The following is a 71,890-nucleotide window of genomic DNA, read 5'->3' as shown; positions in this document are numbered from 1 at the left end:
CTATTTATTCTCTTTGCCTGCCAGCCCCACCCATCCTTTCCCCTGTCTTGCTATTGGCCATTCAGTTCTTTATTAGACCATCAGGTGTTTTAGACAGGCACAGTACACAGCTTCACATAGTTAAACAAATGCAACATAAAAGAATGCAACACATCTTTGCATCATTAAACAAATATTCCACAGCATAAACTAATGTAACACATCTTAAAATAATATTCTACAACAAATGGCTCAGGTCAAAACAAGCCTTGTAACAAGAGATTGATGGTACAAGACCATGAGGTATTTGTGTAACACTCTCGGAATTACAGAATATTTCAAAATATCTTAGCATTTCCTATACATTGACCTTGAAATCTAAATCTCCAGAGACCACTGGAACATTGCTGATGATCATCTCTGATTGGCCTGTTTAGATGTTCAGATTTGAGGAAACCCCAGGCTGAATGGTAGAATGCTTGCCTGACCCATGCAGCATCCTAAGTTTGACCCCGCATTGTGCCCCTTCGCCAAGAAATAGGGAAGTTAATAAGAACTCTTTTTTCCCTGGTTTTTGCCAAGATGCTTTCTGCAGCTCGAATGTAAAATGTCACCCCCTCCCCCCGACAGGCTTATATGTTTCAACACTTGGTGCCTTTCTGGGGATGCTGTTTTAGAGGGTTGAGGAACCTTTAAAAAGTGGGGCTCCTCTGGAGGAAGTGGGGCTTCTCTGGAGAAAGTGGGGCTCCTCTGGAGGAAGTGGGGCTCCTCTGGAGGAAGTGGGGCTCCTCTGGAGGAAGTGGGACTCCTCTGGAGGAAGTGGATTCCTCTGGAGGAAGTGGGGCTCCTCTGGAGGAAGTGGGGCTTCTCTGGAGGAAGTGGGACTTCTCTGGAGGAAGTGGGGCTCCTCTGGAGGAAGTGGGACTTCTCTGGAAGAAGTGGAGTTTCTGTGGATGAAATGAGGTTTCTCTGGAGGAAGTGGGGCTCCTCTGGAGGAAGTGGGGCTTCTCTGGAGGAAGTGGGACTTCTCTGGAGGAAGTGGAGTTTCTGTGGATGAAATGAGGTTTCTCTGGAGGAAGTCCATCACTAGAGGCAGAGCTTGAGATTCTATACCTGGACACATTTTTGGTCCCCTCTCTGTTCCTGTTCTGCCCAAATGTGAAGGAAAAGGTACCTAGCTCCACATTCCTGATACATGGGTCCTCTTGTAGCTATGCCCACCCCAACATGATAGACGGCACCCTCAAACTGTGACCCAAAACAAGTCCTTCCGTGGTTTCTCATCAAGTATTGGTCACAGTCACAAGTAAAGAACCGAACGTGGCATTCCACAGAGATACCAAACTGTCCAAATCAATGCACTTAGGAGGAATTGGTGAGGACACCATCAACGTTTCTAGACAACTACAGATTGCCTCATTGCATTGTTCAGCAACTTCAAAATCCATTTCACTCATTTTGTCTCCATCTTTCCATTCTTCCTTTTCTTTATGGTACAGACTTAGAGGGCAAAGTGTTCTGGACCCCTGAGATGTTTTCTTTTTATTCATATTACAGAGGTAAGGTGGCTAATTTATACATCACAGGAAATAAAACAGCAGTGGATATGGCTGAAGCTAAACAGATGTACAGAACTATTGGCAGTTCTGGGTAGTGTCCTTGAAAAATTCCAATTACTGCAGGAATAGCCATTTCTCCCAGGGTACCGCCAATTACAAAGAATGCCGTGGATTTTCCAGTTAAGGTGGTGTACTGCTCAATCCAGGAAACACCACTGGGAAACGTGGTTGCCAGGGAGGCCCCATACACAGAAGTTGCGATCCAGAGACAAAGAGGGGTCTTGTGAAAAAGCACCAGAAAGAAAGTTGAGACAAGACTGCCAATGTTACTCAACACGATCATGGTTCCAGGCTGTAAGAGTGTTGCAAAGACGATGGCCAGGCCCCTGCAGGCTGCAAAGGTCCCCCAGAAGACGGAGTTCAAGCCGGCTGCTTCACTTTCTTCCATGCCAACATGGGTGGTGGCGAAGGAGAAAATGTAAGACCCGTAGGTCACCTCAGCTCCGACGTAAAAGAAGAAGAAGAGGAAGAGGAGACAGAGCAGGGCCCAGTGATATTTAGCTCTTCGAGCTTCCTGAACAGATGCCATGGATTTCTTCTGCCTTGAGCTTTTCTTACAAAACAGACCAAACAGGAAGACAGAGACTACTAAGACGTAGGTGCCGATGAAAGCATAGGTCCACAGCAGGGTCATGTCCTCAGGCACCGCAAACAGAGAGTCTGAGGTGGCTCCAGAGGATCCGTTCAGCACTAGAGGGACAGAGTCTGTCTCTGTGTGGTTCTGAGCGGATGTTGTCGTACCCCAGGCCAGTTTAGCTAGCAGAGGAGCCAGGAAGGCACCCAAGGCAAAACTGAAGTGCAAGGCCTGCATGTGTGGAGCACCTTTGTCTCCCCAAAGAGCCAAGATGAGGACATTTGCACCTGCCAATGGAATGTGGAGAAAAGCGATGCATTGTAATGTCTTACAGACATGGCCTAAAGGCTGGTGCTCACCACCTTCTAGAGCCAGATACATTTGCAACAGTTTTTACAAAATAGTGTAAATGCCTCACTGGGGGTATAATATTTATCCATGTACTTGTTACTATGTATGTGATAAATATATGCAATAAATACATTACATAAATTATAATATATTCAGGCGGTGGTGGCGCACACCTTTAATCCCAGCACTCGGGAGCAGAGGCAGGTGGGTCTCTGTGAGTTCAAAGCCAGCCTGGTCTACACAGTGACAGCCATAGTAAGATCCTGTCTCAAAAAACCAAAATCAATCAATCAAAAAAAATAAAAATAAATAAATAAAAAATATAATATATTTAATAAATATACCTCAAACTTTAATAAGTATATTGCACATTTTTAGCTTTATGTACTTGGAGCTGGCAGCAACCAATGATTATTTATTTATGAGCAAAGCACCTAGTTAGGACCTGGATGCTCCTGTTACAGGAAACAAGAATATCTTCTAGGTGATAGTGTAATTTTGTCCACTTTTCCCGAAGTCCAACACTCAGAGTCACTGACCTGTGTCCAGAGAGCCAAATGAAACACCGAATACAGACATCATGGCAATCAGTACTGTTGCTGTCTTGCAGAAAGGGATGAGATAAAGACCAACTGTGGTAGCCAACACTGACATCCCTAAAGAAGGGCGAGAATGTCAGCTACAGAAGCAGCGTTCACACAGAGTCAAGCCAATGTCATAACAACAGAAATGAACGTAAGGTCATATGAACACTGGATAACGTGAGAATTTCTACAAATGGGTTATGTCTTATAAATACTATTGTTGCTGGAGGGCTTCTCTCCAGGTTCCCCAAGCCCCGCAGTCCCGCAATCCACATATAAAATAATCACTCAGACGCTTATATCACTTATAAACTGTATGGCCGTGGTAGGCTTCTTGCTAACTGTTCTTTTATCTTAAATTAACCCATTTTTATAAATCTATACCTTGCCACATGGCTGGTGGCTTCCCGGCGTCTTCACATGCTGCTTGTCCTGCCGGTGGCTGCAGTGTCTCCCCCTCCTTCTTCCTGTTTCCCCAATTCTCCTCTCTCTTTGTCCCGCCTATACTTCCTGCCTGGTCACTGGCCATCAGTGTTTTATTTATATAGAGTGATATCCACAGCACTTCCCTTTTTCTTCTTTTTTTAAAAAGGAAGGTTTTAACTTTAACATGGTAAAATTACATATAACAAAACAATTATCGAATTGCAGTTATAATATTAAAGAAGATGTCCTAATATTTGTGAATTTAAGGTTTTATATCTAACTTATCTTTTATCATAACTGAGGAAATTACAACTATCTAGTTTTCAACCACATCAAAGACCTGAGAAGGAACATAATGGTACCTGAGAAATGGTAGATGGATGCAAGCAATTTTCAGGAATCTTGCAAAAGTAGACCAAGACAGCTGGCAGCCTGGACAGTCACCTAATATTTCTTAGCATTGTTGGTGCATTCAAATTGGCTACAGGCCTAGAGTATCTGACAGACCATTTTCAGAAGCAGGATTTCTGAAAGACCATCTTACCCTGTCTTGGCAGAGTACAGTGGTCGCTTTCCTTGTGTCCCGCTTGTCCAGAAAGGACAGCATTGCATTTGTACTGTTAGCCATCAAGGCAAGGGCAGTTCTTTGCCCAGTAGGCCATTTTGTGCCAAAAAGACAAACTTCCAAATGGAAATGTCTTAGAAGCCCAACATTCTCTCGGGATCAATTGGTGTAGCCAGGAGCAATTGTGTCTCACGTCAACAGAATTTTAAGTTATTTAAATGCCATATTCTCTAGGTCTATGAAGTGTTTGAAGATTACCTATCTATCTGAAATATATCTATGTATACCTAGAAGACTTAACTAACATGGCTACAAATATGATTATCATAGATGACTAATTATTAATCTATTTTAATTATCCATTACAATTTTAAATGAGTTACATAAACAATACCTCAAACAAGAATAGAAATATATATATACAGTATAACAAAATTAACTTCAAGTTTGTATCAATAAACTAAAATTTATACCAATGTAAAACATTTTAAACATAAACTAAAATCTATACCAATGTAAAACATTTTAAACAAGTTGTTCTTTAAAAGTAGGTTGATTAATCTATCCTTTTATCTTATCATCTCTATATCCTCCTATATATCTATATCAAATCCCCTTTTCTTTTTTAGAAAGAGATCACATTTATAATCAACCTATTTTAAATAAAAATATTGGTTTTTCTCTGTCCCATACCAGAGGGCTCTTCTGATTTGGGACACAAGAATCTCTTAACCATTTTTTTTTAAAGCAGTATGTCTGGGTTTAGAGGGGGAGTGAGCCAATTCCACCTCTAAAGCCAGCTTGGTATATTTGGGAATTTGGGCGTAGCATCTCTTACTACTTCCTGCTGGAGGGGGGCGCTGTATCTTATGGGGACGCAAAGAAAATTTTAGGCCTATGGGGTAGTCCTTGAGGCTGTATTGTGGGAGCCAGTTGCCTTGAAACCGCTCTGGATGTTGGATCATCTGGGCCATGGTGTCATCGAAGACCTTTCAGGGGGTCTTGGCTGGTGAAACCTGATGTATCTTAATCTGGAACAAATCCACAGCCTCTGGCTTTCTGTGGAAACAAAAGCAGAATCTCTTTTCCAGAGCAACATATCCTTAAATCCAAATTTTGAAGTGAAGGTACCTTTAAAATATACATTTTGGCATAACTCAACAGCTTTTGTAATCAAATATTTTTCTTCAGTTACGAATATCAAAGAGAACATAATCCAGATTCTCTGTGTGGTAGCCATCTTTACGTGGCTTATGTTTTATATTACCTTGAGCCTATTGCTTTAAACTGCACCATTCTAAGACTGAAACGGTGCCGTGGCTGCTGGCTCCGCCCACTTCAGCTTCCCAACATGGCAGCGGTACGTTTTCCGCCAGCTTGAGGAGCCATCAATTCTCAGAAATCGTAGGTCTATGCTTTTATCAAAGCAGTGTGTAGCCCAGAAACCTTTTTTTTTTTTTTTTTTAATACTAGTAAAGACTAAATCTACCACACAGCGTAATGTGCCGCTGGCAGACGCCTCATTCCCGCCATACTGCCGGTCAAACGCACACGCCAGGAACCCGCCAGTGTTCAAACCCGCATTTTGCGGCGTCTAGCTGCCCGTATGAGACAAGAAGCAGGAACCTGGTTTTGGCTCTGTTTAGAATTGGTTATTAAATATTCTCAGGTTTAAGGTGGAAACTCGAGCCGTTGGGCTCCATTTGTTGCTGGAGGGCTTCTCTCCAGGTTCCCCAAGCCCCGCAGTCCCGCCATCCACTTATAAAATAATCACTCAGATGCTTATATCACTTATAAACTGTATGGCCGTGGTAGGCTTCTTGCTAACTGTTCTTTTATCTTAAATTAACCCATTTTTATAAATCTATACCTTGCCACGTGGCTGGTGGCTTCCCGGCGTCTTCACATGCTGCTTGTCCTGCCGGTGGCTGCAGTGTCTCCCCCTCCTTCTTCCTGTTTCCCCAATTCTCCTCTCTCTTTGTCCCGCCTATACTTCCTGCCTGGTCACTGGCCATCAGTGTTTTATTTATATAGAGTGATATCCACAGCATACTATATTATATTTATGGATTAAAAGTAACCAAAATAATTACTGGGTGTGACCATGTACATCTTTAATCCCAGTATTTGGGGGGCAGAGGCAGGTAAATCTCTGTGAATTTGAGGCCAGTTTGGTCTATGTAATAAGTTCTAGGACAGCCAGGACTACATAGAGATACCCTGCCTCAAATCTTCCTATCTATCTATCTATCTATCTATCTATCTATCTATCTATCTATCTATCTATCTATGTAGACTATTGAATGTATTATGAAAAGAAAAAAAGAGAGAATATGGATATGATAAGATTAAAAAGGGAGATTATGGAATCTACTTTTAAAAAGGAACTACTTGTTTTAAATAAGACAAGTAATGAAAATTTTTTGGTCTGAGCTTATCAGATGTTACTGGACTGGACATTGTTAATATATATAATGGAGTTTTTATCTGAATCTGTCAAATGTTAATGGACTAGACATCGTTAATGTAATCTTGACTGTGTATATTGTATATACTTACTGGATATAATTTTTCTTGTATAATTTTCTTTTTTAAATTTTAGACAAAAAGAGAGGAAATGTGGTATTGTATTCCCCCAATATTGTGCATGCTAATAAACTTACATATATATGTGTGTGTGTGTGTATGTATGTATATGTATATGTATATGTATATACACACTATAAACTATGACATGAGGACCATTGTAATACTACAAATAAATTGTAAACAGGTGTGGCAGGTGTGGAGAGCTCATTCTGACCTCTGCAGCCCTGGGAACCTGCCACACCTTCAAATGTGTGACCTGAGACTGGAGCCTCAGGAGCGCCAACACACAAACTGAAGAGTTCCCAGAGGGCTGAGTACAGATTCCCTCCACCAGCCCAGGTAGAGACAGGACCCGTGGAAGCCCAGTGCCGGGGAGGTGCCCACACACTACCCATGTCTGTTGTCGAGTCCGAATTAAGGCTGCACTTTTCATACTTAGAGCCAAGTTGCGAACAAAAGTTGATGTTTACTTACCTAAAAGTAAGAAATGATTCATACAGTCGAAAAGTGCCCCGCCAACCACAGAGCCACACAAGTAGCCGAGGGCACGGCCCACGAAGACTTCCGAAAGGCTGCTGATGTTCCGGTTCACATTCCTTGCCAGGTCTGGAAATGTGGGTCCCAATATGGCAACAGTCATTCCCTGAAATTAACAAAGATGAAAGATCTACTTGCAAACAAGGTAATACATGTTTCATTTTTGTCTACTACCAAAAAGGTGAGGAGTGGTGTGGTGATGTTTTAATTGTGCTGAAATGTGATTTTATTTGTACGTTAATAAATAAAGTTTGCCTGGAGATCAGAAGTCATTAGCAAGCCAGGAACAGAAGTCAGGTGGTGGTAGCCCACGCCCTTAATCTGATCACATGGCAGGCAGAGTCTCTGTGTGTTCAAGGACACAGCCAAGCGTGGTGACATGAACCTTTAATCCCAGTACCAATCATAGAGACCTGGAGGTCTGTATAGACAGGCAGTGACTAGGAAGTCATGTCGTTGGGTTTAGAGCTAATGAGAAGGCAGAACAGAAAGGCAATAAAAAGACAAGTCAGACAGGAAGAAACTCTCTCTCAGGGGAAGGACGGCAGCGAGTGGTAAGATAAGGTGGTCTTGGCTCTTCGCTGGTGCTCTGATCTCTTGGGCTTTTAACTCTGTATTTGGCTCTGTGCTTCTTATTTAATAAGACTGTTTAGAAATTCATCTACAGAGTGGGTTATAAAACAGAAATGTATTTTAAGGCCCATTCACAGTAAGAAAAACTTTACAATGATGATGATACTAATATTATAGAGCCATAGATCCTGATTGATTTTCTTCATTTCAAAACTTTTTTCTCTCCAAAATTATTTGATTATTTTTAAAAATATTAAAGGTTTGTTTACTTTTATTTATGTTTGTGGGTGTTTTACATGCATGTGCACCACAGGTGTGCAGTTCTCAAGGACGCTAGAAGAGGGCATCAGATCCCTTGGAACTAGAGTTATGGATGCTGTGAGCTATCATGTGAATGATGAGAATTGAACCCAGGTCCTCTGGAAGAATAGCTAGTGTTCTTAACTGCTGAGCTATCTCTCCAGCCAAAAATGACTTAATTTTTAAAGTTTTTCCCTATTTAAATAAAAGTTCATAAGAAGCTGGACGTAAGTACCTTTGATCCCAGCACTTGGGAAACAGAAGCAGGCAGATCTGTGATTCAAGGGCAGCCTGATCTACATAGCGAGTTCTGAGACAGCCAGGGCAATACAGACAAACCATGTCTTGAAAATCAAAACAAGATACGCTCACCCTGAACCTATTGGGAACAGGTAAGGCCCCAATCTCTGGACTGGAAAGCCCAGTTCTCTAGCCCCTAGACCCCATGGGCACATTTCGTGTCCCCCCCACCCTGCCCCCAGCCAGTGCAGCCCCAGAGACTAGCAGCAGCCTCTTCCCACTCCCACCCCCTCACAAACCATCCCCTGTGGCACCAGTGACTGCCGGAGACATACACCCCCTCCTGGACTAATTGGGAAGAAGAGCAACCACAGGAGCCAGAGACTCCACCTGCACCAATTGAAAGAACAGCGTCCTGGAGCTCCACCTGTTCAGATTAAAGAAAAAAAATGGGTAGATGGCAGTGTAAGAACACATTAAACAACATGAAGAGCAATACAGCACCACCAGAACCTAGTGGTACAACAGGAAGAACTGAACATCCCAAAGCAGATGATCCAGAAAAAAAAAATGACCTTAAAAACAACCTTGTGAAGATGATAGAGGCCCCAAAAGAGGAAATGAAAAATTCCCTTAAAGAAATGGAGAAAAAGACAAACAAAAAAATTGGAGGAAATCAAGAAATCTCTTCAAGAAAGTCAAGAAACCCAAGGAAAAAAATCAAACAGATGAAGGAAACAGTTCAAGACTTGAAAATTAAAATAGAGGCAATAAAGAAAACACAAACTGAGGGAATTCTGGAAAAGGAAAATCAGAGTAAACAAACAGAAACTACAGAGGCAAGCATAACCAACAGAATACAAGAAATGAGAGAGTCTCGGGCATTGAGGATACAATGGAGAAAATAGATTCATCGGTCAAAGAAAAAGTTAAATCCAGCAAATTTTTAACACAAAATATCCAGGAAGCCTGGGACACCATGTAAAGATTAAACATAAGAATAATAGGGATAGAATAAGGAGGAGAATTCCAGCTCAAAGGCACAGAAAATATATTCAACAAAATTATAGAAGAAAACTTTCCCAACATAAAGAAGGATATGCCTATGAAGATACAAGAAGCATACAGAACACCAAATAGACTGGACCACAAAAAAGTCCCCTTGCCACATAATAGTCAAAATAATAAACATAAATAATAAAGAAAGAATATTAAGAGCAGCAAAGTAAAAAGGTCGAGTAACATATAAAGGCAGACCTATCAGAATTACACTCAACTTCTCAATGGAAACTCTGAAAGCCAGAAGGTCCTGGACAGATATTCTGCAGATACTAAGAGACCACAGATACCCCCTCACACTACTATACCCAGCAAAGATTTTAATCACCGTAGATGGAGAAAACAAGATATTCCATGACAAAACCAGGCTTAAACATTACATATCTACAAATCCAGCCCTACTAGAAGGAAATTCCCAATACTTTCCAAACAAATGGACCTAAAAAACAAGCTGATATAGCTATCCTCATATCTAACAAAATAGATTTCAAATTAAAATCAATCAAAAGAGATGGAGAAGGACATTTCATATTCATCACAGGAAAAATCCATCAAGATGAATCCTCAATTCTGAACATTTATGCCCCTAATACAAGGGCATCTACATTTGTAAAAGAAACATTACTAAAGCTTACATCACACATCAAACCCCACACACTAATAGTGGGAGACTGCAACTCCCCTCTCTCACCACTGGGCAGGTCTGCCAGACAGAAACTTAACAGAGGAATAAGGGAACGAACAAATGTTATGACTCAGATGGACCTAACAGACATCTATAGAACATTTTGCCCAAACACAAAAGAATATACATTCTTTTCAGCACCCCATGGAACCTTTTCCAAAACTGACCACATACTTAGTAATAAAACAAATCTCAACAGATACAAAAAAAAATTGGAATAACCCCCTGTGTCTTATTGGATCACCATGGCTTAAAGTTAGAATTCAACACAAAATGCAGAAAGCCTACAAATTCATGGAAACTGAATAATGCTCAACTGAATCACCACTGATGAGGACAAAGGAAGAAATAAAGAAACTAAAGACTTCCTAGAATTCAATGAAAATGAATGCACAACATACCCAAACATATGGGACACTATGAAAGCAGTGCTAAGAGGAAAGTTCATAGCAGTAAGTCCCTGCATAGAGAAGTTGGAGAAATCTCACACTAGCAACCCAACAGCGCACCTAAAATCTCTAGAACAAAAAGAGGCAAACGCGCCCAGGAGGAATAGAAGACAGGAAATAATCAAATCCAGGGCTGAAATCAATAAAATAGAAACAAAGAGGACAATACAAAGAATCAATGAAAAAAAAGAGTTGGTTCTTTGAGAAAATCAACAAGATAGACAACCCCTTATCTAAACTAACAAAAAAATAGAGAGATAATACCCAAATTAATAAAATCAGAGCTGGGCAGTGGTGGCATACACCTTTAATCCCAGCACTTGGGAGGCAGAGCCAGGCAGATCTCTGTGAATTCAAGGCCAGGCTGGTCTATAGAGTGAGACTCAGGACAGGCACCAAAACTACACAGAGAAACCCTGTCTCTAAACAAACAAACAAACAAACAAACAAACAAAACAAAATCAGAAATGAAAAGGGGGACATAACAGACACCGAGGAAACCCAGAGAATCATTAGATCATACTTCAAAAACCTGTACTCCACAAAATTGGAAAATGTAAAAGAAATGAACAATTTTTGGATAGGTACCACACACCAAAATTAAATCAAGATCAGATAAACAATTTAAATAGAGCTATAACCCCTAAGGAAATAGAAGCAGTCATCAAGTCTCCCAACCAAAAAAAGCCCAGGACCAGATGGTTTTAGCACAGAATTCTACCAGAATTTCAAAGAACAGCTAATACCAATACTCCTGAAATTGTTTTGAATAATAGAAACAGAAGGAACATTGCAAAACTATTTTTACAAGGCTACAGTTACTCTGATACCCAAATCACATAAAGACACAAGTAGAAAAGAGAATTACAGACCAATCTCCCTCATGAACATTGATGCAAAAATTCTCAATAAAGCACTAGTAAGCTGAATCCAAGAACACATCAAAAAATCATGCACCATGATCAAGTAGGCTTCGTCCCAGAGATTTGAGAATGGTTCAACATACAAAAAAATCTGTCAATGTAGCCCACCATATAAACAAACTGAAAGAAAAAAAAAACATGATCATCTCATTAGATGTTGAAAAAGCCTTTGACAAAATCCAACACCCTTTCATGATAAAGGTCTTGGAGAGATCAGGGATACAAAGAACATTCCTAAACATATTAAAGACAATTTACAGCAAACCAACAGCCAACATCAAATTAAATGGCAAGAAACAAAGCAATTCCACTAAAATCAAGAACAAAACACGGCTGTCCACTCTCTCCATATCTATGCAATATAGTACTCAAAGTTCTAGCTAGAGCAATATGACAACAAAAGGAGATCAAGGGGATACAAATTGGAAAGGAAGAAGTCAAACTTTCACTATTTGCTAATGATATGATAGTATACATAAGTGACCCCAAAAATTCTACCAAGGAACTACTACAGCTGATAAACACTTTTAGTAATGTGACAGGATACAAGGTCAACTCAAAAAAATCAGTAGCCTTCCTATATACAAATGATAAATGGGCTGAGAAAGAAATTAGAGAAACATCACCCTTTACAATAGCCACAGATAACATAAAATACCTTGGGGTAACTCTAACCAAACAAGTGAAAGACCTGTATGACAAGAACTTTAAGTCTTTGAAGAAAGAAATTGAAGAAGATATTAGAAAATGGACTTTGGACTAGGAAAGCAGTTGGATGTTGTGAGCCAGGCTTGGAAGACACTAGTGCTGAGAGCAGTGTGGACCATAGAGGCAGAGCTTTAGAGGTGTCAGGGGGAACAATATTAGCAATGGCTGAAGACCATTCTCATGCTATTTTGGCAAAGGATGTGGTTGCTTTTGGTCCTTGTCCTAAGAATCTGCCTGAGGCTAAATTTAAAAGTTATAGGTTAATTTTACCGGCAGAGGAGATTCCAAGATAGCTGTACTATTGACTCGGTCGCTTGGTTATTAGCAATAATTTTTTAAAATGCAGATCTACAATTAAAAAGAGCAAGAAGGAGAAAAGAAATACAAAACATACAATTTGGAGAGAAAAAGAGCACCAGGAAATTTAATGTTGGAGCCAAGGCTTGTGCTGAAAGAGATAAGAGGAGGCCTGATGTGAAATGGAATAAAGGAAGTGGTACTCTCAGGGCAAGACCCTACCTAGCTAAACTTCCAATTTATAAAAAGGAAAGCTTATGCAAATGTAATTCAAAGAGGGGCCAGGTTCCATCGCACAGGCAGAAGAACTTGGCTGCTTTGGCCACATGATTCTGGATTTAGAGTCATGAGGATACAAGAGTAAAGAGACTGTGGAATCCTCCCCCACCATTAAGTAAGGCTTTGAGTAAAGTTGCTAAGCCAGGCATGTGGAAGGGGGTTCCCTTCGTGGAGGCCCAGAGAGGCCATTGCATGAAGCTGCGAAAGTGAAATCTAGATTGTACTAGAGAACCCAGGGTTTTGGAGATGCCAGAGCTATGGGATATCTTCCAAGGAGAGCAGCAGACAGGGAGTGGAAACAGCCCAAGAGAGAGAAGTACTTGTTGGCATTGGACATAGAGCTATGGAACTTGGAGTTTGCCCTGCTGGTTTTTGGTATTGCTTTGGTCCAGTATTTCCTCGATATGCCCCAAATCCTCCCTTTTAGAATGGCCATGTATATTCTGTGCCATTGTAAGTCGGAAGTATGTGATGTGCTTTTTGATTTCACAGTTAAGAGTTTGCCTTGAGTCTCAGAAGAGACTTTGGACTTCCAAACTGTGTTGAGACTGTGAAAGACCATGAAGACTTTTGAAGTTGGAATAAATGTATTTCGTATTATGATATGGACACAAGTCTATGGGGTCAGGGAGTGGAATGTAGTACTTTAAATAAGAATGTCTAGCCGGGCGGTGGTGGCGCATGCCTTTAATCCCAGCACTCGGGAGGCAGAGCCAGGTGGATCGCTGTGAGTTCGAGGCCAGCCTGGGCTACCAAGTGAGCTCCAGGAAAGGCGCAAAACTACGCAGAGAAACCCTGTCTCGAAAAACCAAAAAAAAAAAAAAAAGAATGTCTCCTATAGACTAATGTTTAGCGACTTGGTCTCCAGTGAGTGGAACTATTTGGAAAAAATTATGAGGTGTGGTCTTTTTTGAGGAGGAGGTCTGTCACTAGGAGTGGGCTTAGAGGTTTTAAAAGCCCAAGTCATTTCTGCTCTCTCTCTCTCTCTCTCTCTCTCTCTCTCTCTCTCTCTCTCTCTCTCTCTCTCTCTCTCTCTCTCTCCTCTCTCTGTTTAGTGGTTGTTGTCTCAATATGTAAGGTCTTAGCTACTTCTCCAGCACCATGCTTGCCTGCCTGCTGTCATGATCCTTTCCATGATGGTCAGAGACTCTAGCCCTTCGAAACTGTGAGCCCCACATACACTCTTTTATGAGTTGTCTTGGTCATGGTCATGGCACTAAAAAAGTCACCAAGACAGGAAGGAACACTGTAAAGTATGAAGATGTATTATTGAAAGAAAAATGCATTCCCTTTTGTCTTAAAGTTGGACTATTGCTTCAAACTAAGAACAATATGACCAAAAAAAAAATGGGTAAGAATATTGCAGGAAGTATGTAGAGGAAGAATTTGGGAAAAGGACTTCTGTGTGGACAAGCTGGCTGAGAGTAGAAGAGAATTGTTTGGAAGTTTTCCTAGAAATGGAGCATTAATACTAAGGTTCACTGTAAAACTAGAATTTGGTCTTCTTGCTTTCCTGGAGTATTGAATGGTGCTCAATGGGAATGTGAAGGATCTTTTTATTATTTTACATTCAAGGTGGTTGGCCCAAGAAACAAAGAGTCACGGGAAATGGCCAACATAATTTCCTGTTTCATGGTGTATTCATGATATTTTTAATATCACTTAAGGAAACCGAGTCCTCTCTAATAGACCTAAGATCATTCCACGTTTGAGATTTTTAAAATTTAGTTTGAAGCACTCATACCACTTTGGTTAAATAAAAGACTTTTTTTTTTACTATGATCTGCATTTCTATCTTGATCAAATGTGTTAAACTTTTGATATTTTATGACCTTCTTTAAATTAAATTATGATTTTTTTAACCTTGAATTAATTTGGGGTCTTTCAGAAAGTCTCTTGGACTCTCTCAAAAACATGATCTAGTAGCCAGGTGGTGGTGGCACACACCTTTAATCTCACCACTTGGGAGGCAGAGCCAGATGGATCTCCGTGAGTATGAGGCCAGCCTGGACTACAGAGTGAGTTCCAGGAAAGGCACAAACGTACACAGAGAAACCCTGTCTCAAAAAACCAAAACAAACAAACACAAAAAAAAACCAAAAAACAAAACAAAACAAAACAAAACAAAAATCATGATCTATATTCCTAGAAATAGAGAAATAGCAAATTAATTGGGTGTATTTGATAAATAACAAGGGACTCATGGTCAAATAAACAATGTTAAAATCTCTTTAAGTTACATTTGTATCAATGTGCTAATATTTCAGAAATTATGTGAGATTCATAGAAATGTAGCAGTCTTAATATAACAGTCACAATTCTTCTGTTATCTTTAAGTACATCCAAGAGCCTGGAACAATGGCCCACAAGTGTAGTCCTAAATAATCAGGAGGCTGAGGCAGGAGGTTCAACCTGGCAGTTCTGGCTCAGGGACAGCTTGGATGACTGTCAGGAGCTACTTTGTCCTCATAGCTTCCAACAGCAAAGCTCTGCCCTCCAAGACTCCTCATGGAAGAGCTGAAACAACCCACACAATGATGAAACATCAATGGGTGGCCGCTCTATGAAAATTGCCCAAAGGGCTCGTGTTTGGTTTGTCAGACCCAATATTTTGGTAAGAGAATATAAACCTTGGATGAGTCTGTAGCAACTCCTTGAACACTTTTGTGTGGATTGGCTCACTATCTGCCTTCAGCAATTATCTCCTAGGTGATAGAAACTTCCTATACAGAACAGCTAATGTTATCCATAGCTACAGTTATTAAAAATGAGCTTTCCTCGTCGGGCATTCCTGCAAAGATCCCCAGCAGCAGCAATACTTGTCACACTGCAAAAGTGTCACAAACACAGTCGCATCAAGCCTGGATTTACCAGATTGTCCTCAATGGCATTACCAATTGGTGGCAATTGGGTCCACTCCCACAGACTTATTAGCCCTTGTGACGTAGCCACTGCAAGACTGCACCCCTTGTGATTAGCACCCAGGTCTCTCCACTCCATTCACATGAAGTGTGACATGACTCAGTAGGTAAGGCCAAAGTATATTGACCAGGGAAAAGAAGTCCGAGAACTTTCATGACCTGGATCCTGAACAACAGTCCTTTTAGAATTAACACAGCAAGTGGCTCCTTCTGACTCTGCTGGAAGAGACCGCACCAGTATTTACACACCAGAGACCACATCAGAGCCTTGAGTCCTAGACTGACAGCTCTCAGGACTCTTGGGAACCTTACAGCAAACCTGACTAGAAATGTCACTATACACCTGCTGTGGACCTTACAGCAAACCTGACTAGAAATGTTTTTCCTGAGAAGCAGAGAATATCCTAGGTAGGGACAGCCTAACTCATGGATCAAGACAGATCTGCAAAACCTTTTTTCTTTCCCCATCACTGGCTGTCTTGATGCCGTCCCTTTCCTTACAGGAAGATACACAGCACCATGGAGGCTATACCAAGGCTAATGCCATGCAACAAAACAAGAAGAAGCAGCTGTCAGGTTCATGGCTAAGCAATGCCTCCAAATCAGGAAACACTACCACTAAGGCCAACATTGTTCCATGTTTCTATTTTACCACCTTGAATCCCTAGAGGAAAAGGGGAAAGCTCTCTTTGATATGCTGGACATCACTACTCTGTGCCCCCTACACTTGTTGGGAATACAGCCCTGGCTTTCCAGTTACTAATGTAGACATGAGCAAATACAAGGAACTGGTCTGAGTGATGTCTGCAAGAGGTTGACCTTGAGAACACAGGGCCAAGAATGATCTATGTGACCACTAAGTCCAGGAAGTTGTCTTTCCACTAAATGATCTTATGCACCATTAGTTCATGCTAAAGGATCACAAAAAAAAAAGGTTTATATTGGACTGTATTTAAGAGCTACCTAAACTTAGCAGTGTAAAAATTTAACCGAGTTCTGCTCAAATACCCTGAGGTAGCCATGTTTTCCAGTCTCCAAGGCACAAGATTGGTCTATGGGGAACGTCTCCACTCCATCCAGCTTTTCTGGTCGATCAGAACTTGCTGCTTGACCTGGCTCTCTCCTGCCTTCTGAGCAGTTTTATACTTTCCACAATCATACCGAAGCGGCCAACACCCAAATTAGTTCCAGCCATGCAGGGAACAACTGAGCTGCCACTGAAGAACAGTCCTAACAGGACTCCTGGACTGGATTCACTCTGGGCAACAGGTGGTGCTGTAGTACAGCACTTGAAGCTAAGATTTAAGATCTGGGAAATGTGTGTTGAAGTAGCTCAGATCTCCCTGTTCAGAAGGGTGGGAAGCACTCAGAAAGGTGGATGAGAACATTTATGTCCATCAGTCAGTGGAACAAAATTTAGCTTTGGTTCTTCTTGCCTGTGTTGTGGGCTTGTGTGTGGTGCTGAGTGAAATAGAACGCTGCACACAACTTTTCCTTGATTTTCACTACCATACGAAAAGCAGTGAGGCTCAGTGTGGCGGCCCACACCAGCAACCCCAGCCCTCAGAAGGCAGAAGTGGGTGGCTGTCTATGATATGAGACAAGCCTGGTCTACATAGCAATTCCGGATCAGCCAGGGCTGTATAGGAAAAAAGTAATGAAAAGGGTGGGTGAGTGTGGTGGTATTCTAATTGTACTGAAATGTGATTTTGATTGTATGTTAATAAATAAAGTTGCTCAGGGGTCAGAGCTATTAGAGCCATAGACAGAGTGTGGCGGTGGTGGCACACACCATTAATTCCATAGATCTCTGTGTGTTCAGGGATACAGCCAGCATTGGAGACATATGCCTTTAAGACCTGGGGGGCTGTACATTCAGACAGTGATGAGGCAGTCACCTGTTTGGGTTTACAACCAATGAGAAGGCAGAATGACTATGAAACGACTTACATAGAGGGAAATAGCTCTCTTTTGGGAAGCTGGGACACCGCAGGAGGAAGGGTGAGATTTTAGCTCTGAGCTCTGAGCTCTCGGCTTTCTCTTTTACATTGGTTCTGTGTTTCTTTCTTTCTTTCCTTTTTTTTTTTTTTTTTTTTTTTGGTTTTTCGAGACAGGGTTTCTCTGTGTAGCTTTGCGCCTTTCCTGGAACTCACTTGGTAGCCCAGGCTGGCCTCGAACTCAAAGAGATCCACCTGCCTCTGCCTCCCGAGTGCTGGGATTAAAGGCGTGTGCCACCACCGCCCGGCTGGGTTCTGTGTTTCTTATTTAATAAGACGGTTGGCTACATCTACATCTGGCACCCAATGTGACAAGAATCCATTAAAAACCACTTGGCTTGGCAGCAGGTCCGCTTTCCCACAAGGGCAGCAGGCTGGGCAGTTGGCTTCCTAGCCTGGGCCTAGGTCTGCTTGGCCTTAGGCCGGACTAACTGTGAGCTGCTTGCTTAAAGCCTGCTTGCTTAAAGCCGGTGCTACAAACAACTCAGACCTGCCCTGCCTAACAGGGCCCTGCCTGTAAAGCCAACGCACATGGTCTGAGTTTAAGGAAGCCAGACCCAAGCCTTGACTCGGCACAAGAGGGAACACGTGGCTGGACTTAAGCTTTAGCTGGCTACGCTTTCTTGTGCGTTCTCTCTCTCTCTCTCTCTCTCTCTCTCTCTCTCTCTCTCTCTCTCTCTCTGGATTTACACCTCAGACACTAGGTGGCTGTTTTGAAAATCCCCTCGGATTTCTACTGTTCTACACAGATTTGGTAAGTCACAATATATCAGATATTTTAAAGGAAACTATTTAAAAGAGAATTTTTTCCACATTAAAAAGAAAATGGGTTTTATGTGTACATTGGAAGAAAATTGGGTTTTGTTTGAAATTTTAGGCAGTCTGACAATGGAACAACTATATGAGAAGATTAGTATTATGGGAATTATGCAGTTTATCACCATGCTTATTCTCCTTTTGCAGTTTAAAAAGATAGTCAATTTAAGTGCCAGGATGACAGCTTTAGAAAAACTTGTTAAACCTGTAAAAATTCAGACAGAAGAAATTAACAGCAAAGTTGTTTCAAGTCTGGATCATAAGGTTACAGAAAGCAAGCCTGTTTTCACACAGTCACCCTTAATTTATCCTGTAACCGTACAGCAGATGCCTGATCAAATGGCTACACAAAATATTTGGGCTCCAATTGAAATGTTGGATTTAAAAAGGTTTAAGGAAGCAATAGTATCTTATGGTATGCATTCCCCATATGTAAAGCAAATGTTAAACTCTTGGTCAACATATAATAGGATTGTACCACAGGACTGGCGGGACCTTGCACAAGCTGTTCTGGAACCCAGCCAGAGACTGCAATTTCTAACATGGTTCAAGGATGAGGCTAAAAACATAGAAAAACAATGGAGGGATAAAGGAATACAAGTTTGCCAGGATCAGCTTATTGGAGAAGGCCAATAAGCTTCAGTACAAACACAATGTTTATATGATGTCCAAACCCTAATTTCATGTCGAACGGCAGCCTTGAATGCATGGGACAGAGTTGAGGAACCAGGAAAAAAATCTGAGTCATTTACAAAGGTTATGCAAGGCCCAAAAGAATCTTTTAAAGATTTTTTTTTTACAAAGACTGGCTTCAGCAGTAAAGAGAATAGTCTCAGATTCAGAAGCTAGTAAGGCAATAATTGAATCTTTGGCCTTTGAGAATGCGAATGCAGCATGCAAAAGAATAATCAGACCGTTAAGGGCAAGATCTGCACCTTTGGAAGATTGGATTAGAGACACAGTTAATGTTGAGGCTGATGAGCATGATGATATGTGGGTAGGAGAAGCAATTTCAAAAGGTTTGAGGAATGTTAGACGTTTTGGATGTGGAAAGCAAGGACATTTGAAAAGGGACTGTAAACAGGCCATTCCTAGAAATGATGTTTCTTCAAGGAACAATGGCAACAGAATGCCCCTTCCTTCTGGAGTATGCAGAAGGTGTGGTAAGGGAAAACACTGGACCAACCAATGTAGAACAACACAAGACAGACAGGGTAATCCTTTGCCTCAGTCTTTCGGAAACTCCCAGAGGGGCCTCATGCAGGCCCCCATTGCAAATCCAGTTCAAACCTTTCCTGCAGCCATAGAAGAAATCTCTGCTCTGAGCAATTAAATAACCAAATGTCTATTGGAATAAATCATGCTGGTCAGGATGATGAAACAGAGAGAATAGAAAATTCAGGAGAAAACATAAAGAAAAATTTTTGGCAAACTTCTATTAATGAACAAAGACCAAAATTAACGATAAAAATAAATGGTGTTTTGTTGTCTGGTCTGGTAGACACAGGTGCGGACGTTACCATAATTGCACCAGAATTTTGGCATCCAACTTGGCCTCTTCAGGAGGTAAACGTTCAACTGTTAGGAATTGGGATATTATCTCAGGTGAAACAGAGTGCAAGATGGCTCGAATGTATAGGTCCAGAAGGACAGAGAGGAAAATTAAAACCATATGTGGCTAACATAACTATGAACCTGTGGGGTTGAGACTTGTTGCAACAGTGGAATACTCAGATTAACATCCCTCCAATCTCAGAAACAAATCATAAACTAGCACATGTTACTGAGAGAAATATTAGAAGATATTGTTCTAATGATTGGTCACCAGCCATCCATATTATACAAGAACAGGGCACAACAACTGATGATCTTCCAAAGACACCAACAGCTCTACCTTTAAAATGGTTAACAGACAAGCCTGTATGGGTCCAGCCATGGCCTTTAACAACAGAGAAACTCCAAGCTTTACAAGAGCTGGTAGAAGAACAGTTAAATGCTCAGCATATTGAAGAATCAACCAGCCCTTGGAATTCTCCTGTATTTGTTATTAAAAAGAAATCTGGTAAATGGAGAATGGTAACAGACCTTAGAGCAATTAACAAAGTAATTCAGCCAATGGGCTCTCTACAATCTGGGATGCCTTTGCCTACTCTGTTACCAAAAGGATGGCCTCTCATAGTTATTGATTTAAAAGACTATTTCTTTTCAATACCCTTACAAGAAAAAGACAGAGAAAGATTAGCTTTCACAGTGCCTACTTATAATAATTCTCAACCAGTTAAAAGATTTCAATGGAGGGTCCTCCCACAGGGAATGTAGAATAGCCCAACTCTGTGCCAGTATTTTGTACAACAGCCATTGGAAGTGATACGTAAAAAATTTCCTAAATCTATAATTTATCATTATATGGATGATATTTTACTAGCTGACTCAAATGCAGATACTTTAGAAAGAATGTTTGAAGAAGTAAAGAAAATTTTGCCTTGCTGGGGATTACAAATTGCTCCTGAAAAGATACAAAGAGGAGATTCTATTAATTATTTAGGATATAAAATAGAGCTACAAAAAATTAGACCCCAAAAGGTGCAAATTCGGAGAGATAGACTACAGACTCTTAATGACTTTCAAAGATTATTTGGAGATATTTCTCATCTACGAACTATTGTTGGGGTAAAAAATGATGAACTGACTAATTTGTTCAAAACCTTAGAAGGTGACAAGGACATAAATAGTCCAAGAGAATTATCACCTGAAGCTGAGAAAGAATTAGCCTTGGTAGAAAAGAAAGTGCATGAAGGGCACGTGGATCGTATTGATCCAAAGCTGGATTGCATTTTGGTTATTTTACCTTCTAGGCGTTCTCCTACTGGAATATTAATGCAGAGGGAAGATATTATATTGGAATGGATATTTTTACCAAATAAACCAAATAAAAAAATTGAAAACTTATGTGGAAAAAATCTCTGACTTGATTTGCAAAGGAAAATTGAGACTTCGTCAATTAGCAGGAATAGACCCAGCAGAAATTGTCGTACCATTAACTAAGGAGGACATTGAAAAATTATGGACAGAAAGTGAACCTTGGCAAAGAGCTTGCAGTAATTTTTTGGGAGAAATTAACAGCAAATATCCCAAAAGCAATAGAATTGATCTTATAAAGAGAGCTGAATGGATCTTGCCTCGAATTGTACGGCAAAAACCCATATCTGGAGTTCGTACATTTTATACAGATGCCAACAAAGAAGGAAAGGCAGGTTACAAATCAGAAAATTTAAGTAAAGTGGTTCAAAGTCCGTATAATTCAGTTCAAAAATCAGAATTGTATGCTATTCTGTTGGTATTAATGGATTTTTCAGAACCTCTCAACATAGTAACTGACTCTCAGTATGCTGAAAGAGTGGTGTTACATATTGAGACTGCAGAATTTATCCCTGATGCTTCAGAATTAAGTTCACTATTTATTCAATTACAAGATACAATCAGGAAAAGGAATCATCCTTTATATATAACTCACATTCGATCCCATACTGGTCTGCCAGGCCCTCTAGCACAAGGCAATGATGAGATTGATAAATTATTGATAGGAAATGTGCTGGAGGCCTCAGAATTTCATAAAAAACATCATGTCAATAGTAAAGGCTTAAAAAAGAATTTTTCCATAACCTGGCAACAAGCCAAAGAAATAGTAAAGAAATGTCCTACTTGTTCCTTCTACAATCAAACGCCATTACCAGCAGGGTGTAACCCAAAGGGTACTCAGAGGAATGAAATCTGGCAGATGAACATGTTTCACTTTGCAGAATTTGAAAAATTGAAATATGTACACCACACCATCGATACTTATTCATTATTTCAATGGGCAACTGCTTTGAGTTCTGAAAAAGCTGATTCTGTAATCACTCATTTGCTAGAAGTTATGGCCATCATGGGTATACCTGCACAAATCAAAACTGACAATGCTCCATCATATGTCTCTGTTAAAATGAAACAGTTTTTTGCTTATTACAATATAAAGCATATTACAGGCATACCACATAATCCTACAGGTCAAGCAGTTATAGAAAGATCAAACAGAACTCTAAAGGATATGCTAAATAAACAGAAAGGGGTAACAAAACCCCCCAGAAATAGACTGCATAATGCTCTTCTAACTTTGAATTTTCTCAATGCCAACGAGAAAGGAACAACAGCTGCAGAGAGACATTGGATAATAGAAAAAACTACAGAATTAAATCAGCCTATATACTTTAAGGATGTGCTGACCTCAGAATGGAAACCAGGGTATGTATTACATTGGGGACGAGGTTTTGCTTTTGTTTCTACAGGAGAAGATAAGCTGTGGGTACCATCAAAATTGATAAAGGTTCGATTTGAACAAGAGAGACCTCTTAATTAGAGGAGGTGATAGTTCATCAACCAGCATGAACATCCAATTTAAACTAACTTGTACCAGTAACACATGCCTTTTCATTTAATCAGATAATAACTTGCCAAAAGGAAACATCCCCAAAATTAGTCTTGGGGAAAGGTTTTTGGTTTTGTCTTTTAGGAGAATGAAGGTTAAGGAATCTGAAGAACACTGGACAAATGAGACAACTGAAGAAAAGGGACAAATCACCTATCCCAGGAAACAGAGTGAAATGGCATATGGGTATATATTATCTAAAAATTTTTTATGTCTTCCTCAATGTTTGTTTCTGCTTTTCTCTAGAGATTTAACACTATTGGTCTTCTAATAGTCCCCGTTCAATTAAAATTTAAAGCTGACTTTGGAGTTGGAGAATGGCTCTCTCCTTCTTTAAACTCAAGCATGTTGTTAAAAGGAAAATGCAAACTCCCTGTATCGTGCCAGAATAAAAGAGCCATCTTCTGCTATGGGACAGGACAAAAGCCAAATTAATTAAGGGACTATTCTATTACTAATCTCAACTCTTTGATTCTATTCTGATTCTTTAAACTTTTCTTAAATTATGAATTTTATATCAAAATTTACAAGATTAATATATATATAGATGTTTATACATTTTAAAATTTGTTAAGATATGAATGGTCATATAGAGTACTAACCAATTCTAGAAAAAAGGCTTCAATTAGCTGCATATATATGTCTTTGTGTTCGAGTCTCTTATCAGTTTTCTACAGGAAATCACGGCCAGGCCTAACATCAACTGAAGTCTCCAAAAAGAAGATGGGGCTCCACAACAACAACAGTTCCACGTGGACAATAATAATATCATTAAGCTGACAAACATCATCCACAGATCAGCTTTGAACTACAAGGTGCTCAGAGCAATTTTGAGATGACTAGCTGAGATGATCCAGTCTCAAAGACTATTTGAATAGGACTTGAGATAAACCCTGAACTTTGGCATTATACACAGACTGGATAATGAAGGATATGGTTACCTTTCCTAGAATTTGACAATTAACCTAAAATTTTTCTTTCAGGATAAAGAAAACTTTGCCCATACCCAGCAGGAAGCAATTTTAAGAATACAACGCCCACATTCCCAAAGAGGTGGTGTGGGGTGGGTGGTTTTTTGGTCTTTTTAATGGGTTTTGGTTCTGGGATTATTTTCAATGTTTAGGGGGGTTGGTTACAAGTTGTTGTCAAGGGTTGCCGGGCGGTGGTGGCGCACGCCTTTAATCCCAGCACTCGGGAGGCAGAGCCAGGCGGATCTCTGTGAGTTCGAGGCCAGCCTGGGCTACCAAGTGAGTCCCAGGAAAGGCGCAAAGCTACACAGAGAAACCCTGTCTCGAAAAACAAACAAACAAACAAAAAAAAAAAAAACAAACAAGTTGTTGTCAAGGGTTATGAAAAAGGCTAAGCAAAGGAGATTAGATTTAAGATTCTTGTTTTTAAAAAAAGAAAGAAAGAAAGGAAAGAGAAAGACAATTACTAGTTTTAAATACTTTACATTGGATTGGATTGTTTTATATTGTATACAAATTTGAAATTGATATTGTTAGAAAATGCTATATGTATATTTCTAATTGTATTTATACCATTCATTTAACAATGTAATGCAAATTTCTGATCCTTGAATGTTATTATTACCAACTATTAGGATATAAAGAAATGAAAGTTAGTAGTTAGACATTACAATAGAACTTGTAGTCATATTAGATATGTTTTAAAAATTGAGCAGAGATGTTTTAGACAGGTCATCTTCAAACCCTTCAGAGATCTACAGAATATGGCATTTAAAATGTTTTAATAACTTAGAAAGTTTTTCTTTTTTGAGACATGTCGGCTCCTGGTAGTACCAATCTACTTCAGAGAAAATATGGGCATTGAAGAAACTGCATATGGAGTCAACTTTCATTGTGGCAAAAGTTAGTCACTGGACAACAAAGTATCCTCGAATCAACAGGACAAAATGGACAGACAGGACACGAAACAAAGGACTACTGATTCTTGCCAAAACAAGTGTGGTTATGGCTTTATCAAAAGGCATCTTCTGAGGCCAGGACAATATGGCCCCATCCCTGAAGTGGCCTTCGCAATCTGGAAAAGGTATACAGTGCCCTTTTCCTCGAAGGCAGCTTAACAGGCAGAGGGCCGATGGCTTCTGTTGTGCAATAGAACAGAAGCTGAAAGCTTACGCCTCTCGATAGTAGACTGGCATTTAGTAGAGGGATGTGGAAAAGAAGGGGATGCTGAGATGAAGCCATATATACACAGCCAAGAAGAATGGACAGCTGAATTCAAAAACTGTCAACAATTTCCAGAATTTAAAATCCTGAATCATGACAGGACACTAGTGGAATTCAGGTGTTTCTGGTACATGGACTGCTCTCACCCAATGTGAGGTTGAACTGTTGACCTTGTGTACATCCTACTTCACAAATGAGTCTGTCAGATACGCTAAGCCTATAGGGCTGAAGATGATGCCCCAACACTGTGGAAACCTCAGGTGACTGTCCAGGCAGCTGGCTGTTTCTGTCAACTCACAAATTTTTTTGGAAGTTGCTTGCATGCACTTCCTGTTTTTATTTTTGTTAGTTAATATTATTCCCTTCTTGGGTCTCTGAGGGAGTTGAAGAATAGTTAGTTATGGTTGAAAATTAGTTATAGTTGAAAATTAATTAGGATAGAAAGTACATTAGATACATCTTGGATTTACCAAAATAGGATAGATAATGGAATTATTTTCTCTGATTTGTCAAATACCTGTTTAGGTATTTATTACTTGTATATATTTTATATAGTTATTGTACTTTTGCATATAGTTTTTCTTTTGTTAGTTATAACCTTTTGTTTTTTTTCTTTTTATTAAAATATAAAAGGGGAAATGTGGTGGTAATCTAATTGTACTGAAATGTGATTTTGATTGTATGTTAATAAATAAAGTTGCCCGGGGGTCAGAGCTATTAGAGCCATAGACAGAACATGGCGGTGGTGGCACATGCCTTTAATCCCATAGATCTCTGTGTGTTCAGGGATACAGCTAGCATTGGAGACATATGCCTTTAAGACCTGGGGGGCTGTACATTCAGACAGTGACGAGGCAGTCACGTGTTTGGGTTTACAACCAATGAGAAGGCAGAATGACTATGAAACGACTTACACACAGGAAATAGCTCTCTTTTGGGAAGCTGGAACCACCGCAGGAGGAAGGGTGAGATTTTAGCTCTGAGCTCTGACCTCTTGGCTTTCTCTTTTACATTGGTTCTGTGTTTCTTATTTAATAAGACGGTTGGTTACATCTACAGGTGAGGAGCTAGGTATAGGTCAGTTTGGAGAGCTTGCTGCTAAATGGACAAGGTCCTGGGTTCATAGTTCAGTTTACAGCACTTATAATAATAATAATAATAATAATAATAATAAATCAATAAAATATCTGCTAATGCTGTTGCTGAATGGATGCCTTAAGGAAACTTGTCAGAGGAGAGAAAGGTGTAGTGTGTGTCTGAACAGCTCAGTTGGTTTGCTGATGTGCAGAATGGGGGTGGCAAGCCTGGCTGTCCTGAGACTTCCTTGTCATGGTAGTTCAGTGTGTCTCTAGGTTCCCAGTGTGTTACCAGGCTAACTGCAGAAAGACTAAGTCGGCAGATTTCATAGCCTGCTGTGGTCCTTAGTCACCATGACAACCCAAACAAAAATTCTGACCAATTGCAGGAAATAAAGTACTTTGAACTCTCTTTTAATATAATGTTTGGGTTATTTGATTATGTTCGGTTTGGTTCCTAGAGACAGCCATAAGGACCGTGCTGAGCTTCATGGTATTGTTTTGTCCATAGCATCATGAAATCTCCCAGTGTGTCAGATCCCTGCAAGAGATAGAAACAGGGCCCGGCATGGTGCGGTATTCCTATAATTCTATTACGCAGGAGGCCGAGGCAGGAGAATGCAGAATTTGAAACCAGCCTGAGCTGTATAACAAGACTCTATCCCCCCAAATAGGGTGGGACATAAATGTTCCTACTCAGCCATCCTTTGTAGTTTAAACAGTAAACAAGAACAAAGAAAACAGATCCATGCAATGAATGAATGGAGATTCTCGTTAGATCCATCAATTATGGTGGCGACAGAAAATCTTTTCAGTGCTTAAGGTTTCAGTCAGTCTCTCAAAACTGGAGGCTGTCAAAGAGGGGGGAAGAGCTCTCTCTCGGGGGACCCCACCCCACAGCTCCCCCAGATCCCAATTACCGAGTAACGGGGAATTTCCCACAGTTTACACAGCATTTTGCTCTAAGAAAACATTTAAAGTGCCGCAGGGCTGATTTCAATAGAATCATGGGAAGAGGCGTACATGTTCCGGCTCCACCACCAAAACAGCTGTGTGACCAAGAGAACGCCGCTTTCCTCTGGGGCCTATTTCCTATTTGCAAAGCCAAGTGGATGGCCACCGAAGTAGAATGGCTAGAAAAGTCAATGTATTGTGTAGTAAGTTCTACTCAGAGTGCAGTGACTACAGACCCAGGCAATGCCAGGAAAGTTTGCTGCAGTTAGAAAGCAGCACAATCGATTTGGAACTGGACAGTAACCCTCAGTGATTAAATTAGCGCCCACCAGATAGCCCATGGGCCTAAAGTGCCAAAGTCACAGAAGGTGCAGGGAGGGAAGGTGAAAGTCCAGCTGGGAAGGGCAGGTCGCCTGCAGGAGGCTGGCACCCACACTGGGAGGGGTGCAGCCTCAGCTCTCACCAGCCCCAGGAAGGCGGCATACAGGACCGCGGTGGAGAACCAGCGCAGCGCGCTCCTGGCCCGGCCCCTCCGCCGGGAGGCCGCCGCCTTCCGCTCATTCTGTGCCGGGGTCTCGGCCTGGAGGAGGCGCTGCCCAGCAGCCGCGGTCCCGAACCCACGGAACTCCACTTCCAGCTCCAGCTTGGCCACTCCAGGCTACTGGTCTTGCTGCTGCTGCCAAGCTTTTCGGCAGATCCCTCTGGAGGTCTGAGCTCGGGTCCTTCCAGTCCCGGAGGTTCCGCCCAGTGTCACCTTCCCCCAGGGACCTTTCAGAATCAGGCCAGGGAAACTTGGACTTCGTACATAACTGTGTTGCAAGAGGAAGACTTTCAAGCCCCATCTTGCCCAATCCTGCGCGATCACGTGATGAAAAAGAGGCTCCAGCCAGCGAGGGCGGCGGCTCCAGTTAGATGCAAACGTGGTTGGTTACCCGGGAGACCGCTGGTCGCTCTCCTGCCAGCCTGTCACCTGTCAGAACTTCAGACACAGATGACTGACGGGTGCCGCGTAGCGGAGAAAGTAGGAAGTGCAGCTTCGGATCGGAAGAGGGGTAAAATGAGGCAGGCTGACCTTTCATTCCAGCGTTTGGGACGCTAAGGCTAGAGCACGACTAGTTGGAAATGGAGAAAAGCAAAAAGGTGTGAATATTGGAGATGTCTGCCGCTCTCCAAGCCCACAAGCGCGTTTTCTGCTGAGGAGTTGTCTGAGCGACTCTGAGAAGTATCTAGCACCCCCACCCCACCCCCTGCCCTGCCCTGGAACTCTCCACCAGCTCCAGGGAAAGAAAAATGACTCAAAGCCCAGCATATACACAGTGAACCCAGTTAATGGTCAGTGTGGATCGCAACCAGCAGTTATCACAGGAGAGCAAGGTGGCCCTCCGTTCTCACACTGCGGCTAAGATGGCAGAGACCAGTACAATCCAGTATGAAATGGGATGTACCCGATATATTGCCAAATGAGGGCCCCAGAAGAAGTAAGATTACCACCACCAAGTTCTGCTCAGGAACGAAGATTCCACGTCCCAAATGCTAGTGGCTGTGCAAGCTCCGGAGAGGACTGAGTAGCGAGAGACGGTAAAAACAGGCAGGTGCTCCACCACCGAGCGAGCTCCGCAGCCTGAGACATTGTACTTTCCAGACCAGCAAATCGTGACCTCAGTCAGCTCCTTTTAAAACCTCTAGCTCTAATATTAGCTCCTTGATTACTGGGCCAAAAGAAAGAGCTCTTAAATTTCTGGATTTAGAAAGCCCTCAAAATTAACTAAACCTTGCAGTTGGCAGTCTGAAAAGAGTGGGTGAAAATGCTGTTCTCCGAAATGGACAGCTGTTCAGAAATGAACTCACTGTGAGAAGATGGAATAAATTATATCCCCAAGACCTGTGCTGTGTGTTGATCAGCTGCCGCCTCTTCTAATCCACATGGCAACAGCTGTGGCATTTCAAATATAGATCCAGCCATTGGAGGGACACCAGAGGACATTTCTATTGTAGATGCAACTTCACCAACAGATTAACAGGAATGCAACTCTAGAAAAGAAGAACAGTGGATGTGGGGGAAATGGGACGATCATGTATTCAACTACTTAGCATTCTCACTGCTTAATATTGAATTCCTGTGCTTTGCTAGAGGAACCTCAGCTCTCAACATGTCTCAACAACTGCAAATATTTCAGACTTCAGAAAGAGATGAGATATGGAGAAAACTCTGATGAAGAAACATGGGCCAAGAACTGTGTCCAAGTGTGCTTCTCTGTTGCCGTGGTCAACACTATGACCAAAAGCAACTTGCAGGGTTGGTGTGGGGGGTGTTATTTCTACACTTTATAGTTCATGGCTGAGGAAAGCCAAGGCAGGGGCCTGGAGAGAAACTGAGGCAGAGACCATGGAATGCTGCTACTGTCTTGATATCTGTTGCTTAGGCAGCTTGCTCTCTTACACACCCATAACCACCTGACGGGGTGGCATGGCCCACATTGGTTGGGCCCTCCCACCTCAATCATTATCAAGAAAACTTCTCCACAGACATGCCCATAAGCCAACCTGATGGAGCTAATTCCTCAGCCGAGGCCCCATCTTTCAGAAGACTTTCGTGTGTGTCAAGTTGACAAAAATTAACCGCACACTTCAGGGTAGAATCTCAAGCCCATACTGCCCAGGTCATCCAGGGAACAGAAGGAGCCCAGAGGTTTTGCCCTTTACAAGGTGTTCCAGAATTCCTGTGTGTCCAGATGCATTGTCCACATCTGATAGTTCTTGTTGTGTCATTCTGTTCATTCCACAAATCCTTGTTGCATGTGATGTGTAAGTTTTCACATGCGCTTCTCAGGTAACCCTCACAACACTCTAGTTCTTCCTTAGCCCTATTTACAGATAGGAAATTTAAGGCATAAATAATATATAACAACTTGTCCGATGCCAGATAGCAAGTTACTGGCTATACATTAACAGTTTAATATAGCTCAACCTGGATCTGGGAATGTAGCCCAGTGATAGAGTACATGAACAAGACCCTAGCCTCTATCTAAGCATCAATATGTAATTTATGTATTTACAAATATATGTAATTATAATTATATATATATTTCTTTGAAGCTGATGTTTCTCAACTATGCACCCTTCCTGGAGAAAACTCAGATGTTGTAAAGAATTTCAATTGCATCATTGCTTAGTTGTTAGCTTTGTTTGTTTGCCTGTTGTTATTTTGAACAGGGTCTTACTATGCAGCCCTAGCTGTTCTGGAACTCACTATAGACTGGAGCAACCTGAAACTCACAGAGATCCACTTGCCTCTACCTCCTGAATACTTGGATCAAGGAGAGTGGGCCACAACTCCTGCCCAATGCTTAGTTTTTATACTAGCAAATGAAAAAAAAAAGTCTTACATTTTTAAAAAGTACATTTATTTGTGGTGTGTGTGTGTGTGTGTGTGTGTGTGTGTGTGTGTTTGCACACACATATTAGTACACCTAGCCACAGTGTGCACATGGAGGGCAGAGGACAACTTGAGGCTGTCATTTCTCTCCTTCCACCCTGTGGGTAACGGGAATTAAACTCAGTTCAGGCTTCAAAATCAGCGTTTTTACCTGTTGAACCACCCAGCAGCCCAGCAGGGCTTGTCTTTACCACATTCCAGTTTGCTCTTTACTCAAGTCAATCCCATTCTCAAATTGTGACATGTTTTCCTTTAACTTATATTAAATGACGTTTCTGTCTTCTTGCTCTTATCCACTTAGATTCTGAGATTACAAACCTTTGAGTCACCCTTTCTTACAACCAGCTTTCCAGTTTGTCCATTTGGTCAGTAAGCTTTTCTAGTTTGCTCAGATCTCTCTCTCTCTCTCTCTCTCTCTCTCTCTCTCTCTCTCTCTCTCTCTCTCTCTCTCTCTCTCTCTCTGTCTCTCTCTCTCTCTCTCTCTGTCTCTCTCTCTCTCTTTCCCTGTACCTGTCCCTCTTCCTCTCCTGTTGTTTGAAAATTAGATGTTCTTTTAATAAAAAACCCAGAATCAGATATCAGGGTGAAAGCTGAAAGATCAGAGAAGCAGAACAGCCAGCCACTAGTTCTTACCTCTAGGAAATCCTCAGCCTAAAAAGAGTGAGTTCCTGTTTCCTTATGCTTTATATCCCTTTCTCTGCCCTGCCATATTACTTCCTGGGATCAAAGGCGTGTGTGCTTCCCAAACAAAGGCATGAGATCTTGAGTGATGGAATTAAAGGTGTGTGCCACCACTGTCTGCCCTCTATGTCTAATCTAGTGGCTCACTCTGTCCTCTGATCCTCAGGCAAGTTTATTAGGGTACACAATATATCACCACACTCTCCCTCTCCAATTGTCATCACAGAACCTTCATCTAGTAACTGATGGAAGCAGATGCAGAGATCCACAGCCAAGCACTGGGCCAATCTGATTACAGGAGAAGGCCAGCTCAGGCACCCTCTCAACTATTGCTAGGAGTCTTAGCTGGGGTCGTCCTTGTGGATTCCTGGGAACTTCCCTAGCACCCTGCTTCTCCCTATTCCCATGATGTCTTCATTTGTCATGGTATCTCTTTCTTTGCTCTCACACTCTGTCCCTGTTCTAGCTCAAACTTCCCACTCCGCTATGTTCTCATCCCCCATTCCTTGCCCTCCATTACTCCTCCTCAACCTCAGTATGCTCATGTGGACCTCATCTATTTCTCCTTCACTGGGCAATCTACACATCCTTCCTAGGGTCCTTCCTGTAGCTAGCCTCCCTGGAGCTGTAGGTTGCAGTCTGGTTTTTTATACATGATAGAAATTAGAACAAGATATCTCTTTTCATTGCTCTTCCTCTGCATCCCTCCCCCATTTCTCCTGTTCCCATCCCCTACCCCCTACCCTAAATACCCCCCTCTACCTCTAATTTACCCAGAAGATCTATTCCCCCTTTCCAGGGTGGTCCATGTGTTCCTCTTGGGGTCCTCCTTGTTACCTAGCTTCTCTAGGGCTGTGGATTGTAGCCTAGTTATTGGGGATTTCCCTAGCACCAGGTTTCTCCCTAACCCCATAATGGCTAACTCTGTCAAGATATCTCTTTCATTGCTCCCTCTCTCTGTCCCTGCCCCAAATCGGCCATCTTCAACTCTCATTTCTATGGTGATATTGTATTTGTACTAAAATGTTATTTGTATGTTAATAAATAAAGTTGCCCAGGGGTCAGAGCTATTAGTAAGCCATAGGAAAGCTGGGCGGTGGTGGTACACGCCTTTAATCCCAGCACTTGGTAGGCAGAGCTAGGTAGGTCTCTGTGTGTTCAAGGATACAGCCAGCATTGGATACACACACCTTTAATCTCAATACCAATCATAGAAGACCTGGAGGTCTCTATAGACAAGGGCAGTGACGAGGAGGTCATGTGGTTGGGTTTACAACCAATGAGAAGGCAGAATCGAAAGTCTTTATAAAGACTTTAACACAGGAAGTAGCTCTCTTTTGGAGAGGTAGGACCACCGCAGGAGGAAGGGTAAGGTTTTAGCTCTTAGCTCTGACCTCTTGGCTTTCTTCTTTGCATTGGTTCTGTGTTTCTTATTTAATAAGACAGTTGGTTACATCTACACATTTCCCAATTTCTCATCCCTTCCACTCTACTCCCCCTCCCAGTTTACCCAGGAGATCTTAACCATTTCCCCTTCCTGGGGCAATTCATGCATGTCCCTCTTGGGATTCTCTTTTTACCTAGCTTCTCTGGGATTGTGGACTGTAGACTGATTATCCTTTGCTTTGCATCTAATATTCACTTATGACTGTGTACATACCATGTTTGTCTTTCTGGGTCTGGGTTACCTCACAATTTTTTTTTTTTAGTCCCATGCTTTTGCCTACAAATTTCATGATGTCATTGTTTTTCACTGCTGAGTAAAACTCCATGGTATAAATGTACCACATTTTGTTTATCCATTCTTTGGTTGAGGGGCATCTAGGTTGTTTCCAGGTCTGTCTATTGTGAATAATGCTGCTATGAACATAGTTGAGCAAATGTCCTTGTGGCATGATTGAGCATCTTTTGGGTATATGCCCAAGAGTGGTATTGCTAGGTCTTGAGGTAGGTTGATTCCCAATTTTCTGAGATACCACCATTCTGATTTTTAGAGTGGCTGTACAAGATTGCACACCCACCTACAGTTGAAGAGTGTTCCCCTTTCTCCACATCCTCTCCAACGTAAGCTGTCATCTCTGTTTTTTATCTTAGCCATTCTGACAGGTGTAAGATGGAATCTCAGAGTTGTTTCGATTTGTATTTCCCTGATGGCTAAGGATGCTGAGCATTCCTTAAATGTCTTTCAGACATTTGAGATTCTTTTGTTGAGAATTCTCTGTTTAGATCTGCACCCAGTGTTGGTTTTTTTTTTTTTTTTTTTCTGAGACAGGGTTTCTCTGTGTAGCTTTGCACCTGTCCTGGATCTCACTCTGTAGCCCAGGCTGGCCTTGAACTCACAGAGATCCACCTGGCTCTACCTCCTGAATGCTGGGATTAAAGGCATGCGCCACCACTGCCCGGCTGCACCCAGTTTTAAAATTAGATTATTTGGGTTTTTTTGATGTCTAGTTTCTTGAGTTATTTATATATTTTGGAGATCAGCCCTCTATCAGATGTGGGGTTGGTAAAGATCTGTCCTCATTCTGTAGGCTGTCATTTTGTCTTCTTGCTAGTATGCTTTGCCCTACAAAAGCTTCTCAGTTTCAGGAGGTCTCATTGATTAATTGTTGCTCTCAGTGTCTGTGCTACTGGTGTTATATTAGGAAGTGGTCTCTTGTGCCAATTCAAAGCTATTTCCCACTTTCTCTTCTATTAGGTTCAGTGTAACTAGATTTATGTTGAGATCTCTGGACTTGAGTTTTGTGCATATGGATCTATTTGCAATCTTCTACATGTAGACATCCAGTTATGCCAGCACTGATTGTGAAGATGCCTTCTTTTTTCCATTGTACAATTTTAGCTTCTTTGTAAAAAATCAGCTGTTCATAGGTGTGTGGATTTGTGTCAGGGTCTTCAATTAAATTCCATTGATTTACATGTCTGTTTCTATACCAATACCAGGTTGTTTTTAATTACTATAGCTCTATAGTAGAGCTTGAAATCAGGGATAATGATGCCTTCGGACGTTCCTTTATTGTACAGAATTGTTTTAGTTACCCTAGGTTTTTTGTTTTTCCACATGAAGTTGAGTATTGTTCTTTTGAGGTCTATGAAGAACTGTGTTGAGATTTGAGGGGGATTGCACTGAATCTGTAGATTGCTTTTGGTAAGATTGCCATTTTTACTATGTTGATCGTACCTATCCAAGAGCATGGGATTTCAGATTTTCTGATATCTTCTTCAATTTCTTTTTTCAAAGACTTAAAGTGCTTGTCATACAGGTCCTTCACTTGTTTCGTTAGAGTTACTCCAAAATATTTTATGTTATTTGTGGCTATTGTAAAGGGTGATGTTTTTCTCATTTCTTTCTTAGTTCATTTATCATTTGTTTTTAGGAGGACTATTGATTTTTTGAGTTGATCTTGTATCCTGCTACATTACTGAAGGTGTTTATCAGCTGTAGGAGTTCCCTGGTAGAATTTTTAGGATTACTTATGTACACTATCATATCATCTTCAAGTAGTGAAAGTTTGACTTCTTCCTTTCCAATTTATATCCCCTTGATCTCATTTTGTTGTCTTTTTGTTCTAGCTAGAACTTCAAGTACTATATTGAATAAATACGGGGAGAGTGGGCAGCCTTGTCTTGTTCCTGATTTTAGTGGAATTTCTTTATGTTTCTCGACATTTAGTTTGATGTTTGCTATTGTCTTGCTGTTATTGCCTTTATTATGTTTAGGTATGTTCCTTGTATCCCTGATCTCTCCAAGACCTTTATTTTGTATGTTGAACCATTCTTGCATCTCTGGGATGAAGCCTACTTGATCATGGTGGATGATTTTTTTTAATGTGTTCCTGAATTTGGTTTGCTAGTACTTTACTGAGAATTTTTACATCAATGTTCATGAGAGAGATTGGTCTATAATTCTCTTTCCTAGTTGTGTGGGGCTGGCGATCTAAAGATAGTCCTACAAGAAAGCTTGTAAAATGGTTTTCCACCAAGTTCATGAAATGCAGCTTGAAAACTGCCTGTATTTTTTCCCTTCAATTATATTATTTATATGACAAGCAAGGCCTTTTCTTACTCACTTTGAAGGTAATGTTTTATTTCTGAATTGCTTCTTTCTCTAAGTAATATTTCAACAAATTGAAAGCCCGAATGCTGGGGGATGTCTTTCTGTACTCTGTGAATATGTGTTGTTCCCATTAGTTAATAAATTAGCTGCTTTGGCCTATGGCAAGGCCACTTAGAGGCAGGTAGGAAATTCAAGGAGAGAGACAGGAAAGAGAAAGGCGGAGTGGGGGAGATGCCAGACTGCCATCCTAGGAGCAACCTGTGACAAGACACAGGTAAAGCCACAGAACACGTGGTGATACATAGATTAAGAGTTATGGGTTGAGTTAAACGATATAAGAGCTAGCTAGCAAGAAGCCTGCATAGGCCATATAGTTTGTAAATAATATTAAGCCTCTGAATATTTATTTTTTAAGCAGCTGTGGGGCCACGGGGCCTGGCAGGGCCAGAGAAACCTTCGGGCTACACCCAAAGGATGTTTAGATTCAGAAGAGTACATCCTCAGGGCAGTGTTTCCAGCAAGTGATGAGACTGGGCTGAGAGCTGAGAACCTCCTCAGTTACCCCAGATATGGAAGACACAATCCTGGATCTGTCTCAGTCCTCTTGGCCCTATGAACAAATCTCAGCTTTAGTACCATAATCTTTTTCTGGAACCTCCCTCACAGGTTTTAGCTATATTAACCACATGAGCTCTGTGTTAAGTATTCTTAGAATATGTAAGTCAAATGTGACCCTCAACCATATAACAACACATTTACAGACAGGCAGCAAGTGCTTTTGCCTACCAATCCATCTCACATGCCCTGTACTAACTCTTTTTTTTTCCATTATGGGGATACATTTTCAATTGTTCACAATGTCTGTGATCTCATATGGCTACCACAGTTTCGATCTTTATGTCTCCCAGGGATCTTGATGTTAAAATCTTGGCCCCAGCAGTAGTACTCTGGGGCAGAACCTACCGAGAAGTGACCCTACTAGGGACTTTGGCCATCAAGGATGTCCCCTGGAATGTGACTGTGACTGGAGCCCCCTCCTCACTCTCACTTTTTGGCTATGAGTTGGGTGGCTTTACTAACCTCATGTGATACCACAGTAGTATGCTCTCTTCATACAGGCCAAGACCAATGCAGTTGTTAGGAACATAAGTGAACCTTTTGTAAAACAGCGGGAGAGAGACCTTAGTGAGTTGGGGCTAAGGTGCTCCACGGTGGGTAAGAGACAGAGATGCCATGCAGACAGCACTCAGTGGGAAGTTTTATTGGGCTTGAGGGAAGGAGAGGGGAGAGGGAAAGAGAGGGAGGAGAAAGAGAGAGGAGGTGCAGTGTGACCTCTGCCTCATGGGAAAAAAGGAAGAGAGAGGTGGGCAGGACTCCACCTTTTATGAGAGAATGAACAGAGAGATCATGCAGCAATGGATGCATGAAACTCTCAGGACCCTGAGCAGGTGAAGGTATTGCCTGCATATTGGCCAGGTCCCCAGGAAGTGGGTGTGAATGCTAATGTTCCTCCCTTTTGATCATTATAAAAAGGGTGAGTTATGGATGGCGAGTGGGGCAGGAATGAGGGGCACTGAATTCTCAAGACTGCTTGCTGCTGATTTGGAACAAAGTGGGTGGGTGGGGGTTGAGGTCATGCACAGTGGGAGGAGTGAGTGAAGATGCATTTAGTTAGCTCCATCCTGGAGACCTCAGGCATCTGTTCCTTGAGGGAGCTGAGAAGTCAGGTTGCTAGGAGAAAAAATAGATTGTTATCATTGGCCCCATGAGTGTGGCTAGCCATAGGAAGAGTGATAACTACCAGAAAGAATGGAATGGAGAACTGCCCTGTTTGTACAGAAGAGGCAAGGGTGAATGAGTGAGACACAAGAGCAGATATGTCTTTCACTGGGACATCTTGGAGAACCAGGTTCTAGTTGCTGGGTATATGCCTGCTTGAGCCTAGAGAGGTGGTGCCAGCAGTGAAGTCCCAGGAGCTTGGTGAGATGGCATGGCAAATTGAGGGATGATGTGTTCTTCAGGAGTACATGAGCCATCACACATTTTCTGTCCATCCTGTCAAAGTATCAACAGATTGAGAGATAATGGAGTTTTTATGAGTGGGCATGTGGGTGAAGTTAACCTGCCAGGATTCACCAGTTCGTGTCCTAGGTTGGTGCAGTGGCTGGTGGTACATCTTGAGGGTCCCTGAGGATTTGGCCTTGGCACAAGTCTGGCAGGAACCTGCAAGTGTCTGTGAAACAACTGGAAAACATTTTTATCTTGGTGTCATAGCAAAAGGCTGTGGCTTTGAGCTAAAGGGTGTGAGCATCGTTCCTAGGGCCCGGTTTCAGCCTGATGAAACATACTTTTAAGTCTATAACCAGAGGAAATAAAAATCCTGCTGTAGCCTTGTGGAAGGATCTGGTTGTCTGATGCTGCCAAACTGACTAAGTTACAGCTGGCCTAGCCATCAATACTATCAGAAATCTGAGAAGAATAAATTATACCCGCATGCAGACCAAGCAGTTTCCAAATCTATTGAAAATTACAGGGACCCACCGACTGCTCTTCCAGAGGTCCTGAGTTCAATTTCCAGCAACCACATGGTGGCTCACAACCACTTGTAATGAGATCTGGTGCCCTCTTCTGGCCTGCAGGGACATATGCAGGCAGAATACTGTATACATAATAAATAAATACATCTTAAAAAAAAAATTCCTTGGACTCTTTGCCGGGCAGTGGTGGCACATGCCTTTAATCCCAGCACTCGAGAGGCAGGCAGATCTCTGTGAGTTCGAGGCTAGCCTGGTCTACAAAGCAAGTTCCAGGAAAGGTGCAAAGCTACACAGAGAAACCCTGTCTCAAAAAACCAAAAAAAAAAAAAAAAAAAATTACAGGGACCAGTCCATACCCAGCTAGCCATACACAGGTCTCCATATCATTGGAGGTAGAAGTATCAGAACAGCATCAATTTTCAGCCACCAGGTCCATAAAGTTAGAGTTTTTCCTCTGGAAGAGGAACATGGGGAAGACTGATCTTATTTTATCTAGGCAAAATGGGTACAATCAATTCTCCAATGTCCTGCTGCTTGTCCACAGTCTGGGTCATGTCCTGGTGACAGATGTCACATTGGGGCATCTTACCCAGTGGTCAGCATTGCTATAATCCAAGTGGAGACATCATGGTGCCCTGCAATCTTCTTTGGGGACTTTGAATCACTGCTAGGATCTGGAAGTCTTTATCTTATGTAATAAGCTTTTTGATCAACATTTTAAATGCCATATTCTGCAGATCTCTGAAGTATTTCAGATTGCCTAGCTATATCTGCATAGGCAACTTTGTTTCTAGTTACTTGTTTTAAGCTCAACCCTGAAAACATATACAAGGAATCTAAGTAAATCTTACCCTACAATTAATTACACCAGCAGCACTTGTGTTCTGTAACAGTCTTTAATATGCCAGCCACTTTCACAAGACTAGGGCATTACAATTTATCCCTGTCAGGTTCAGCCCCCCAAAAATGATTTTGAATTAAAGCTCTTCTAGTATCAAAATAAAACTTTAATATGATTCAGTTTGTCCAAATAGCTTAAGCTTAACAAAGTTAGCAAAGACGAGGAGGCTAGACATACATTCTTAAGCTTGAATAGACCTTGAGTAAGGAGAGACATTCTCTAAGCCATTGGTTCTAAACTTTTCCAATGTCTTGGCCTTTCAGTGCGGTTCCCCATGTTGTGGCGGCCCCCTATCACAAAATTTTCCCTTTGCTATTTCACAACTGCAGTTTTGTCATTGTTATGAATCTCAATGTGAACCTCTGACATGTAGGTGGTCCTAGGCTACCCCTGTAAAGAGATTTCTTTTCAACCCACAAAGGGTCAAGACTCATGGGCTCAGAAGTTGCTCCAAGCCCTTTGCCAGACCACTTAGGTCACCATCTTGCTGCATCAGAAGAAATAAGCAAAAGAAGCAAGATCATTAAGGGGCTAGATAAGGCAGACACCAGGATGGTTCCCTTGGTGCCGCTGCCTGTTTCTGTCATGGATCTGCTTTTTGAACAGGGCCTTGGAGTTTCTAATGACCCCTGAGCAGTTAACATAAAACAACATTGCTCTCCTAAGGCCTTGCATAGGCCCCTTGTTGAAGGAATGTTAACCAGGGGAACATTTGAACAAATTTTAGGTCAAGGCCCCTTTTATCCTGGAGAACTATTTCAGCTAGAAAGGAGAGTGATTCCTCTAAACATATAACAGATTTTTCTAGGGTAGTGGTATCTACTGCCTTGTTTGAGGCCCTGTAGTTCTGATCTTTGGGTACAGCCAGATTATAATCCTGAATGATTTATATAGAAATAATAATTTCTTAAGGCCATATAATATCTCTTTGGTTCTGTATAAAGAAAGTCAAGTGTCTTATCTTATTGAAGAACCATTTTAGTTAATAAATCTATCAACTGATAACTCTGGGCCCAGTTTCCTAGTATGTCAATGGGCCTTATATGAGGCCATTTTGTACCTTGTGTCAAGGAGTTTTCTTTTTACTCGGCATTTCAACCTATTATGGACAGGGAGCACAGGACAATTATGCTCTTCTGTAACTGCTTTTGGCTGACATTGGAACATTGTTATCAGGGCCCCAAAAGGCTGAAAGGCTAGTCAAAGGCTGAGCAATGGGGCATTTGTCAGAAGCATGTGGTTATCTGACCCAGCTGTAGAGACAGGGAACAATCACATTGGCTGGGCTGGTCCACATCAGTTTTCAGCAAGTCCAGAGCTCATAGTCATTTGGAGCAGGTTTCAGTCAGCAACTGATGCTTTGATGTGTCTGCCAGCCATGTGGAAACCTGTGGAGACAAGTTTAAACTAGGAACAGAAGTTAAAATTTATGAACTTATTTGCAACTTTTAGTCCCATAGTCTTAGTAATTGGGAAGGGGAGGATTTCTAAAACCAGGAGAGAGAAAAATACCATTCTCATGAATAGACAGGTAGGGAAAACTCAAGCTGTACTGTTGTACTTATCTGGAGTCCTTTTGACCTCTGTGAAGTGGATCCAAGTTTTATGACTTCTTTTAATCTTTTGAAGCTTATATGAATTTTTCTTTTACAAAAGGATATAAAAGTTTTAGATATATTAGTATTACCAATCAGTATTAAATTCCACATCATAGAAAAGCAGGTAATGAGTATCTGTAAAGCAGCAGGAGTAGACTCATATCTTTGAGTCACAGCAAAAAGCTACAGATTTGGGTTAAAAGCATGCATATTTTTCTCCATCCAGAGATGCAGGTATAGCTTGGACAGAGATGTCTTTGGTCTGATGAGAAGTACCTTTAAGTTTATATTTAAAAGAGAATCAAAGAAAATCTAAAATCTTGAACCAAACAGTATCAGAATTCTATTAATGTTAAACTCTGAACTTTTGAAATCTTTTTTTTTTTTTTTTTTTTTTTTTTTGGTTTTTCGAGACAGGGTTTCTCTGTGTAGCTTTGCACCTTTCCTGGAACTCGCTTTGGAGACCAGGCTGGCCTCGAACTCACAGAGATCCGCCTGCCTCTGCCTCCCAAGTGCTGGGATTTAAGGCGTGCGCCACCACTGCCCGGCGTCAAATCTTAATATAGCAATATCATAGAAGGAAAACTAATATGGAGCATTTAAATAATCTATTTATACCTTTGTAATTGGTATTTATATCTTAAATCATAGTCCGAGACCCTCAAAGCTTACATAGACTTTCATATCTTAAAACATTTTCATATCAAGAGACCTAGTAGTTTTAGAAAAAGCAAGGCTTGATTTTTTATATATAAAATGAGCTGACAGGTTGGTCATAACCTTATAAATTTATTCACGCATAGATTTTTAATTATCAATTCCCACAGTTACTAGTTTTAACTAATTTTAATTTTAATAGATTTTTAATCATATATAACAAAATAAACTTATAAACCTCAAGGTGCAGAATGTTCACATAAACCAAATCAATTTTTTTGGCTGGTCTGCTTTGTTTCCTTCTCCCTGTCACTGTGTCAGGGGCTCAGACTGACAGAGTGACAAAGAGGAAACTTTCAAATAAGCATGCCTGAGTCTAGAGAAGGAAGAGCCATAATCCAACTCTAGAGTCAGCTTTCCAATAAAGAACAGCATAAAATAATTTTAACATTATCTATATCAAAAGTCATCTGAACTCCTGCTAACCCAAATCCAGTGACCAGAGCTCAGGGATAAATTCTGATCTCTGAACCGTGGTGGGTGGTGAGTGGCTGCTGTTGGTGGTAGAGACAGCGAAAATATCCACACCATTTCTGTTTCAGCTCCATGCATGCAACAAAACTTGCAAACATGCCAGAACATAAGCAAAACTTTCCAACAAAACAAGCACACACGATTTTCTCGAGAAATAGACAAAACCTTCCAATAAGACAAACCAAACTTTCCAACTGGAATCAGATGGGTGGGTGACATCTCATAACCAGATTGTCACAACTGCTGTAGCTCAGTGTGCTGCCCCACCACTTCATTCTTCAGCATGCTGAGGGAAAACCCACCCACCACTGCCTGTACTCCAGGCCAGAGAGCAAGGGAGCAACGTGAGGAGACAGCCCACATTTCCCATCCATCCTGGTGGCACCATGGCCCTTTTCAATGAAATGCTCCCGGGTGTGGGGGGGGCGTGAGGGTGGGAGGCAGGTAGGAGGTTAGTAGACAGAAACACAGAAACAGCAATGACACAGGCAAGCGGGTACCAGCTCACTGAAATCAGGACGACAGAGTTCTGCTTTGCAGCAGCAGTAGCGACCTGCTCTGTTCTAATTCAACCAGGGGGACCCTCTGGGAATGAAAGGGGAAATGCAGCTTAAACCTTGTTGTTTTTTTTTAGCACAAAACAGGAATTTTCATACAGAAATCTATCCAGTTCACATGGTCACCCTTACTAAAGATGGTGGTGGAACCCTATGACTCTTTAACCTTAGTCAAGATGGGGACTGCCCACACAGTCACCCTCATCAAATATGGTGGTAAAGTCACATGACCTGTCTTTCTTTGACCTTAACCAAGATGGTGCCTGCCCATGTGGTCATGTGGGGTTTTTTCTCTTCCCACGACACATGGAACATACACAGAACACATAATTTCAAACATTCAAAAATCACTCAGAAACAGTCATGTGATCACACCAGTCACACACTTCCATCTGCACTGAAATAGACTTATTTTAAATAGGAAGACAGACAAAACTGCCCAGGAAATTGTCAGCTGACCAACTTGAAAATCTGGAAATAAGAATATACAGTATAAAGAACGAGTTGCAATTAACCATGCAGCTTACACACAATTGAGCCGGTATGATAATGAGTATTCAGAGACGGGTAATGCCTGGGGAGCGCTCACCAACCTAAAACAGAGGACCTGTATGGCCTGGGCAGGCGTCTCCATGACGTGTAAGGTGACCTGCTGACGTCCCACACAACCCAAGTCAGAAGCTCATTTTTTAATAAAAGGGGGACCTGCAGGGCCCTGGCCCCCATTTTGGGTAACTGTTGCCTTGCTTGTGGACCTTGACCTTGATATCCTCCCAATGCTAATTCCCTGCCAGGTTCCACCCTCCTGAATGCCTAAGGGAAGTTCCTTGTCTGTGTATCCTGAATAATAGGCGTTAACAGCTTAGATGCAAGATTGTAAAACATCAGTAGCGAACTTCTGCCCTCCAGGGTCCTCCCATTGTGCTGTAAGCCTGCAATTAAGACCTCCTACCCACTTCAAGAAATGACATTCAACATTTAAAATTATATATATATATATAATTTTATATATATATATTTTATATATATTCAAATATATATATTTGAATGAATACTGCGAATGTAATCTATGAGTACCACAAATGTGATTAATATCATGAGTGTAATTTAAAAAATACATTAAAATAAAAGGAACGAGCTGCAGGACTTCAGACATAGACTGAGAGACAACACGTTGGGAGAAAGTCAGGAATGGCTCTCCCAGGTTGGGAGAGGAGAGTGAAAAGGACAAAGAATTCTGGGTAAGGGGGCTTGGATCTATTGGATGGCTGGCAGAAGCTGCAAAGGTCCCATGAAATACTGAAATACGGGGTGCGGGTAAGTGGCTGTTTGTCCTGGTATCTAAGGGGCATGGGACCAAGGTGGATATGTTTAGGCACGTTTTCCATGAGTAAGGTAGAGAAATAAGATCCAAGGGCCGAACTCTAGTGTCCCAGAAATTTAGCGAGGATGGATGAGGCAGCACAGGCTGGCCAATGGGTTGTCACCCAAAAGTCAAGGGGCCGTGGGGTGCTGAGTAGGCATAAGCTGTCCCCTACATCATCATGCAGGGAAAGGGGCCGGGGGCTCTGAGCCTGAGGGGGACACAGGACCTGGCACCAAAACTTCAAGAAAAGACAAAAGGAGGTGGGAGGGGCTTACCAATTATGCTGGTGTAGGAAAGTGATGCTGGTGGGCAGGAGAGACTGCCTGGAGGGCCTGAGGAGTTCTCAAAGCACCAATGTTGTGTTTTAAAAGCGGTGGGAGAGAGACCTTGGTGAGAGTGGAGCCAAGGTCACTGCAGCAGGTAAGGCGGGCAAGAGACAGAGACAGACAATACAGACAGCACTCGTGTCATGTGGAGAGTTTTACTGGGGTTGGGGGAAGGAGGAGGAGGAGGAGGAGAGAGAGAAAGAAAGAGAGAGAGAGAGAGAGAGAGAGAGAGAGAGAGAGAGAGAGAGAGAGAGAGAGAGAGAGCAGAGGTGCAAATGTGACCTCCACCTCCTGGGAAGAGAAGAGAGAGAGAAGCAGGAAGGGGTTCCACTTTTATGAGGAGATGTACAGAGAGATCATGTAGCAATGGGCGCTTGACACTGTCAGGACCCTGAGTGGGCCCAGGTATTGCCTGTGTATTGGCCAGGTCCCCAATTTTTTTTTCATTTTTCTTTATTAAGAAATTTTCTACTCACCCTACATACCACCCACAGATCCCACCTCCTCCCTCCTCCCACCCCCAGCCCTCTCTCCCAAGCTACCCCACATCCCCACATCCCCCAAATCAATGTATCCCATGGGGAGTCAGCAGAGCCCAGCACACTGAGCCTAGGCAGGTCCAAGCCCCTTCCCACTGCACCAAGGCTGTGCAAGGCATCAAACCACAGGCACCAAATTCCCAGAAGCCTGCCCATGCACCAGGGATGGATCCCCATCCCCCTGCCTGGGTGCCCTCCCCCCCAACCCCCGACAGTTCTAGCCAAACAACCATCTTCCGTATCCAGAGGGCCTAGTCCAGTCCCATGGGGGCTCCACAGGCACCAGTCCACAGTTCACGGGCTTCCACCAGTGTGGCCGGTCATCTTTGCACGTCCTCCCATCATGATCTCGACATCTCCCACCTGTAGAATCCCTCCTCTCTCTCATCAATTGGATTCCTGAGGCTCAGCCTGGTGCCTGGGCATGGATCTCTGCATCTGCCTCCATCAGTCACAGGACAAAGGCTCTGTGATGACAGTTAGGGTATTCACTAGTCTGGTCACCAGAGTAGACCAGTCCAGGCACCCTCTGGACCACTGCCAGCATTCCCAGGTGGGGTCATCCTTGTGGATTCCTGAGAGCCTCCCCAGGACCCTGCCTCTTCCTATTCCCATGATGTCCTCGTCTATCATGGTGTCTGCCTCCCTGCCCTCCCACTCTGTCCCTGTTCCAGCTTGACCCTCCCATTTCCCTATGTTCTCATCCTCCACTCCTTTCCTTTCATCACCCCTCCCCCCACTCCCAGTCTGCTCATGTAGATCTCATCCACTTCTCCTTCGCTGGGTTATCCATGTGTCCCTCCTAGGGTCTTTACCTGTTAGCTAGCCTCTCTGGAGCTGGGGGTTACAGTCTGGCCATCCCTTCCCTCACATCACACTTATGAGTGAGTATATACTATGTTTGTCCTTCTGAGTCTGGATTACCTCACTCAGAGTGATATTTTCTAGTTCCATCCACTTGCCTGCAAATTTCATGATATCATTGTTTTTTACTGCTGAGTAGTACTCCATTGTGTATATGTGCCACATTTTCTTTATCCATTCTAGGGGCGGGTCTTAATGTTAAGAGAACCATTTTGTGTAATTTTTTTTTTTTTTTTTGGTTTTTCGAGACAGGGTTTCTCTGTGTAGCTTTGCGCCTTTCCTGGAACTCACTTGGTAGCCCAGGCTGGCCTCGAACTCACAGAGATCTGCCTGCCTCTGCCTCCCAAGTGCTGGGATTAAAGGCGTGCACCACCACCGCCCGGCCCATTTTGTGTAATTTAAAAACCTTTTTGTGTGACTTGGAATATTGTAGTCCTACTATCTAGGACAGTGGTAATTTGAATGAGAATGACCCCCACAGGCTCATATATTTGAATGCTTGTTCTCCAGGTGGTTTTGGAATGATTAGGAAGTAAGGTGGTTTGAATGAAAATGGCCCATAGAAAGTTGTAGATGTAACTGTCTTATTAAATAAGAAACACAGAGCCAATACAGAGATGAAAGCCAACAGGTCAGAGCAATAGCTAAGAGCTAAAAACCTTATCCTTCACTGTTGCTGTTATCCTACCCCTCTGAAAGAAAGCTACTTCCTGTGTGTTGGGAGTGGCACTATTAGGAGGTGTGGCCTCATTGGAGGAAGTGAGTCACTGTGGGTGGGCTTCAAGGCTTCAAAATCTCAAGCCAATCCCAGTGTCTCTCTCTCTCTTCCTGCTGTCTGCCAATCCAGATGTGGAACTCTCAGCTCCTTCTCCAGCACCATGTCTGCCTGTGTGCTGCCATGCTTCCTGTCATGACGACAGTGGACTAAGCCTCTGGACTGTAAGCCAGCCCCAGTTAAATGCTTACTTTTATTTTTTATTTTTTAGAATAGTTGCTGTGGTCATGGTGTCTCTTCACAGCAACAAACCTCTAGTGAAGACGGAGGGTGTGGACTTGTTGGAGGAGGTACATCCCTGGGGGAGGCTTCGATGTTTTAAAAGCCCATGCCATTCCCAGTTAGTTCTCTCTCTCTCTCTCTCTCTCTCTCTCTCTCTCTCTCTCTCTCTCTCTCTCTCTCTCCCTCTCCATGCCTTGTGATTGTCGTTACACATGTAAACTCTCAAGTAGTGGTCCAGCACCATGCTGCCTGCCTGTTACCATGCTTCCCACCATTATGGTTATGGATTCTAATCTTCCGGAACCATGAGCTCCAAATTAGATGCTTTCTTTTGTGCTTTTTCTTGGTCATGGTGCTTTGTCAGAGCAGTAGAAAAGTAACTGAGACAACTCTCCTCAGCTGGACAGCTTGAGGAGAAGCAGCAAGTGAGGCCAGAGCCCTTTCCCTGCTCTGACCAAGGGTGCAATGGAACACTAACCGGCTGGAACTGACAGTGTATCCACCTGTCCTCTCTGGGGTTCTACAGGGAATAACATGAGCCAATGGATAGCAGGTTTCCGAGATTACAGCAGTTGTTGAGAAAGGAGCTGTCCTGGGGCTGGAATATAGAGAGCAGAGCATTTACCATGTGCCCAAGGCTCTGGGTTTGATCCTGAGCACTGAAAAGAGCTGCACTTTACTTACAATCAACACATTCACTTTTCAATCAAAACTTCAGACCTGCAGATGTGAGATGCAGGTAAACAAGCATATTGCAGTGTAGAAAGACAATATCGGTCAACAGAAACCTTGGGGACATTTGTCAATGTTTACTGTGCTTATGATGCAATTACTGCTCCAAACCACAGAAAATCAACTTTAAATTTGACCAGACCCCATCACTCATCAATTCCAGTCGGTTATCCAGGGATGGCCCACACCAATTTTGCCACACGCATGTAAAGTAGACTTTCTCATCCTTGACTCCTAGGTCATCAACCACCTTCTCATTATTTCGTTGGTTTCCTAAGTATTTAAACTCAGGGACGAGGCGCTTCAGATGAGGATGACTGCAGATTGACGCCGTGGGGCTGGGGAGATGGCACAGTGGTTAAAAAACTCATTGCTCAAGTGTGAAGACCGGAGTTCACATTCAACCCACATAAATGCCAGATAGGTGCAGTGGTCCACTCTAACGCCAACACTCTCAGAGAGCGGAGACAAGGATCCCTAGAACTAGGCTAGCCAGGGAGGAGTCCCTGAGAGTTTTGGGTCAATTTAAACACTTGGCCTCAGTGAAAAAGATGAAGCACAATTAACTCTATATGTCAACCTCCAGCCTCCTCAGATACCCGCACACATGAGACCATGCAGACACGTATGCATATAAATACATGAGAAAAATAAAGGTTAATTTGTCAAGTGTATACAGTGCTTATGGTGTAACTACTACTCAGAACTAGTGAAAACCAGATCCAGAAAAATAGTAAAACACAGACCCAACCACTGAAGTAGGACAAAGGCCAGAGAAGACCTTTTCTAGTCTCCAGCTCTCCACCTCTTAGGAAACCCAGTGCTATGTACAATGAATATATGCCAAAGAAATAGAAAACATAATGCTCAACTAGGTGTCTTCATAATCCTTAATACAATAGATTGTGATGTGTTGTGGAATCTAATCATGAGATGCAATGACATTTTATATATATAAATGGAGATAATTGATTAATCTTGCCACAATACTGAACAATCATTTATTATAAGGAGTATCATAATTTTAAAGTAGTTAGAATGGATGAAATGCAGCTTTAAAAAATCACACTTTTCAGGACTAAAATTAGAACTATAGTATAGCACTAGATGTATTAGATGGGTAGCACATTTTAAAAGCTGCGTTTCACTTCTTCATTGAAATGAAGATTGGGCTGGCAATTACATTAAGTTCTCAGAGATGTCTTACAGGAACTGTAGAAGTCATGGATTTTAATTTGGAAATTCTTGTATTTTCTTTTCTAGAATCATGGGTTAGGGAGATGACTTCAATGAAGGCAATGTTAAGGGCCTCAGGACACCTGGGAGGCAGGTCTCCTGAACTATGCATTCTCTTTGAGGAAAAAAATCAATCAAGTGAATCATTAGCATCCTTTGCTCCAACCTACAGATAAAATAAGCAATGGATAAAATCTCCCCACTGTCTATGACGCTGTGTCTTGAAATTACACCCTTAGCTTCTCGGGTGGAATGAGAAAACTTGTTATCCATCCAGCAAATACAAACCCACTCTGTGGCTTCTCCACATTAGGGAGCTCCCTAAATTTTCAAGTGCCTCTGCAGTCAGGAAACTGAGGCAGGAAGATTGCAAATTTTAGGCTAGCCTGCGCTACACAGCAACACCCTATCTCAAACAAAACAAAACACCAACAGACATCATCTACGAACTCTTTGAAAGTTGGAGATCATAAAATTTTACTTAATCAGCTTCCTACCAAACATGAAGCCCTGAACAAGAACACCTGGTAGTTTATGGGAGACCCTGAGGATCAAACATTTCCCAGCTTTACCACTGACTATAAATGGACCTGTGTTGGGTTCCCCGAAACATCCTGAACGTCTAGTGCTCGGCTCTGACAGGCTCCTTAGGAGTCGCTCAGTGAGGCCACTCAGTCACCAGCCCATTTTCTCTCTTAGTCCCTTGTCCTGGATATTTCCAACGGAATCCTCACTGTTAACTGGAGAAGATGCAGGCTACAGAGCATTTCAGGATAGTTGCATGCAGACCTCAGCTACGGGTTATATAAGAACATTTCTATTATATTTCTATTAGAAAATGCCTCATTCTTCATTTTAACCACTTCGAAATCCATTGCACACCAACCCCCTTCCAATCTTCATTAGCTTCCGTGTATAGCTAGAGCTAGAAAGCAAAGCCTTCCGGTCCCTGCTCCTGCTTTTCCCATTTCAGAGCATTTGTCCTCATCCTTTCATTTCCTCCCTTGCAGTCCAGAGCTGGAAGGCAAAAACTTCTGGCTCTCACTCTTGATGCTTTTTTTCTGCTTGCCACCTAGAGGTAAGGTGGCTAATTTATACATCACAGGAAACAAAGCAGTCGTGAATACCGCTGACCCCAGACAAGTGTACAGAATTATTGGCAGATCTGGGTAGTGTCCCTGAAGAATTCCAGATAGTGCAGGAGTAGCCATGAGTCCCAGGGCAGCACCGATCAGAATAAATGCTGCAGACTTTCCACTTAGGCTGGTGTACTGCTCGATCCAGGAAATGCCACTGGGAAACGTGGCTGCCAGGGAGGCCCCGTACACAGACGTTGCGATCCAGAGACAGAGAGGGCTCTTGTCAAAAAGGACCAGAAAGAAAGATGAGACAAGACTGCCAACACTGCTCAACACGATCATGGTTCCAGGCTGTAAGAGTGTCGCAAAGAAGATGGCCAGGCCCCTGCAGGCTGCAAAGGTCCCCCAGAAGACAGAGTTCAAGCCGGCTGCTTCACTTTCTTCCATGCCAACATGGGTGGTGGCGAAGGAGAATATGAAAGAGCCGTAGGTCACCTCAGCTCCAACGTAGAAGAAGAAGAAGAGGAAGAGGAGACAGAGCAGGGCCCAGTGATATTTAGCTTTTCGAGCTTCCTGAGCAGATGCCATGGATTTTTTCTGCTTTGAGCTTTGCTTAAAGAATGGAGCGAACAGGAAGACAGAGACTACTAAGACATAGGTGCCGATGGAAGCATAGGTCCACAGCAGGGTCACGTCCTCAGGCACCGCAAACAGAGAGTCTGAGGTGGCTTCAGAGGAGCGGTTCAAGGCTGACCGGTCAAAGCCAGACTCTGTGTGGTTCTGGGTGGATGCTGTCGTACCCCAGGCCAGTTTAGCCAGCAGGGGAGCCAGGAAGGCACCCAAGGCAAAACTGAAGTGCAAGGCCTGCATGTGTGGAGCACCTTTGTCCCCCCACAGATTCAAGATGAGGACGTTCCCACCTGCCAACGAGAGAAATGATTTAAGTTAAACACAGTAAAAGCTAATGTGTGTTAGTTAACAAACTCCACCAAAGGTACACGTCTGTATTACACAGCACAAGCATGACAACTGTTCTGAATTATTGAAGATTACAGCTGATTCAGTCCTGTGAGGTAGGCTCCCTGCACACATCATTTTATACCTACACATGGAATTGAATTATCTGATCAGCTACCACCTCTTAGAGCCATGCACATTACAAAGGTTTTTACAAAATATGCTGACACTTCACTGGGGGATTTAATTTGATACACCTGTTTATTTATATATACTATATAATATATATACGCATATATGTACACATACACTTCAGACACATGACCAACTCTTTTTGTACTTGCAATAGTATATATATATATATATATATATATATATATATATATATATATATGATTTATATCTGTTTAAAACAGGTACTAATTACCCATTCAGAAACCTGAATACCCCAAAAGTCCTGGTCTGTATATTACAGGAAATAATACATATTTCAGAATCTGCCCTTAAATGCTATCAGAGGATCTACAAGATGAGCAGTTTAAAGCCTCAAATCCATGGCTCTGTTTTTAAAAACGATTGAAGTATTCCATTACATTCTGAATTTTTACAACCAAACAAAGCCAAAAGGATAAAATAAAAGATATTCCACATCTATAAGATAACGTTAGGCAGAAAAGGGAGGGGATAGAAGGCTAGAATTTAGAAGAAAAAATATCACACACGTCATTTAGTAGGTTTTCGTGTGTGTGTGTGTGTGTGTGTGTGTGTGTGCTGCCTATGAGTGTGTGGGCATGCACACACTTGTGTGCACATGCAGAGGCTGGAGGAAGATGCCCAGGGTCTTTCATCACACCGTGTTTTATTGTCATGAGACAATGTCTCTCACTGATCAGGGAGCTCGCCATTTTGACTAGGCTAGATGGCCAGTGAGGTCTTGGATCTGCCTCTGCAGTTACCTCTCCTAGCTCTGTAGGTTTTCAAAGACATTGTGACATGCTCAGAAGCTTTATTGTAAAGGGAAGTTTTGAGAAAGCAAAGAGCAAAAACCTAGCGCAAAGGAAGGAGGACAGAACAGAGGCTCCTGGCTCTCCCTCTGTGGATACTGGCGGCAACAACCCATAATCTCTCATAGGACACGATCTCTAAGATCATTCAGATTTTAGAAAATCGATGCTGTACTTTACAAGAAGAAGTTGCTATCATTCTGAATAGATGATTCCAGATCAAGAGCTCCTTGTCATTTCAAGTCCACCACAAGGAATGATTTAATACCTCCTGCTCCTCTTCTCCTAGCAGGGGTGTCCCAGTCCTGGATCTGACATCGAGTGATCCACTAACCTGTATCCAGAACGCCAAACGAGACACCAGTGACAGACATCATGGCAGTCAGCAAGCCTGCTGTCCTACAAAAAGGAGTCACGTAAAGGCCGGCCGAGGTGACCAGGTTTGACAGCCCTGAAAAGACAAGGTTGAGAGAAAAGTAGCTGTGAAAAACAATATTTGTGTGTCAGGAGTCAAGTCAACATAACTCCCCAAAAGGCAAGTGGGATCAAATATAAAGAGGTAACCTTGTGTGTGTGGGGGGGTGAGCATTGTACCTTCTGCAAGTAGCCATGCCCTTTAAATCTTGTATAATCTTTATGGATTATAAAATATAAAAGTGGTAGGGCGGCGGTTCCACATGCCTTTAATCCCAGCACTTGGGAGGCAGAGGCAGGCGGATCTCTGTGAGTTCGAGGCCAGCCTGGTCTACAGAGCGAGATCCAGGAAAGGCACAAAGCTACACAGAGAAACCCTGTCTCGAACCCCCTCCCCCCCCCAAAAAAAAACCAATAATATAAAAGTTATAAAATGAATGTAATTCTATCATTGCTAGAATCAAACTACAAATCACACCAAGTTTCATAGCAAAAGAGGTAAAAGCTATTTACTTAAATGTTTTATACTGAGGAACCAAAAGAGGACGGCAAGGGGGCTCTGTGCTGTCAAGCCTGATGACCTGAGTTAGAGCCTACAACCCACATGAGGAACGAGAAACTGAGTCCTGAAAGTTGCCCTCTGACCTCCACAAGAGTGCTCTGGAACATGCATGATAATTAATTCAATGTATTTTAGTGATTAAAAAATAGCCAAAATAGAGGGGAGTCGTTAGAGAGTTGGCTCAGAGAATGAGCATACACCATGCATGTGTGAAGACTAGAGTTCTGATGCCCAGCTGGGTGGAAGCTGGGCCGTGGTGATGGTGGTGGTGGTGGTGGCGGCGGCGGCGGCGGCGGCGGCGGCGGCGGCACATACCTTTAAATCTCAGCACTTGGGAGGCAAAGGTAGGCGGATCTCTGAGTGTGAGGCTAGCCTGGTCTATAGAGTGAGTTCTAGGACAGTCAGGGCTACACAAAGAAACCCTGTTGGGGCATGAGGGGTCCTGGGGAGTATGGTAGCATTTGTAATCCTAGAGTTTAGGAGGCTCCCCAGAGCAAGCTTGCTAGCCAGACTAGTCAAATCAGTGAGCTGTGGGCTCAGTGAGAGACCCTGCGTCCATCAATAAAGTGGAGAGTCATCAAGGAAGACACCCGACCACCATACACACTCACACATACCTGAACATACATGAGCCCACACCCATGTGAACATGAATACACCTTACACACACACACACACACACACACACACACACACACACACACACACACGCAAAACAAAAATCCAAGAACCAGAAGGAATGTTTACATATGGAATAACAAAAAGGAGAATGAGCAGTAAAACTTTCAGTAAGCTAGTTTGTGGACCTGGGAGGAAAATACGAGGCACATAGTTCTGGGCTGGGATTTAGATCAGTGCTTGAAACCTGCGTAACAGGATTCTCCACAAACAAAAACTTCTATCTATATAATTCGTTCTATGTATTCTTCAGTCCGCTTTGAAATAAGAGGAATCTCTTATTTATTCACCACGAATAATAGACTGTTCCCTTGGCAAAAGTGTTTTGTCTTATTTTCCTTAGAGGTCAATTTATTCAAAGCACGTATGGTAAAGGCTTTCGCATCTGCTTCCAGATGTGGTGCAGTAGCCTGGGCTTGTCTCTAACATAGGATAACAGAGGCAAAGATGCAGCCTGTGTTAGTTCATCAACCTTCCCTGCCCCTTGGTGTCCAGTCCAGGTTCCAAGAGCAGTTTCCTACCTCTGAGGCTCTGGGAACCCTGCTGCACCTCTGATGAGGGGCAACGCAGTGTGTCTGGAATGGAGCCTGGGTTTGACCCAACGCTGGCAAGACTTGGGAGTGCCAACACTCCCACCGCAGGATTAGTCAAGTTTCCAGAGGGCTCCATAATGATTCCCTGCCACTGCCACGGGGACATTAGACTCTGGCAGCCCAGTGTGGGGACAGCGAAGCACAGTGTATTTCCACCGTCAACGACGCCAGCTATTGCCTTCATATTTAGAGACAAACTGCACGCTTCGTGACAGAAACAAGAAAACGAACATCACTGTTAGCTTACCCAAGAGTAAAAAGTGATTCATACAGTCGAAAAGCGCCCCGCCAACCACAGAGCCACACAAGTAGCCGAGGGCGCGGCCCACGAAGATTTCCGAAAGGCTGCTGATGTTCCGGTTCACATTCTTTGCCAGGTCTGGCAATGTGGGTCCCAGCACAGCAGCGCTCACCCCCTGCAATTTACGAAGACAAAAGGCGTTATAAACAAAGTAATATTGATCTAATTATATCCAATGTAAAAAAAAAATAGTGGGGAGCAGAGCAAGGCGGAGATTGACTTGAAGGTCCACAGCAAGGAAGGAATATTCGATAATGCTAAAGTCACCATAGCCACGAACTCCCGTTGCTTTTCTGTCTCAAACCTCTCAGGTTTTCAAAAGTCCTTTAATTTTGTGGCTTTTTTTTTTTTTTTTGCATTATTTCCTCTTTGACAATACCTTTAAAGGCTACACTGTATTAACAGCTCCTATGGAGCTGGGCATGTGACTCGGTAGGAGACTGTTTGCCAAGCATGCACAAGTCCAAGTTTAATGCCTAGCACTACAAATAAATGATTGTTTTAATTTTTGTTCATTTATTTAGTATGTGTGCATGCACATATGTGTAGGCCATGATGTGCATGTCTAGTTTAGGGGACAACTTGTGTAAGTCAGTTCTCCCTCTCCACTTCTGGGGATCAAACTCAGGCCATCAGACTTGGTGGCATACAGCTTAATCTTAATTTTTATAGATAAAAATTATTTATAATAATTTATAAGATGGACCACTAATCTTGTTTTTGAAAGAAGTTTTTAGTGTAGTATTTGCAAATATGTTAGAAGCACTAATGTGAGAATTTACACCTCAAAATTTTAATTACCAGAAGGTTCTAATTTTTATATTATTAAAACAACTATTTCTGTGTATATAGGGGTCAAAAACATATACAATACATAGGAGATAAGTCATCTGGGCTTGCTCAAATCTACGCTTTCATCAAGGACATCCTCAGCCATCAGAACTGCAGAATGTCAATCTTCCTTACAGAATGTTATACTCACAGATACTGCATGGCTTTAACAAACGTTAAGGAATGGCGATCTGTTACTCAAAGTAACTCGGTCTATAGCTACCTCAGCATGTAAGGAACTCTAGCACAACTGTCGCATGCCGCAACCTTCTGAGTGTATCTCTCATAACAAATGGCCGACCTCACAGGCTGCACAGTGTGTAGACACGTCCAAATAAGACAACGTGTTGGCTGAACCAAAGCTACTTGTACACCTCACCTCCATTTTCTGCCTTTCCTACACTGCTGGGTAGCGTTGTCTTCTTCCATTGGTTCCAGGAGCTGCCCAACTTATGAATCCTCCTCAAATAAGAAGTTTTAGAAATATTTACTTATTCTATGTGTATGTGTGGGCGCCTGAGTGTGTGTATGTGCACTACATATATGCAGGTACAGAAGAGGATGTGGGATATTCTGGAACTGGAGTTAGGGGTGGTTGTGAGTCAGCTACATACTGACTTTTTTTTTCTTATTTCTGGTAGTTTTAGCCTCCTGCATGACTTATAATTTAACATTTATTTACCTTAATCTCTAGTGCACAATAGGAAGGAAGTTACTAGAAATGTCAGGGAACAAAATGCAGACTGGGAAATCTACAAATTGTCACGTCTAGATACTCAGGCCTTTCAAAATTAAACCAGCAGCATCCTATGAACCAAAGCCTGCCAAGACGCTTAGGTCTGAAAAGAACGTGGACTACTTCTTCATTCACGTAAGCAAGCATCCTCTCACCCTACTGGAGTCTGAGGAGTGCTGAAACCACAGCCACCACACCTGCCTCAGCATTTAGAGACAGAAAAAGCCTCTTCCAAGTTAGCAAGATCAGCTGCTGTGCAAGATCACTGGGCACAAGAGACTCTGGCTGCTACACTGGTATGATCATTTGATGCTGACGCCATCACTGGAGGTCTTTTTCCCACCACATATCTGACACCAAACCCTTTAATTTGGCAAAATTTTATTTGAGGGGCTGGAGAGATGGCTCAGCCGCTATGAGCACCTGCTGCTCTTGCAAAGGACTGGGTTTGCTTCCCAGCACCCACATCAGCAGATTCACAACCACTCCTAACTCCCGTTCCAGAATATTCCACACCCTCCTCTGTCACCTGCATACATGTAGTGCACATGCACACACTCAGGCGTCTGTTCCCAGCATCCACATCTGGTGCTCACAACCACCTGTAACTACATCTCTGGAAGATCTGATACTGCCAGTCTGACACCTGAACACACATGACGCACACTCACAGAGACACACATGTGTACACACAAATAAAAATTAAAATACGTCTAAAACAAAACAAATAAAACACAAGGATTTGGACTGGCGAGATGGCTCAGGGGTAAAGGTACTTGCCGCCAAGACTGTCCCGGTAGCAGGAGAGAAATGATTCCTGCAAGTTGTCCCTCCACACAGGTGCTGTACACGCAACAGCCCCTACACACACACACACACACACACACACACACACACACACACACACACACACAAATTCCCTATTATATTGTAGAGGATATTGTAAAGGAATTTTCTTTGCTATTGGGGTAATTATTAAGGGAAATGAAATTCCTGGGGTTTACTGTGATATTTTCCTGTGCTCTGGGATATCCTTATTAGGTTTTTGTTGACTTAAGATCAGGCCTTTAACCCCAGCCCTCTGGAGGCTGGGTCAGGAGGATCAGAGTGTCCAGGCCAGCCTGGGACTACACAGGGAGACCTTGTCTCAAAACAAACACAGTGTCATTTTCTGTAGTTGCCTTTGAAGTGCTGACATCACTCTGGTAAATTAAAGATTGAGGTTTGCCAGAATCAATCTTTTTTTGATCAAATCTTGAAAATCTTCACTTTCTTTCTTTTTTCTTTTTCTTTCTCTTTCTTCCTTTCTTTCTTTCTTTTTTTTTTTTTTTTACAAATTTCTCCAAATCAAATGAAATAAATATTTTTCTACATATTGGATTAATTTAGCAACTTTCTAGATGGGTCCTTGGGATATCTCCAAAGGATATAACTTTTTATAAAAATAGAGATATTAAACTCATATCTGTTAGCTTATTAGACACATTAAAGTGTGTGAGAAGTATGATGAAATAATAAATGTGAAATGTATACAAATGACACATTGAAGTATATGAGAACTATGACGACATAATAAGACATGCAAATTAATGAGTTATGTTCAGGTGGGTGTGTTACTAACACGTGTTCTGAAACTGTGTGAAATTCTTAGAAATGTAGTGGTCCTAAGTATAACACTAGTACTCACAACTCTAACTGTTGCTCTGATTTGAAGCAGGGGCTCATGTATTCCAGGGCAGCTTTGAACTCTATATGCCGCCGAGGATAATCTTGAAGTTCTGGTTCTGCTGAGCTGTACCTCCTGAGTGCAGATATGCTTACAGGCGTCTGTGCTAGGGACAAACCTCAGACCCTCCTGTGTGCCAGCAAGAGCTCCACCAGCCCAGCTGCCACCCAGACCTCCACTTGTCACCTTTAAGTGTTCTATGCAAGAGTCAGGCCTGGTGACCCTCCCCGTGGTCCTAGCTAATCACGAGGCTGGGGCAGAAAATCAGCTGAGCCCAGGAGTTCTAGTCAGCATGGACAGCATAGCAGAGCCAGCTCAAAAAATGTGTATGCAACAGACACAAGCAGCTTTTCCTGCCCAGTGCATTACTATTGTACTGAACTCTCACGTGGTCTTTAACCGTGGCCATCTTAAGTCTTGTCATTTGCGGTTAATTGTTTAGTATGAAAGGACAGTCGTGGAAAGGACTATTGAGTTCTGCTGGCCTGGGTAGGAATTCTCAACTTCTAATGAAGAAACCAGTGGTCATAAACATCACGTTGATGTTTAACCCAGGGCCAAGCACAATGAGAATTAATTAAGTACTCAGGAAATGACTGGACAGATTTTCATGCTAAGTTAGTCAGTGGTGAAATCACAAGCTTTGCAATTTGAAGGAATGCCGTGGATTGGCCCAAGTCCAGTTACCTATCAGAATCTATTTAGTATGCAGTACTAAGCACCTGAACTTGAGAGGATGCAAATCCATTCCTAAGTGTGGACCCATGGAGAGCTTGGATGGCTGCCTGGTGCTTGCTGAGTCCTCAAAGCCTCTAGTAAAAGCTCTGTATCTTAAAAGCTCTGCAATCTAAGATACACCATGGCAGGGAAAAATTATCTAAACTGTAACAAAACATTGGTGCATCTGTATTTTCCCTGTGAAGGACTTCTAACCAGAGTTCACTTTGGCATCCCACCATTTAGTTAAGACGATAAAGCTCCAAGTCCTGCACTGTTAGCAGCTGGATGAGTCAGAGACACTCACAGACAGATTTTTTTCACTTGCCACCGGAAGGGCTCATTTTCTCGGCGATCAGAGGCTGTCCCATGCAGAAAGGCTGACACTGTAACAGCAGCTGCAGTTAAATGAGAAGCTGTGTTTTCCTAGCAGGATTCCTGGAGGAATCCCTGGCCGGGGTGGCACTTGTTTCATCACACAAGTTGTTTAACAGCTAAGTAAGGAACCACAGACACAAGGCGATAGAAAGCCCAACTCCTGGACCACCCGGATGGCTTCAGTCACAAGCACCTCCAAGAGATGGCCACTGGATGTACTCCCACTGGAGAACATAGACTGACCCCTTGTGAATAGTCACTGCAAAGCGTCACACCTAAAAAAGCACCCAAGAATCTCCTACTCACTTAAAAGGTGACATGATCCAGAAGGCTAAGTTTTCATGCATTATTCCAAAGTGTATTTTCACTAGGACCATCCCACAAGCAGACAAAAGCCTTAGCTTTCTGCACACACACACACACACACACACACACACACACACACACACACACACACACACACCTACTGCTGACATTGCAGGAAAGCACAGGGGAATGCTGCCGTCTTTGGACACGCTGTATCCAAAGTGCTATCGCTGAAGCCCCTCCAGGTTCTTAGCGAGTTGACTAGAACTGCAGAGTGGAAAGTGCTCCTTGGTATTCTGGACATCACTGCTGCTTGTGATACACTCACTGGAAATGACCTGGCCAATTACTAACTAATATGACCAAATGCATGCCAGTGGAAGTGTATCGTGTACCCAGGCATTGTATGCACAAGACCTAGGGACTACTGTGGGTAAAAAAAATACTTGAGTGGTGCCACATTAAGTCAAAATTAAAGCCATTAAGTGAGATGCTTACCCTTGTAGCATGCTTCATAGGAAACTTCACACTAGACCTTGCTGGGGAGCTAGCTATATGTTCTCTTAGAGGCGAATGAACTGCATTGATGTCTGCTCAGTCGCCACTAGGGGGCAACCTTTTCCAACTCAAGAGCCTTTATTGCACTTGTAGACCGTGCTCAGTCTCTGTGGTATAAATCTTACTGTTTGGCATGGCACACTTCTACCTTCTGAATTGCTTTTCTGGAAGTTTCTGTACCTTCCACAATCAAAGTAGTCAGTACTCAAAAGGAGTGCCCACTTTTGACGTAGATAAAAATATTAATCTCCATTGAAGAAAGCTTCTAACAGGGTTTCTGTGAATTGATTCTATAGCAGTGAGGTGCTGGTTGCCTAGGACTGAAAGCTACCTGTAATTTGGGGACAATTTGGATCTTGTAGTCAGTCAAACCTCCCATGGGTCCTGAAATGTGGATCCACTCTCTGAAAGGTGAGAACCTTCACATACTACAAATACCTGAACAAATTTTCACATTAGATCTCTTTCAGGGCTGGAGAGATTGCTCCATGATTGAGAACATGTACTGATCTTCCATAGGAGCCCTGCTCTATTCCCAGAACCCTGGTCAGGCATCTCACAACTGCCTGTAACCGTCTGGCTTCCAGGGCACTCGTGTTCACTGCATGTTCCTGTACACGCGATTGCTGGTGATTCTGTGATTTCCCACGACCCTGACTCTGAAAAAGAAACTTCTCAGGGGAGGGGACACACCGTGTGTTCATGGGAACAGTAAACAGTTAGTCTGCGGGCATTAGAGATGGTGGACAAGTCCAGCCTTGGCAAAGTTTTCTAATATATTATTATTAGTAGCTACACAGGTTCCTTTGGCTTATGTTGTCCAGCTAACCACAAAAGTAGGTAACTTTTTTTTTTTGGTTAATTTTTTTATTTTTAGAGACAGGATTTCTCTGTGTAGTTTTGATGCCTGTCCTGGATCTCGCTCTGTAGACCAGGCTGGCCTCGAATTCACAGAGATCCACCTGGCTCTGTCTCCCGAGTGCTGGAATTAAAGATGTGCACCACCACCACCCAGCCCAAAAGTAGGTAACTCTTTAAATCAGCCAACTGTACCATCAACTTAGGGGCTTAACTGCCACTGTGCCCTAGAGTCTAGAAAAAGGCTGTGGATAGTTGCGCTCTAACACTGCTGCTCTTATTATGTGAGTTTGGATTGTTTGGTTTTGATCTGGTTGGTCCTGGCAGAAACCTGTTAAGGAGTGTGCTCTAGTTTCTTAGTCCTGTCCACCCGTTAACTATTATAACAGCCTCCCTTACCTGTTGGGTTCCCGTGAGTCATAGATGTTTGTATGCACTCAGCCTTTGAGCTCCAGTTAAAAACATGGAGAAGGCATGGAGAACTACCTGACTAAGCTGTTATTGTCCATTATGAATTCCATGACTGCACCAAACTGACCATGACTACAGTCACAGAAAGTCCTGCTGGTGTCCAAGGTCTCAGCCCATTATAAACTGAGCCGCTGACCCAAAAGGAAGGTGGGATTGTTACATCAGGGTCTAGCTGTCTGTGTGTAGGATTCTGTAACCTTAGTACTCCAACAACTGAAGCCTAACTGAAAGAATATCCTAGACAAGTAGCTGAGTCTCCAAGTCTTGTCCATTACAGGTGCATACTGCCCCAAATGGCTAAAGAAGGTGAGTGAGTTGTATGCAATATGCAATCATGTTATTTCCGTATACTTTCTCAGTCTATAGACACTGCCTGCCCATATTTCAGAGTAGAATTTTCTCATCCTTCACTGGCTCAGGCTCTGGCCAGTTCCTGAATCATTTCTTTGTGCAAAGAAACTGTTAACATCAACAAGGGTAACCTTTGCTTTTCAATAGGTGCAGTAAGACCCAAAGGTCAACAGCTGGCTTTCAGAGGAAATTCCTTGGGCCCTTTAAGAAAAGGTTTCTAATTCATCTATGTTCCAAGAATCACTGATTCTAATAGCGCCACCCTCTGCTCCAAGGCAAGGTGGGCCTTGCCCTCACCCGGGCAGAAGGCATCCAGGACTCAGGGCCAGGGTGAGCACAAGTGCACAGCAAGCCCTGAGTGCAGGGGTCAGAGCAGTGACGTTACCCAAGCCCTCCACATTTCCGGAAGGACTTACAGCAAGACCTGGTCCACGGAGGGACTGACGCTGCATCTGCGGTGATTTCTTCTCCAATCTTCCACCTCCCCCCATCAAAACCCAAATCTGATTCCGTCTCTGAGATGCTTAGTTACCGGAATTACTCCACAGGCCACTCCCTTTCAGCTCTCCAAGGTCACTGTCACCCAGGCACAGAGGGAGGTCATCACAGTAAAAGGCACCTTTTTTTTTTACACTTTGATCCAAGAAAAACTTTAAGCATCTGAAAGCTCAGTGTAAATAGGATTATCGTAGGGAGTGAGACATCTTCCAGGCTTTACCACCTAACTGACTCTGCCACCTGGCAAATTCACTTCCCCCATGGGGCCTATTTTTCAGCTGTGAAATTAAAGGTCAGGGCAGAGGGAAGAACTCTCAGGATGGACGGTTTCTGTGTAAGTCTGGGGTGGTGAGGACCATTGGTACACACCGGCACAGCCCGTCCCCCTTTACCTTGTACAGAAACCAGGTAAAGCTTGCTGCAGTTGGAAAACATTAGGACAATCAATTTCATTTGATTAGAATTGTACCCATTTTCCTGTTGAAGAAACCGCAGCCCGGGCAGTTTAAATAATGCAGCACGAAGGTCATACAATGTGCAGATGGTCAAAAGCAGGTCTCCCTGGGAGGGCGGGTCCCCTGCAGGAGGCTTGCACCCCAGTCTGGGAGGGGTGCAGCCTCAGCTCTCACCATCCCCAGGAAGGCGGCATTCAGGACCGCGGTGGAGAACCAGCGCAGCGCTCTTCCCACTTGGCCCCTGGACACAGCCTGGAGCCCGTTCTTCCCTGGGGTCCCAGCCTGGAGGAGGCGCTGCCCAACTGCCTTGGCCCGGGACCGGCGGGACTCCATTTCCAACTCCAGCGTGGCGGCTCCAGACAAGGGGTCTTGCTGTGGCCCGGCTCTTTTGCAGGGTCCTTGGAGCTCAGAGCTCCTGTTCCTTCTGACCAGGAGATCCCTCCCAGAGCCTCCTCCCACCAAGGATAGTCCTGAGTCAGGGCCCTGGGAAGTTACACTTTGGACTGTGCACGTGGCGAGAGCAGGGGCATCTCACACAGCTCTTACAAAGAACATCGGTGAGACCCAGGCCTTTCTGAGCAATCAGGAACCCAGCTTCTTGGGGGAAAGTAATCGTGGTTGTCTGGAAGACCACATGTTCTCCTGGCCTCATTCAGCATCGCTTCCAAGTGCACACAGATGGACACACGGACACCCGAGACTGAGAAAACCGGCAGAAGAGCTCAGTCAAGAGGCTTTGGGGTCTAGGGACATGGCTCAGTTGTTAAGAGAGCTTGCTGACTTTTTCAGAGGACTTGTGTTTGGTTCCCAGCACCCATATTGGCAGTTCACAACCTACCTCTAACTCTAACTCCAGGGGACCCAACCCTGTCTTCTGGACTCCGTAGACACACACACACACACACACACACACACACACACACACACACACACACAAACAAACAAAAAAGCACAGATCATTCTTAGCTGGAGTGAGTACTCAGTGGTTCCAACTTCTCTCCAGGCAGCAGAGGGCAGTCCCTATGGCACTTGGTCTGGGCCCCTCAGTGTCCTCCACCAGAGATTTTAACAAGACCCCTGAGGCACGCTGGGAGTCAATGGCAGCATTCCTCTTGGGGACTCTGCAGCAAGCCCAGGGGGCCGAAAGTGGCGCTAAGTCCAGCAGGTCACATGGAATGGATTAACGAGTTGATGCGGAACACAGAAACGGTACCAAATAGGTCCTAGGACAATTTGAGGGAGTTGGTTCTCTCCTTCCATGTGTGAGTCCCAGGATAAAACTTACGTTTATCTGGCTCTGAGGCAAACACCTTTATTTAGGCACTGAGCCACTTTGCTAGTCCCAAGTAGCTGTTTTGTGGGCTAGTAAGACCCTATGAAAATGGAAGAATTTAGTATGAAATGGGATGCATCAATGCATTACTGAATGAGGGTCCCAGAGAAATTTAAAACACCATTGTAAGTGCCATGTCAGGGATGATGCTCCCAATCCCTGTGGGGACTGAACTGAGGTCCCAGGGATGATGCTCTCAATCCCTGTGGGGACTGGGGACTGAACTGAGGTCCCAGCACTTGCTAGGCAAGTGCTCTACCTAGGCCCAGGAGTGAAGAGACACCCACTTTATTCCTTCCTTTTCCTGCCAGACTATTAAACCATGGTCTCTAAGAAACTGGAATTTCCTGTATGCTGGGAGAAGTGTTAATCTCAAAATTCTCAAGAGAGGAAGGACCAAATCCCCAAATTCTCGAGAGAGGAACAACCAAGCCCTTGATTGTCTGAATTAAAGCAAGCTGTATTTAGGGGTACCTGAGGCTAGCCAGCCTCTTTCTCTACTTAACTCAGGGTTTTTGAGAGCAGTCCTCACTGGCCTATCCAAGTCCCTTTTATAGAAGAGATAAGATGTTCACAAGGGGTGGAGTGGGGGTTGGTGGTTATCTATTGTTTAAAAAATACAATAAAAGGGGAGGAATAGTTAGTTAGGGGAGGAAATCAATATGGCGGTTTCTCAGAAAACTGGGAATAATTTACCTAAGACCCCACAATAGCACTCTTGAACATATACCCAAAAAATGCTCGGTCATACCACAGGGACACTTGCTCAACTATTTCATAGCAGCATTATTCATAAAAGCCAGAAACAGGAAACAACCTCGATGCTCCTCAAGCAAAGAATGGGTAAGGAGTGGTGCATTTACAGAATGAAGTATTATTCAGCTGTAAAAACAAAACAAAACAAAACAAAACAAAACAATGACCTCATGAAATATGCCAGCAAATGGATGGAACTAGAAAAAAAAAATCATTCTGAGTGAGGTAGACCAGACCCAGAAAGTATGTACTCACTCATAAGTGGATACTAGCTGTAAAGTATAGGATAACCAACCTACAATCCACAGCCCCAGAGAGGCTAGATAACAAGGAGGGCCCAAAGAGAGATGCATGGATTTCCCCGGGAAGGGGAAATAGAAGAGATCTCCTGGGTAAACTGGGTTTTGGGGGATGGGATCTTGAGGGAGTGGGTTGGGTAGGCTGGGTTTGGGAGGCAGGTTGGAGGTGGGACAGAGGGGAAAGTAAGGAAAGAGAGGTCTTGATGGGGGGGGGGGATTTGGGGATTAAGGAAAAACCTGGCACCAGGAAAACCCCCAGGAATCTACAAGGATAACCCCAGCTAAGACTCCTAGCAATAGTGGAGAGGGTGCCTGAACTGGCCTGCCCTGGTAATGAGATTGGTGAATACCCTGTCATCATAGAGCCTTTCTCCAGTAACTGATGGAAGCAGATGCAGAGATTCACTGCCAAGCACTAAGCTGAGCTCTGGGAGTCTTATTGAAGAAAGGGAGGAGGGATTGTATGAGCCAGGGAAGTCATAACAGGGGCGGCGGCGGCGGGGGGGGGGGGGGGGGGGGAGGACCCACAGAGACAGCTGACCTGAGCTTTCGGGAACTCATGGAACCAACAGTTAGGGAGCCTCCGTGGGAATGACGTGTGTGTGTGTGTGTGTGTGTGTGTGTGTGTGTGTGTGTGTGTGTGTGACAGTTGTGTAGCTTGGTCTCTTTGTAAGGCTCCTAGCAGTGAGAACAGGACCTGTCCCTGGTGCTTAGCTGGCTCTCAGGAACATGCTGGATCACCTTGCCCAGAATTGATGCAAGGGGAGGAGCTTAATCCTGCCTCCACTTTGATATGCCATGCTTTGCTTAAGCTCATAGGAGGCCTGCCCCTTTCTGAATGGAGACAGAGGAGGAGTGGAAGGGGAGGGAGGGAGATGGGGAGTGGGGAGCAGATGGGGTTTGGAGGAGAGGATGGAGGGGAAACTGCAGTCGGTATATAAAATAAGTGGAAAAATGTTATTTAAATAAAATTAAAAAAAAAGAAAACTTCAAGTGTACTTACAGCACATCAGGAATAAAGCTGAAATGCTCTTTCTCCACCCAGCTCTGCACCACAGCAAGGAAAAGACACAGCCTGTCACCACGTCACCATGTGTGTCTTCATTCTGTTTCATTCTCCAAAAGCACTTGGGGTGAGTGAAACTGGACATGAGGAGAAGGTGGGTGTTCAGGAGCCAGAAGAAAATCAAAGTGAGCATTGGGTCCTGTCCCCAAGCTCTAAGTCAGTAGTGTGGCTATAGAGAAAGGCAGCTTGGGAAATGTAGTCCATAAAAGAGTAGCAAGATGCCTAAGGGAAATATCGAGCAAATGCATATTTTAAATTCATTTTAAACAGCTTTTTTTCCCACAAGTCTTGTTAGCCTCACCTCCAGAAAATGAGAAACAGGTGAAAGCTTGCCTGTCAGGAGGCAGTTAAAATGCTAAATACTGTTTGTCAACAAGCCACTTTGAAACACTCATGGTAATCTTAAAAAGCAGCTTTTAAAAATATTAAGAAAAGGGAATTTTACCCTCAGTCAAGCTTAAAGTCACTAATGAATTAGGCTCTGACTTCAAACTCTGAGGAAAACTTTCAGAATGATATCAAAACTGACCATAAACTCTGAACTTTAGAATTGATTTACACACTTTCTGTCTTGTTGGAAGAAAATATAATAGTTGTATCTTTTCTAGATGTTTGCTAAAATTTGTAAATGTTAGCTAGTTCTGTTAAGAGATTCTTAACAGAATTAGATTCTTAACAGATTTAGATGTTTGCTAAAGTTTGTAAAATAGTCCTATAGCGTTTCCTTTTGAATATAAGTTTGTAAAAAGTATAAATAAGTATAGTTATATTCATGTTAGTTGTAAATATGTATAGTGATGTTAAGAGATCTTTCCTAGATGTGTGCTAAAGTTTGTGAAATAGTTCTATAGAGTTTCCTTTTGAATTAAGCAAGCAAAAGTGTAAATATTGAATGTAAAAGCATAAATGTTGAATGTAATTTTGTAAAAAATATAGTGATGTTCATACTAGAATTCTTTTTACTACTCTTTTACCTACGGATATATTTGAACACTTTTTCTGATGGCACAAAATATAATTTTATGGTTTCAGTGGCCCCTGGAAAACATAAGTGAAGGTGTCATAATTAGAGGAGCTTTTCTATCTTCTTCCTACAAGTGTCCACTCCTCATCTCTTTCTGTTTAGAAAGGGGTAGACCTCCCACAAAGGGGTAGGCCCCCCACAATCGAGTTAGTTTGTACAGAAATTCTACTGCTGTGATAGGAACACAGGTATATATGAGCCACTTAAACAGCTAAAAGTGTCTTTATAATTAGCATGGGTTTTCGTTTACTTGAGTGGATACTCTGAAGTGTTTTGAAATGACTATTTTCTCCTGGGAATGAAATACTCTCTTGAAAATTTTATTGAACATCTGTTAAGAGAGAGTTTGGTTTAGAAAACTCTAAATAGCTATGACTGTAGTCACCTTAGACTCATTCCAAAAAGGTTATTCCATTTTTGTTATCCTCTACTCCTTTACTGGGATGTGTGGCAGCTATGGAGGTCACTGTGGATATTTGCAAGCTCTTACTAGGGATCTGAGCCAGAGCTGAGTTAGGCTCTGTACCTTAGGCTAGTAGCCAAAGATGGGCAACTTTCTTCTTCTTCTTCTTCTTCTTCTTTTTATTATTATTATTATTATTATTATTATTATTATTATTATTATGAAAATTTCTATTCATTTTACATACCAATCACAGATCCCCTCCCCTCCCTCTTCCTACCCCCAGATTTCCCCCATCCCAACCCCCATTCCCACCTTCTCTAAGGCAAGGCCTCCTGTGGGGAGTCAGCAGATCCTGATACACTCACTTGAGGCAGGTCCAAGCCCCTCCCCCTGGACCAAGGCTATGTAAGGTACCCCACCATAGGCAGCAGGCTGCACAAAGCCTGCTTATGCCCTAGGGGGCCACTGCCAGGGAGCTCCTTAAGCAGATCAAGCTACATAACTATCTTGCCCACGCAGAGGGCCTAGTTGAGTCCCATGGAGGCTCCATAACTATTGGTCCACAGTTCATGAGTTCCCACTAGTTTGGTTTGTTTGTCTCTGTATGTTTCCCCATCATGATCTTGATGCCCCTTGCTCATAGAATCCCTCTTCTCTCTCTTCAACTGGACTCCTGAATCTCAGCCTGGTGCTTGGGTATGGATCTCTGCATCTGCTTCCATCAGTTACTGGATGAAGGCTCTATGATGACAGTTAGGGTATTCACTTATCTGACTGCAGGGGTAGGCTAGTTAAGACACCCTCTCCACTATGGCTAGTAGTCTAAGGCAGGGTCATCCTTGTAGATTTTGGGAACTTCCCTAGCACCTCGTTTTTCCCTATCCCCATAGTGTCTCCCTTTATCATATCTCTTTTATTGCTCTTCCATTCTGTCCCTGTTCCAGCCCAATCATCCCATTCCCCTATGTTCTCATTCCCCATCCCCTATCCTCCATTGTCCCCCTCAGTCCCAGTCTACTCATGGAGATCTCATCTATTTCTCCTTCCCAGGGCAATCCATGCATCTCTCTTGGGGGTCTCCTTTTTAGCTAGCCTCTCTGGAGCTATCTGGTTATCCTTTCCCCTTCATATAGTATCCACTTATGAGTAAGTAATACCATGTTTGTCCTTCTGAGTCTGGGTTACCTCATTCAGGATGATATTTCCTAGTTCCATCCATTTGCCTGCAAACCTCATGATGTCATTGTTTTTCTCTGCTGAGTAGTATTCCATTGTGTGTATGTGCCACATTTTTTTTATCCATTCTTCAGTTGAAGGGCATCTAGGTTGTTTCCAAGTTCTGTCTATTATGAACAATGCTGCTATGAACATAGTTGAGCATGTGTCCCTGTGGTATGATTCAGTATTCCTTGGGTATATGCCCAAGAGTGGTATTGCTGCATCCTGAGGTAGATTGATTCCCAATTTTCTGAGAAACCACCATACTGATTTCCAAAGTGGTTGTATAAGTTTGCACTGCCACAAACAGTGAAGGAGTGTTCCCCTTGCTCTATATCCTCTCCACCAAATGCTGTTATCAGTGTTTTTGATCATAGCCGCTCTGACAGGTGTAAGATGGTATCTCAGTGTCATTTTGATTTGCATTTTCCTGATGACTAAGGATGTTGAGCAGTTCCTTAAATGTCTTTTGGCCATTGGAGATTCTTCTGTTGAGAATTCTCTGTTTAGCTCTGTAGCCCATTTTTAAATTGGATTGTTTAGTATTTTTGCTGTCTAGTTTCTTGAGTTCTTTATGTATTTTGGAGATCAGCCCTCTGTCAGATGTAGGGTTAGTGAAGACCTTTTTCCATTCTGTAGGCTTTCATTTTGTCTTACTGATTGTGTCCTTTGGCATTGTGTTGGATTTATGTTGAGGTCTTTGATTTACTTTGACTAGGTAATTCATAGAATCTCCTTTTTGTATTTTTTCAGGAGCAATTTGTAATCCCCAACAAAGCAAATTTTTTAAACTCTTCATATACTTTTTCTAAGGTATTTAAGTCTGAATCAGCTAGTAAGGTATCTTCAATATAATGGTAAATTATAGATTGAAGAAACTATTTCCAAATTATTTCCAATGGCTGTTGTACAAAATATTGACACAATATAGGGCTGTTTAATGTCCCTTGTGGAAGAATTTGTCATTGATATTTTTTAATGGGCTAGGAATTATTATAAGTAGGCACTGTGAAGGCAAATTTTTCTCTATTATGTTCTTGTAAAGGTATAGTAAAAAATCAGTCTTTTAAATCAATCACTATAATAGACCATTCTTTAGGTAATATAGAAAGCAAGGAAATTCCAAGCTATAAAGAACCCATTGGCTTAATCACCTTATTTATGGCTCTTAAATCTGTTAACATTCCCCATTTTCCAGATTTATTTTTAATGACAGATAGAGGAGAATTCCAAGAACTGATTGATTCCTTAATATGTTGAGCATGTAGCTGCTCCTGTACCAGCTGTTCTAGTGCTTCTAATTTTTCTGATGTTACAGGCTATTGTTCCACCCAGACAGGTTTATCAGTTAACCATTTTAAAGGTGAAATGTTGTTACCTTTGAAAGATCAGCAGCTGTTGTACCTTGCTTATGTACAACCTGAATGGTTGGTGACCATTATTGATAATACCTTTTAACATTTTTCCCAGAAGCTTATGTTAGTTTATGGTTTGCTTCTGAGGTTGGAGGAATGTTAATCTGGGTTGTCCATTGCTGTAACAAATCACATACCCGTAAATTCATGGCTATTTTTAATTTTCCTCTGTCCTTCTGGCCCTATACACTCAACCCATCTCATGCTTTGTTTTACCTGAGATAAAGTTCCAATCCCTAGACATTGAACATTTACCTCCAGAAGAGACCAAATTTGGATGTCAAGATTTTGGTGGAATTATTGTTACATCTGCCTCTGTATCTACCCAACTTTAATTTTCAATGCCATTAATTAGTATTTTTAACTTTGGTCTTTGATAATTTGGAAAAGTTTGCCTTTTTATTGTTTCTCCTCAAAATTTTGTTTTATCCAATGAGTTTTTCTGTTATCCAGAGCAGTACTGTTTTTCACAACAGGCATTAAGTCTTTTAATTGCTCTGTGGTGGAGTTTTCTCAATCCTGACAAGGAATGATTGAACCAAATTTGACACAGGGCCCTGGGAGAGGCCCTTAAGGTGTTTTACAATGGCAAACGGTTGCCTTGTCTGTCCCATGTTGATCTGCATTCATTAGTCCAATGCCAGTCTTTGTCACACCTTCTGCATATTCCAGAAGGCTGGGGCCTTCTGTTTGAATTATCTCTAGAAGAAAAACATTGTTCCTAGAAATGCCTTGACTGTATTTCCTTTCAAATGACCTTGTTTACTGCAGTTAAAATAACTGACATTTTGATATTTCTTAAAATTTCTAGAAATTATTTCTCGTATCTAAGTATCATCATAAGAGTGAGATCCAATCAGCTGTACTTCTAAGTCATTCATCTATTGGTGCTGATCTTGCCTTTAGAGGCCTAATCACCCTTTTGCATTCTGAATTATCGTTTTCAAAATCCAAAGAATCAATTAATATTTATCTAACTTTTGGATCTGATATCATTCTATTTACAGCTAAAGTCAATCTTTATAAAAAAAAATCAATGAACCTTCTTTTGGGCCTTGTATGATTTTCATAAATGACTCAGTCCTCTTTCCTGGTTCTTCAACCCTGTCCCAAGCATTCAAGATTGCTGTATGGCATAGAGACAAGGTGTGATCATCCAATATAATCTATCTTTGCAAATCAGCAAACTGGACCTCACCTCACTGAGGAGCTACTCTTGGGAAATTTCCATACCTCTGGCCCTACTTTGTTGTTCTATGACCCTAACTTCCTCTCTCCACCATGTTTTCCATTGTAATTGAGGACCAGATTCCAATACTGCTGTAACTAACTTCCAGTCTCGTGGAATAATTCTGTTCTGAGTGACCCATGAATTTAACAAGTGCTTCACAAAAGGTGAATGCATACCATATGAAACTATTTCTTCCTTAAATCTCTTCAAATCTAACATTTCTCTAGGATCCCAGTTAACTTCTGAATAGCCTTGAAGATGCCTATCCAGTAGTTGTTCTTGAATGGTAACTGGATAAATTAAGGTTAGTTTATGAATCACTTTGGGCTGCTCCTCTTCAGTTTCATAATGTCATGGTGTCGTAGGTTTTACTTTAAACTCCTCTGTCTGTATGTGAATATTTTTCTTAGTTTCATTAGTAGGTCTTTCTAACAATTGTATCTTATCAGTCAATTTTTCATATTTGGCACCAGCACCAATATCAAACAACCTTTTAAAAGATAAAATAAGAATTACCAGACTGATAATGATTATAATTGTTATTATGTCAATCCCAGGTAAGTGGATTATCCCTTCATTAATTTTTTTAATTTTCAAACCATCACTGTGCTAGAGACCTAATTCCTTGAATCACAATATAAAAAGGTAAAAATTAAAAAATTTAGAAAATTTTCCCAATTTAAAAATAACTGACTCAAATAAAACAAAAAGTACAATATACCTATATAGATCAAATAAATCTCACAACTAAATACATTTTGATAATATTACCTTCTACCCATTCCTCTACTGGACTTATTATACAAAATATAGTGTTTTAAAATATATACTTTCAGCCGATAAACTATAAAATAAAAATTAAAAACCTATATAATAAAGGTTTCTAAGTTAATTATAAAAGACTTTGTCAATGGTCAAAAATATATCCAACTGAGTTTGCAGCACCTTATACTAATGTTAAAATTTACAATTATGGGTAATTAATAATAACAGACAAAAAGTTTGTAACAATTATGTTTTAAAAAGTCAACAATAAATACCCCCAAAATAAAAGACTCCAGTTTATAAAAAAACAAAACAAAACAAAACACCCCATAAAACTAAATGATTCTTCCAAACAGAATAAGAAAAACACCTATTTCTGGGACTCTTATATGCTATACTAACAAAAATAAATTAAAATGGTCAGTTACAAAACAAAAGACCTAAATAAAATAATTCAATTATTTTATACTTCAATTAAAAAATCAGAGTTATATGTTATTCTAATGGTTTTATTAAAATTTAATAAATCTCAATATAATTACTGATTGTCAATATACAAAAGGGCCTCTATTACAAGTCAAAAACTATTATACTTATTCTCAATAATTCAAAATTAACTTTATTATTTATACAACTACAACAGATAATCCAAAAAAAGCTGCCTACATTATATTACCAATATTCAGTCTCTTACCAGATTACCTAGGCCATTAACAAAAAAATAAATA

At 42.3% G+C, this 71,890-nt stretch overlaps 2 protein-coding genes across 3 annotated transcripts; both read right to left on the bottom strand.

Moving 5' to 3' along the window:
• Positions 1-136: 136 nt before the first annotated feature.
• Positions 137-29,160, bottom strand: LOC102914457 (sodium-dependent glucose transporter 1C). The gene is made up of 5 exons (XM_042262051.2): positions 29,007-29,160; positions 27,125-28,270; positions 7,162-7,330; positions 3,063-3,179; positions 137-2,459 (listed from the first exon to the last, which is right to left on the bottom strand). The coding sequence occupies exons 2-5, from the start codon at positions 27,158-27,160 to the stop codon at positions 1,531-1,533; spliced, it is 1,251 nt and encodes a 416-aa protein (XP_042117985.1). The 5' UTR covers positions 27,161-28,270; positions 29,007-29,160; the 3' UTR covers positions 137-1,530.
• A 16,733-nt stretch (positions 29,161-45,893) lies between these two features.
• LOC102906727 (sodium-dependent glucose transporter 1-like) lies at positions 45,894-62,119 on the bottom strand. 2 transcript variants are annotated; one of them, XM_076552420.1, is made up of 4 exons: positions 61,113-61,420; positions 53,711-53,879; positions 51,551-51,667; positions 45,894-50,175 (listed from the first exon to the last, which is right to left on the bottom strand). In XM_076552420.1, exons 1-4 carry the CDS (start codon positions 61,185-61,187, stop codon positions 49,169-49,171), a joined length of 1,368 nt encoding a protein of 455 aa, XP_076408535.1. In that variant the 5' UTR covers positions 61,188-61,420; the 3' UTR covers positions 45,894-49,168. The 2 variants fall into 2 exon arrangements, with proteins under 2 accessions (XP_076408535.1, XP_015856853.3); XM_016001367.3 differs by lacking the exon at positions 61,113-61,420 and adding an exon at positions 61,824-62,119 and having other exon boundaries at positions 45,898-50,175.
• Between the last annotated feature and the right edge of the window lie 9,771 nt (positions 62,120-71,890).

Source organism: Peromyscus maniculatus, chromosome 16, assembly GCF_049852395.1.
Source record: "Peromyscus maniculatus bairdii isolate BWxNUB_F1_BW_parent chromosome 16, HU_Pman_BW_mat_3.1, whole genome shotgun sequence".
In the NCBI taxonomy this organism is placed as follows: Eukaryota; Metazoa; Chordata; class Mammalia; order Rodentia; family Cricetidae; genus Peromyscus; species Peromyscus maniculatus.
Note: the sequence above shows the minus strand (reverse complement) of the source record. Positions and strands in the feature narration are given on the sequence as shown.

What these genes read in the sequence shown, in the direction of transcription:
- LOC102914457 (XM_042262051.2), bottom strand. Translation starts at nt 27,160, where the DNA reads ATGCTGTGTAAACTGTGGGAAATTCCCCGTTACTCG. An exon ending in GGGAAATTCCCCGTTACTCG is followed by an intron (nt 7,331 to 27,124) that starts GTAATTGGGATC and finishes TGTTAATTTCAG; the next exon opens with GGAATGACTGTTGCCATATT. An exon ending in GAATCATTTCTTACTTTTAG is followed by an intron (nt 3,180 to 7,161) that starts GTAAGTAAACAT and finishes GCCCTTCTTTAG; the next exon opens with GGATGTCAGTGTTGGCTACC.
- LOC102906727 (XM_016001367.3), bottom strand. Translation starts at nt 61,982, where the DNA reads ATGGAGTCCCGCCGGTCCCGGGCCAAGGCAGTTGGGCAGCGCCTCCTC. An exon ending in ATGCCGCCTTCCTGGGGATG is followed by an intron (nt 53,880 to 61,823) that starts GTGAGAGCTGAG and finishes CGTAAATTGCAG; the next exon opens with GGGGTGAGCGCTGCTGTGCT. An exon ending in GAATCACTTTTTACTCTTGG is followed by an intron (nt 51,668 to 53,710) that starts GTAAGCTAACAG and finishes TTGTCTTTTCAG; the next exon opens with GGCTGTCAAACCTGGTCACC.